The sequence below is a fragment of the Dendropsophus ebraccatus genome, chromosome 6 (assembly GCF_027789765.1).
Source record: "Dendropsophus ebraccatus isolate aDenEbr1 chromosome 6, aDenEbr1.pat, whole genome shotgun sequence".
NCBI lineage: Eukaryota > Metazoa > Chordata > Amphibia > Anura > Hylidae > Dendropsophus > Dendropsophus ebraccatus.
This window is the reverse complement of record NC_091459.1, coordinates 23,182,049-23,254,137: the sequence shown is the minus strand read 5'-3', so window position 1 is coordinate 23,254,137 and position 72,089 is coordinate 23,182,049. Positions and strand designations below refer to the sequence as shown.

The 72,089-nt window shown below is 42.0% G+C and overlaps 1 protein-coding gene across 4 annotated transcripts; it reads left to right on the top strand.

Moving 5' to 3' along the window:
• Positions 1–39,728: 39,728 nt before the first annotated feature.
• On the top strand, positions 39,729–51,559 carry HMGN3 (high mobility group nucleosomal binding domain 3). 4 transcript variants are annotated; one of them, XM_069974678.1, is made up of 6 exons: positions 39,729–40,020; positions 47,361–47,411; positions 48,573–48,602; positions 49,704–49,754; positions 50,414–50,524; positions 50,630–51,018. In XM_069974678.1, exons 1-6 carry the CDS (start codon positions 40,006–40,008, stop codon positions 50,744–50,746), a joined length of 375 nt encoding a protein of 124 aa, XP_069830779.1. In that variant the 5' UTR covers positions 39,729–40,005; the 3' UTR covers positions 50,747–51,018. The 4 variants fall into 4 exon arrangements, with proteins under 4 accessions (XP_069830779.1, XP_069830781.1, XP_069830778.1 ...); XM_069974680.1 differs by lacking the exon at positions 50,630–51,018 and adding an exon at positions 51,025–51,559 and having other exon boundaries at positions 39,766–40,020; XM_069974677.1 differs by having other exon boundaries at positions 39,769–40,020; positions 50,411–50,524.
• Positions 51,560–72,089: the final 20,530 nt, after the last annotated feature.

Genomic DNA, 72,089 nt, shown 5'->3' with positions numbered 1-72,089 from the left:
TATCACCAGATATATCACCATATATATCACCATACATATCACCACATATATAACCACATATCACCACATATATCACCATACATATCACCATACATATCATCATACATATCACCACATATATTAACATACATATCACCAGATATATCACCATACATATCACCACATATATAACCACATATATCACCATACATATCACCATATATATCACCACTTATATCACTAAACATATCTCCACATATATCACCATATATATTATCATACATATCACCACATATATTAACATACATATCACCACATATATAACCACATATCACTACATATATCACCATATATATCATCATACATATCACTACATATATTAACATACATATCACCAGATATATCACCATACATATCACCACATATATCACCATACATATCACATATATATGACCACTTTTTTCACCATATATATCACCACTTATATCACCACATATATCACCATACATATTACCATATATATCACCATACATATCTCCACATATATCACCATATATATCATCATACATATCACCACATATATTAACATACATATCACCACATATATCACAACATATATCACCAAACATACCAAATCATATATCACAATATATATCACCACATATATCTCCACAAATATCCCCACATATATCACCATACATATTACCACAAATATCACCATATATATTCCACCACATATATCACCATACGTATCACCACATATCTCAACATATATCACCATAGAGATCATCACATATATCACTATACAAATCACCACATATATCACCATAAATATCACCACATATATGACCATACATATCACCATACATATCACATCATATATCACCATGCATATCACAACATATATTACCATACATATCACCACTTTTATCACCACATATATCACCATCCATATCACCACATATATCAACATATATATCACCACATATCACATTATATATCACCATACATATCACTACATAAATCACCATAAATATCACCACATATACCACATAAATCACCATACATATCACCACATATATCACATTATATATCACCATACATATAACACCATATCTCACCGTACATATCACTACATATATTACCATACATATCACCTTATACATCACCATATATATCACCATTCATAACACCACATGTATCAGTATACATATCACCACATATATCACTATACATATCACCATAAATATCACCATATATATCACCAAACAAAATATAACCATATATAACCGCATTTCACCACATATATCACTAAACATACCACCACATATATCACCATACATATCACTACATATATCACCAAACATATAACCACATATATCACCATACATATCACCTTATCTATCACCGTACATATCTCCACATATATCACCAAACATATCACCATATATATAACCACATATATCACCATATATATCACCACTTATATCACTATACATATCACCACTTATAGCACTGTCCACTATACATATCAATACATATATCACCCCATATATAAGCATACATACTCATATATATCCATACATATCAATATATATATAACCACATATATCACCATTCATATCACCACGTATATATTTCCATATATCACCACATATATCACCATACATATCACTATATATCACCATACATATCACCAAATATATAACCACATATATCACCATACATATCACCACATATATCACCATAAATATCACCACATATATCACTATACATATTTTATCATATATTACCATACATATCACAACATATATCACCATACATATCACCACATATATCACCACTTTCATCACCATATATATCACCACTTATATCACCACATACATCACCATATATATCACCATACATATCTCCACATATATCACTATATATATCATCATACATATCACCACATATATTAACATACATATCACCATATATTTAACCACATATCACCACATATATCACCATACATATCACCATATATATCACCACTTTTATCAACATATATATCACCACTTTTATCACCACATATATCACCATACATATCACCGTATATATCACCATGCATATCTCCACATATATATCACCATACATATCACATCATATATCACCATAAATATCACCACATATATGACCATACATATCACTATACATATCACATCATATATCACCATACATATCACAACATATATCACCATACATATCACCAGTTTTATCACCACATACATCACCATTTATATCACCACTTATGTCGCCACATATATCACAATACATTTCACCATCCATATCACCACATATATTACCATCCATATGACCACATATATCAACATATATATAACCACATATCACATTATATATCACCATACATATCTTTACATAAATCACCATAAATATCACCACATATATCACCACATAAATCACCATACATATTACCACATATATCACATTATATATAACACCATATCTCACCATACATATCACTACATATATTACCATACATATCACCTTATACATCACCATATATATCACCATTCATAACACCACATGTATCAGTATACATATCACCACATATATCACTATACATATCACCATAAATATCACCAAACATATCCACTAAACATACCACCACATATATCACCATACATATCACTACATATATCACTAAACATATAACCACATATATCACCATATATATCACCTTATCTATCACCGTACATATCTCCACATATATCACCAAACATATCACCATATATATAACCACATATATCACCATATATATCACCACTTATATCACTATACATATCACCACTTATAGCACTGTCCACTATACATATCAATACATATATCACCCCATATATAAGCATACATAAACTCATATATATCCATACATATCAATATATATATATATATATAAAACCACAATTATCACCATTCATATCACCACATATATCTTTCCATATATCACCACATATATCACCATACATATCACTATATATCACCATACATATCACCAAATATATAACCACATATCAGCACATATATCACCATACATATCACCACATATATCACCTTACATATCACCACATATATGTCCACATGTATCACCATACATATCACCACATATATCACCATAAATATCATCACATACATGACCATACATATCACATCATATATCACCATACATATCACAACATATATCACCATATATATTCCACTACATATATCACCACATATATCACCACATATCACATTATATATCACCATACATATCACTACATAAATCACCATAAATATCACCACACATATCCCCACATAAATCACCATACATATCACCACATATATCACTTTATATATCACCTCATATATCACTTTATATATCACCATACATATAACCACATATCTCACCATACATATCACCTTATACATCACCACATATATCACCATTCATAACACCACATGTATCAGTATACATATCACCACATATATCACCTTTTATATCACTAGACATATCACCATAAATATCACCATATATAACCACATTTCACCACATATATCACTTTCCTCATCGTCTATGGCAGCACATATGGGTCTTCAGCCCCCGCTGATCCCCAACCAGGACCGCCCACCTAGAACTCATTAACATAAAAAAATGTTAGAGAGAACTCATAGAAAGACAGGCTCATCACCTATAAGTACACACAGCGGCAGTTTACCATTGTGTTTTTTTCAGTCCTCTGATTCCTTTGGTGCTGTGCACCTCCAGGTTGCCCACCTCCTTCCCTTTGGTATGTATGTTTTTTTCTTTACAGATTAGCCGCTGCGGGGTCCCGGTATCTACGTTATTACTGTTTTTTTACCGGTGCGGGGTCCCGGTCACAGTACATTCTGTTTTTTCCAGTAGCGCTATTATGGTACATTCAACCGTTGTGGGGTCCCGGTGTTTATATGTGACCTATGCCATACTGGTGCAAAGTCATGGTTTATTACTGGCCTGCGCTGTATTCACATTAGTCGGTGCGGGGTCCCGATGCTTATATGTGGTACTAGAAAATGTACTGAACCATGTGTAGCACGTTACCGTGAGTCTCCTGCCAGACCTGCAGTTAGAGCCTGTGTATTATGCCTGCAAGCCCTGCCTAGCGATGCTACATCTAACATCTATGACACATGCAATCCGCCTGAGGAGGCTACTGGCCTGGTGCAGGAGGCTAAGAAGTTTTTTAGCTGGTTCAGGACTCATATGGAGGCTGCTGGGCGGTCCGCTGCCAAAATACCTAATCCCCTACCTGTCAGTGAAGGTACTGCAGATTATGCTTCATGTGGTTCTGTGTCTGATGTGTCTCAAGATGAGTCTGATGCAGAAAAGATTTCTGAAGATTATTATTTGTTTAAAAAAGAATCAGCTGAAAAACTTATTAGCCAGGTTAAGAAGAGTATGGAGTTAAGACAGTCAGAGGGTCAAGAACATGATAAAAACAGTTTATTCTATTTTCCTAAGAAAAAATCATCTGTGTTGCCAGGTCACCAGATTTTGCAAAGCATTATGGAAAAAGAGTGGAAAAACCCTGATAAGCGTCTTGACCTGGGGTCCAGATTTAAAGAAGTGTATAGACTTGACCCTACAGTATTTGAAGCCTGGGAAGGACCCAGTTCTGTTGACCCTGCCATTTCTAAACTGTCTAAGAAATCCTTCTTTCCAGGTGATGATGCGGCAACACTTAAAGATAATATGGACAGAAAGGCTGATACCTTTTTGAAGAGATCTCATGTTAACCTTGCTAATCTAACTAAAGCCTCTTTATCCTTTGTACCCATAGCCAGAGCTCTCAGGATGTGGTTGAGCCACCTTTCTGCAGGTATTGAAGATGGCGTCCACCGTCAGGATTTGTTAGAACAAATATCATCCCTCAAATTAGCAGCTGAGTATTTGTGTGACTTTTCTCTTGATGCGGTTAAGATTTCATCAAAAAATATGGCCATTGCAAATGCGGCCAGAAGAGCCATCTGGCTTAAGCCCTGGTCCGGGGATACCGCCTCTAAAAATAATTTCTGTGCCTTACCGTTTGAACCAGGAAAACTGATTGGTTCTCACTTGGAGAAGCTATTGAAACAAAATAAAAAAGACAAAGTGTTAAATCTGCCTTCTTCTTTCAGACCCAGAGGTTCCAGAAACTACCGCTACCAGAGAGGGAGAGGATCCTTTCGGGGACGCCAAGGTCAGGAGAGGTCTCAGACCAGATTTCGGAGGTTCCAGGAGAAGTCAAAGAAAAAGCAGCCCGATGCAGGTTTCAGTAAGTCAGAATTCTGACGCCAGGCCACCTGTCTCTGTTGGCGCCAGGCTCCTCAGTTTTTCCAAAGCTTGGGAAGATGTTACAGCAGTTACCTGGGCACTGAATATCGTCACTCACGGGTACTCCCTGGAGTTCCATCATCTGCCAAGGGAAAGGTTCATCTTCAATCAAGCCAACAGTTGCATCTCCCTGCTGTTACAAGAATTTCTGCAAAAAGGAGCAATAGAGCCGGTACCACCAGAAGAGCAGTTCAGAGGGGTATATTCTCGAGTCTTCCCCGTGCCGAAACCAGGCAATAAATGGCGGCTTATCATCGATCTTCGTTTTTTAAACAAGCATCTTCAAAAGATAAAGTTCAAGATGGACACTATAAAATCAGTCTACAGTCTGGTGCAGAGGGGAGAATATATGGCCTCCCTCAACCTAAAGGATGCCTACCTTCATATACCCATCCATGCAGAGTCACGGAAATTGGCATTGAAGGTAGGAGGTCGCATGCTTCATTTCCAATTCAAGGCACTTCCATTTGGCCTATCCTCCTCGCCAAGGATCTTCACCAAGCTGACGGTGGTGCTGGTGGCAGCCTTGAGGCTTCAGGGATTAAGACTAGTTCAGTACTTAGACGATTGGCTAGTGATTGCTCCATCTCCTTGCATTCTCAGACATCATCTGAGAATAGCCATGACTCTACTACAGAATGCAGGATTTCTCATCAATTTTCAAAAATCAGAGTTACAACCAACCAAGAGAATTCAGTTCTTAGGTCTGATAATAGATCTCATGAAGATGAGAATTTATCTGCCTCAAGACAAAGTCTCTCGAATCCGATCAGCTGTTCAACACCTTATCCTGACTCCTCTACTGTCTATCAGAACAGCAATGAGTATCCTTGGTCTCCTCAATTCAGCCATAGAGGCGGTACCCTGGGCCAAGGTTCACATACGCAGCCTTCAGAGGGAGATCCTGCGATTCTGGAACAGAGACGTCAATTTGCTAAATCGCAAGATAACGATCTCCTCTGCTACTCGCAGGGATCTTCAGTGGTGGACTTTGGAGAAGAACTTGGTGATGGGCAGAGAGTTCTTACCTCAGCTTCAGACATTTCTCACCACAGACAGGTTGGGGAGCACATCTGCATCATCACTGGACTCAGGGAGTCTGGCCTCAGACCATAGCCAGAATGTCATCCAATTATCGGGAGCTGAAGGCCATGTTGGCTCTACGTCACTTCGAGCCTCTCCTGCTGAACAAAGCAGTCCTTATTCAAACCGACAATCTCACAGCCACCTACTATTTGAACAAACAGGGCGGCACTCGAAGTCCAGCTCTGCAGAGACTGTGTGCAGAAATCATGACGTGGGCAGAACCAGTTGTCCAGTCCTTGTCAGCAGTCCATATAAAGGGAACACTAAATCAGCAAGCGGACTTGTTGAGCCGTCAAGTTCTCCATCCCGGCGAGTGGGAATTGAATCCCAAGTACTTCAACCTCCTAACAGAGAAGTGGGGATGTCCTCAATGGGACCTCATGTCCACCAGAAGCAATCGGAAGGTGAACAGGTTTGCTTCCCTAACAAAACAAGACTTACCGGACATATTAGACGCCTTCACAGTGTCATGGAGGAAGAAATATGTATACATATATCCTCCAGTCCTCATCATCCCCAGGGTCCTGATGAAGTTGCTTGCAGAGAGACCAGTAGCCATTGTAATAGCGCCATTCTGGCCCCGCAGGGCCTGGTTCTCCACACTGTACCACCTCTCAGAAGGGATATTCTGGAAGTTGCCAACATACTCAGATCTCCTCCTACAGAACGGGTTTCTACATCCTCATCTAGAGAAACTGCATCTGACAGCCTGGTACCTGAGGGGGTCAGATTGAGGCAATTGGGTCTCTCTGACAAAGTTGTGGCTACTCTGTTATCTTCCAGAAAAAAAATCTACCAATTTTGTCTACTCCAGAATGTGGAGAAAATTTACTTCCTGGCTAAAAGACTCTAAACAAATAATAACAGTACCTTCTATTCTTCAGTTCTTACAGGAAGGCTATGAAAAAGGTCTCAAGGCAAACACCTTAAGGGTCCACATGACCGCCATAAATGCGCTCACGGACGGCAAGTATGCTAATAATCCTTTGATTACCAGGTTTTTTAAGGCCCTGAAGAATTTAAGGCCTGTTATTCGTCATCCGGTTGCTTCATGGGACTTGACTATTGTCCTCAACAGACTGACTGGTTACCCGTTTGAGCCTCTTGAGTCCACTGAACTAAAATGGCTGTCCTTCAAGGTGTTTTTAGTACTGGCTGTGACATCTGCCAAGCGTCTGGGTGAACTACAGGCATTATCATGCAAAGAGCCCTACCTCAAGTTCATGCCAGATGGGGTCCGATTGAGAACTGTAACATCTTTCTTACCTAAAGTTCCATCTGTGGCAAATATTAATAGAGAAATCTTTCTGCCAGACTTCCATCCAAATCCTTCTTCAGGAGAGGAGAATCGTCTCCATTTGTTGGATGTAAAAAGTGCTCTGTCCTGCTATTTATCCAGAGTGCAAGACTTCCGCAAACAGGAAAATCTATTTGTCTTGTTTGCCGGGCCCAGGAGGGGCCTTGAAGCTTCTAAAGATTCACTGGCGCGTTGGATAAAGTGCACAATCCTGGAAGCGTATATGGCTGAAGGTAAAGAACCTCCACATCCTCTAAAGGCCCACTCTACGCGTGCCACGGCTGCCTCTTGGGCAGAAAGACAGCAGGTGCAACTGATGGACATCTGTAACGCCATCTCTTGGTCGTCTTCATCTACATTCAGCAGACACTACAGGCTTGACACACAGGCGGAGGGCCCAGCCTTCAGTACAGGAGTTTTGTCTGCTGTTGAAAAATAATGTCCCTCCCTTCTAAATCTATGGCATATCCCATATGTGCTGCCGTAGACGATGAGGAAAGCTAAAATTTGTTTACGTACCTGAAATTTGGCTTTCCTCGTTAGGCAGCACACTAACCCTCTCAATAAATTTTATTTGCATTTATGTCTGGTCTATTTATTACACAATGGTGAACTGCAGCTGTGTGTACTTATAGGTGATCAGCCTGTCTTCCTATGGGTTCTCTCTAACATTTTTTTATGTTAATGAGTTCTAGGTGGGCGGTCCTGGTTGGGGATCAGCGGGGGCTGAAGACCCATATGTGCTGCCTAACGACTCGAGTAAAGCCAAATTTCAGGTACGTAAACAAATTTTAGCTATACATACTACCACATATATCACCATACATATCACTACATATATCACCAAACATAAAACCACATATATCACCATACATATCACCATACATATCTCCACATATATCACCATATATATCACCACTTATATCACTATACATATCACCATTTATAGCACTGTACACTATACATATCAATACATATATCACCCCATATATAAGCATACATATCACCACATATATAACCATACATATCACTATATATATATATATAACACCATATATATTATCATTTATATCACCATACAAATCACCACATATATTACCATTCATATAGCCATTTATATCGACATACATATCACCATACATATCTCCACATATATCACCATATATATCACCACATGTATTAACATACATATCACATCATATATCACCATACATATCACCACTTATATCACCATACATTTTATCATATACATCACCATACATATCTCCACATATATCACCGTATATATCATCACACATATCACCACATATATTAACATACATATCACCAGCTATAAACAAATATCACCACATATATCACCATACATATCACCACATATATCACGACATATATCACCATACATACCACCACATATATCTTCACATATATGACCACATATATCACCATATATATTTCACCACACATATCACCACATATATCACCATATATATCATCATACATATCACCACATATATTAACATACATATCACCACATATATCACCATACATATCACCACATATATCACCATACATATCACCATACATACCACTACATATATCACCATACATATAAACACATATATTCACCTATATCACCATACATAACACCACTTATGTATTGTCACGTATGTGGTGATATGTATAATGATATAAGTGGTGTTATGGTGTATGGTGATATAGGTGTATATATGTGTGGTGATATATGTGTTTATATGTATGGTGATATATGGGGTGATATGTATGGTGATATATGTTGTGATATATGTGGTGATATGTATGGTGATATATTTGGCGATATGTGGTTATATATTTGGTGATATGTATGGTAATATATGTGGTGATGTGTATTTTCATATATAAGGTTTTTTTTTTTCTCTTTTTGTTTAAGCTGGTTATTGTCTACTGGAGGGTGTAATGTTTACATAAGAATTGTAAGTCAATGTTGCTAAAATCCTTGTAGTGTTATTCACCAAACCTGCTGGAGAATTTAGAGTCAAGGCATACAGGGGAACTGACTATGTCCTATGTCCGCTGTCCTATGTTCTAGTCATATGTCTTTCACTGTTTACGCTTGCTAGGGTTTTTTGGAGGGTGTTTTTGCTGGCATTAGATTTTTGAAATTTGTGTTGACAAAGCCTCTCCAGAGATGTCCCCTAAAAAGGCTAAGGAGGATCCAAATGTGCGAAGAGCGGGGGGTGTGGGGTTGGGGACTGGTAGTCAGCCTAAACTGAGTGGTCAGAAAATGGATAAATTCTTGCAGTCCCCAACAACGAAAGACAAGTCTTTAAAAGGTACCCCGGTGAGTCAAGGGGGGGGATCTGGGGAAGAAGGTGAAGAAATGGAGGGAGGTCTCCCACGGTCTGGACCACTAGAGATGGAAGGGGAGGTAGGGGTGAGAAATATGGACCAGATGTCAGCGATGGTCTCTATGATTCAGAAATTGGATCTAGCTGTTAAGGAAGTCTTGGTGCAAACAGGCAGTATTGGATCAGATGTCTCCATTATAAAAAATGAATTGGGCAAGATAAGAGAAAGGGTGGGAGAGGCGGAAAACAGAATATCACAGGTTGAGGACATGCAAAACAATCTTAGAAAAGAGGTGCAGGAACTGAAAAAAACGGTAGATGCGAACCAAAAAAAAATCCTGGATATGGAGGATAGACAGAGAAGAGCCAATATTAAATTGGTGGGATTTCCTGAGAAGGCGGAGGGTGAGGACTGTGTATCCTTCATTTATAACTGGTTATTGTCTGTATGCGGGATGGATACTCTGTCAAAATTTTTTGGGATAGAGAGGGCCCATAGAGTACCGATCCGACCATACCCTACAGGATCCAATCCTAGACCGATACTGGCTAAACTGTTTTTTTTATGGTGACAGGGACAAGCTTCTGGCCTTCAGTAGGAGAAGAGGAGACTTACATTTCGGGGGCAGCAGGATTGCTATTTACCCAGACTTCTCATACACAACAAATAAACTCAGAACTAGCTTCGTTGGGGTAAAAAGGAGACTGAGGGAGGCGGGGATAGGGTATTCTATGCTGTTCCCTGCGAAATTGAAAATTATACACGACAGTAGAACTTATTTCTTTATAGACCCAGGAGAGGTGGACAAGTGGTTGGAGTCCAAGGGTAATTAGGAATCAATAAGGGCAAAAAACAAAGTTCAGGACTAGGTAGAACAAGTCGGTTGGGGAAGGGGGGGGGGATTGGACTAAGTAAGGGGCTTTTGGGCAGATCCAAATGGTGAAGTCTAGCCAGATGGGGGTGGGTGGGGGGGGAGGAGGAGGGAGGGGGGTGGGGGAGGAGGGGATTGGGGGGGGAAGGGGAGGGAGGAAGGGGGGGTGGGGAAGGATTTTTTTTTTCTCTTTGTGGGTGTTTTTTTGGGCCTGTTTTGTTGGTTTTCTGGGCTTCTTCGTGCATTTAAGAGGGAAAAGAGAAGGGTAAGGGAGAGTGGATTAGGGCGCTGGAAAGGAGGATGGGCAAGTTTAAAATAGTGACTTGGAATATAAGGGGTTTAGCGAGTAGAGAGAAAAGAGTTGCTATCTTCAATGCCTTACAGGGATACTTGCCGGCTATTATTTGTCTCCAGGAGACCCATCTGACACAGGATTCTCTAAATACCATAAATAGAAGATGGGTAGATACAAGTTTTCATTCCGTTTTCTCTAATTACTCTAGAGGAGTGAGTGTGCTCATCCATAGGGCCCTGAGGGTGGAGGTACTACAGAAAAGGGTAGACGATCATGGAAGATATATTGTAATACACTTAGTCTGTGAAGACTTAGAATTTCTCCTCTGTACTGTATACTGTCCCCCACCTTTTACAAGGAAGTTGTTCATAGAGATAGACGGAATAATGGCTAAGATGGCAGAGTGCCCGAAAGTGTGGTTGGGAGACTTCAATGAAATATTTGATATTGAGAGGGATAGATGCTATGCCGGGGAAAGGGTCAAGGGGAAGGGTAAATCACAATTGGCTAAGATATGTACAGAACTGAATTGGCATGATATATGGCGGATTAAAAACGGAGTTAGAGAGGAATATTCATGTGTGAACAAATCACATAAATGTATGTCTAGAATAGATCTGGTGCTGGGTGATAGGCGGATGTTAGAGTATGTTAAGAAGGCTAAATTTGGACATAGGGGGTTTTCTGATCATACACCCCTGATGATAGAGGTGGAAAGTAAGGGAGGGGGACCAAATAAGCCATTTAGGCTGAATGCATCCTGGCTGAAGATAATAGACATAGACTGGCGGGAAAACATAGAGGAGTTTTTTCGGTTTAATAAGGGGACAGCAGAGAGTAAAGTGGTGTGGGATGCCATGAAGGCAACAATGAGGGGTCTACTATTCCAGAAAATTGTACATAAAAAGAGAGAAGCGAAAGAGAAAGAAAGAAACTATTATAAACGGATGGAAGAAGCAGAAAGAGAGTATACCTCGGACCCAATACAGGAGAAGTGGCGTAAATGGATGGAAGAACGGGAACAGCTGGAGAAAATGCTGTTAGAAAAAAGTGCGGTTAGACAAATGTTCCTAAAGGCCAGAGGGGGTGTGGAGGGAGAGCGCCCGGGAAGAATGTTAGCCAGGTTGGTGGAGAGTAACCGGGGTTCGGTTGGGATAGTGGCAATGGAATGGCAGGGAAGACAGGTTACTACTACTAGGGAGATCTTGGAGGCCTTCGTCCAGTTCTATAGTAAGATATATACTTCGGAAGGGAGTTATGGGCCAGAGGAGTTAGAGGGGTACTTGGAGGGTATCCTCCTTCCTGAAATTGAGGGGGATGAGAGGGAACAGCTAGATGCCCCATTTACGTTGGAGGAACTTAAGAAGGCACTGGGGGAGATGGGGGATGGTAAGGCTCCGGGCTCGGATGGTTTACCAGCCGAAGTTTATAAAGTAGCAGGAGGGAGATTGCTGGAAGAATTATTGGAGGTGGTAAATGGTGCATGGCAGAGTGGGAGGCTGCCAGAATCCATGAAGGAGGCAATAATTATTATGATTCCGAAGGAGGGGAAGGGTGCCAGGGGCCCGGAGTCTTACAGACCCATCTCCCTTATTAATGTGGATGCCAAAGTGGCCACTAAGATGTTAGCCAATAGGCTTAAGAGTGTGATTGGAAAATTAATACATAAAGACCAGTCAGGGTTCATCCCAGGGAGGGGAGTATATTATAACATTAGGAGGGCCTATAGTAATATCCAGGAGGAAAGTAGGGACTCGGGAGGTAGGGCCATTCTCACCCTGGATGCAACAAAAGCTTTCGATAGAGTGGAATGGCCCTACCTGTGGAGAGTTATGAAGAAAATGGGAATTGGAGAGAGATTTATCAACTGTATTAAACTCTTTTATTCAGAGCCTAGAGCAAGGATATCAGTTAATGGGCAGGTATCAGAACCCTTCTTACTGTCCAGAGGCACTAGACAGGGGTGTCCGTTGTCTCCCCTTCTATTCGCAATGGCAATGGAGCCATTGGCGGAGTACATTAGATGCTCAAGAGATATAGTGGGTTTCGAGCACTCCCCACGGGCAGAGAAAATATCATTATTTGCCGATGATGTGATGCTGTTCCTGGGGAGTGTTGGACCTTCAGTTAGGGGGGTAATGGAGGCAGTGGAGATTTTTGGGCGGTACTCGGGCTTCTCCATTAATTGGGGGAAGTCCTCACTTTTGCTTCTGGACGGTAGGGACAGAGGAGATTATGGTCAACTGAGGGTTTGCGCTCCCGATGTCCCTATTAGATATTTAGGGGTAGAGATGACATCCAAGGTAGAGAATTATATAAAATTGAATTGGACCCCGTTGATGAGGAAAATACAAGGAAGAATTAAAATCTGGGGAAAACTTCCGCTTAGTTTGGCCGACAGGGTGGGCATAGTTAAAATGATTGTACTGCCACAGGTTCTGTATGTTTTGGCCAATAGCCCGGTTTGGCTAGGGAAAAAAGTTGTGGGAGAAATAAGGGGCTTGTGCAATGAGTTAATCTGGAAAGGGAAAATCCCTAGGGTCAAATATGAATTGTTGACTAAAAAGTGGGAGGAGGGTGGTTTTAATTTACCGAACTTCGAGATGTACTTCCTGGCGGCACAATTGTCGTACATAGTGAAATGGAAAGAGTATGACTCTGGGGGAATGTGGCAAGATCAAGTAGATATATGTAGCCCAAATCCAATGGCATTGCTGGAGGCGGGGAGGGTTGAGGTGAAAAACAAACCCCTAAATGGTCTTTATAGGAAGGTATGGTCCAATAGTAAAAAGGTATTGGGACTGCATAAGAGTAACCAATTCACTCCCTTGTGGCGTAATGAGAACCTGGATCAATTTGGTACATTTCAGGATTGGCTATTTTGGGCAAAACGGGGGGCTGTAAACATAAAAGATATTTTTGAGGGGGATGGTGACTTAAAAACATTTGTGACCCTGGCTGAAGAGTGGGGTTTGAGTAAGGGAGATGCTATACGGTATTTTCAGCTCAAACATATGGTGAGAGATTCTAAAGATAAAGAGAGGTTTGTGGTGGAGGATTTTTGTTTATTTAACGATAAGACAATGAAAATGGGCAAAGGCACAGTTGGGAAGCTGTATAAGATATTGATTAACACGGTAAATGGTGCACTGGAGGAAAAATTCAAATATAAATGGGAAGTAGATTTGGAGACTACTGAAATAGATTGGGGAAGTGTTATGGGTAATATAAAGGAGTGTAGTTTGAGAATGAATCATAGAGTGTCACAGATATTTATAATTAGAAGGTTACACTATACACCAGATAAGTTATTAAAAATGAAAGCACGGGACACAGATTTGTGTGATAGATGTAAAGTGGATAAGGGGGATTTAATTCACTTGATGTGGAGATGCCCTAAACTTAAAAGGTATTGGGGAGAAATATTTGGGGAAATTAAAGATAGATTAGGGTTGGAATTGAAGATATGTCCGAATATTGCATTACTGGGGGAAATGGGGGGTTTAGAGGTCACTAGAGTGCAAAAAAGTATAATAAATAGTGTAATGTTTGCAGCTAGGTTTAGTTTACTAAAAAAATGGATCTCACCGAGTGCACCGTTAAGGGAGGATTGGAAAAAGGAGATAAAGAACCTAAAATTGATGGATTATGTAAAAGCCCTACAGTCAAATAGCCTAGAGGAATATGAAAGCAAATGGTCAAATTGGTAGAAGGAAGAAGCCCGGGGATAGGGGTGGGGGGGAGGGAGGTGTTTTTTTTTTTTTTTTTTTTTGTCGTTGGGGGGGGAGGGGAATAAATGGGGTAAAAATAGGGTAGAAGTTGGGTGACATGATAGGGACAGAGTAGGAATAGGAACATAGGTAGAGGAAGGAGAAAGGTAGTTGAGGAGGTTGGTTTGAGTTTTTTGTAATTTTGTAAGTATTTGTAAGGGAGGGCAGACCTGGCTGGGTAGGTAGTAGGAAAGACTAAGAGGTGGAGATGAGTATAAGGGAGGGGCACCTCCCCGCTCCGCATGGTTAAGATTTAAGAGGGAAGGAGGTGTGTTGGGGTGGGGGGTAGGGGGGGGGGGCGCGTGAGGGGGCGAGATAGAGAATGCGTGGAAATAGAGTGAGAGACCGATTGAGACCCCATAGCGAGTGGTTTAAGTAGAAATATAACAATGCGGTAATGAGAGAATAGGCTGGCCAGTGGCTTCCGTTGGGGACGGGTGACCTTAATACAAGGTTATCTTAGTGCCTGGGGGAGGACTAGGTGGCGGCCTTATTAAGTGACATGGGCCGGGGGGGCGTAGCATCCCTGAGGGGGGCCTCCTGAGAAGGGGGTGCCAGGCAGGGGTGCTGGTCCGAACGGGCCAGGATAATATTAAGAGGGTGTAATAGGGAAAAGGGGCTCAGTTGGTGAATGGTAGTTATAGGAATGTGTTGCTCCTTGCGCGCCCCTTGCCTCCTCTGCCACATACATACCATCCAGGGGTGGTTGGAAAAGGTATGAAGTGGAAGGTGGGGGTGATATGGGAGACCTTTGGAGTACAAAAGAATTAAAATGCGGAGGGGGGTGGAGCCTCGAGCAATGGAGAGAGGTTTAAGAGGGTGGGGGGGGGGAGGGGGGGGGTAATTAGATATTTTACGCTAAGAAGAGAGGGATGTGTTGTGCCTATCCAGGTCTGCCCTTCTAGAGGGGTTGATGGTGTAAAAGGGGGAAAAGGGAGGGAGGGGGTAGGTTTTATTGGGAACTGGTTGACCTCCCCATGGACTGAGAGATCAAAAGGACTAAAGCCCTACCTTATATAGGAACGGTGAAGGAAAGATGCTACAGTTAAACTCTGGATGTATATTTTAAGTGTTTTTTCTATACATGTGAAACTTGTAATAAAAAAAAAAAAAAAAAAAAAAGGTTACATGTATGGGGATATATGTGGTGATATATGGAAATATATACGTGGTGATATGAATGGTGATATATGTGGTTATATATGTGGTGATATAAGTCAGTGCTTCTCAAGCTGTGAGGCGGGCCTCACCAGTGAGGCGTCCCCTAGTTATTGGCTATATGTTTGGTTATATATGTGGTGATATGTATGGTGATATATGTGGTTATATGTATGGTGATATGTGTGGTAATATAAGTGGTGACATATATGGTTATATGTATGGTGATATGAATAATGATATATATATGGTGATATATGTGGTTATATGTATGGTAATATGTGTGGTGATATATAAGGTGATATGTATTGTCACATATGTGGTGATATGTATAATGATATATCACCTTATATATCACCATACATATCACCTCACATTAAACCACATATATCACCATATATATACCATTATTTATATCACCATACATATAACCATATATGTCACCACACATATTACCACACATATCACCACACATATAACCACATATATCACCATACATATCACCACATATATAACCAAACATATAGCCAATAACTAGGGGACGCCTCACTGGTGATGCCCGCCTCAAGGCTTGAGAAGCACTGACTTATATCACCACATATATAACCACATATATCACGATTCATATCACCACATATATATTTCCATATATCACCACATATATCCCCATACATATAACCTTATATATGAAAATACATATCACCACATATATTACCATACATATCACTATATATTACCATACATATCACCAAATATATAACCACATATCACCACATATATCACAACATATATCACCATACATATCACCCCATATATCACCATACATATCACCACATATATCTCCACATATATCACCCCAATATCACCATACATATCACCACATATATCTCCACATATATCACAACATATATCACCATATCACCACTTATGTCGCCACATATATCACAATACATTTCACCATCCATATCACCACATATATCACTATACATATCACCTTATACATCACCACATATATCACTATTCATAAGACCACATGTATCAGTATACATATCACCACATATGTCACCTTAGAAATCACTAGACATATCACCATAAATATCACCATATATATCACCATACATATCACCATATATAACCACATTTCACCACATATATCACTATACATACCACCACATATATCACCATACATATCACTACATATATCACCAAACATATAACCACATATATTACCATAAATATCACCTTATATATCACCATACATATCTCCACATATATCACCAAACATCAAAATATATATCACCACATATATCACCATATATATCACCACTTATATTACTATACATATTTTACCATTTATAGCACTGTGCACTATACATATCAATACATATATCACCCCATATATAAGCATACATAAACACATATATATCCATACACATCACTATATATATATATATATATATATATATATATATATATATATAAAACAACATATATCACCACATATATAGCCATAAATATAAACACATATATCACCATACATATATACACCTATATCACCATGCATAACACCACTTATATCATTATACATATCACCACATATATCTCCACATATATCACCACATATATCACCATACAAATCACCATACATATCACCACATATATAACCATAAATATCACCACATACATATCATCATACATATCACATCATATATCACCATACATATCATCTTATACATCACCACATATATCGCCATTCATAACACCACATGTATCAGTATACATATCACAACATATATCACCTTATATATCACTAGACATATCACCATACATATCACCATATATAACCACATTTCACCACATATATCACCATACATATCACTACATATATCACTAAACATATAACCACATATATCACCATACATATCACCTTATCTATCACTGTACATATCTTCACATATATCACCAAACATATCACCATATATCACCACTTTTATCACCATATATCACCACTTATATCACCACATACATCACCATATATATCACCATACATATCACCACTTTTATCGCCACATATATCACAATACATTTCACCATCCATATCACCACATATATCACCATTCATACCACCACAAATATCAACATATATATCACCATACATATCACTACATAGATTACCATAAATATCACCACATAAATCACCATACATATCACCACATATATCACTTTATATATCATCTTACTTATCACCACAAATATCACGACATATATCACCATTCATTTCACCATATATATACCACTACATATATCACCATACATATCACCACATATATCACCATAAATATCACCACATATATGACCATACATATCAACATACATATCACATCATATATCACCATACATATCACAACATGTATCACCATATATATCATCACTTATATCACTGCATACATCACCATATATATCACCATACATATCACCACTTATGTCGCCACATATATCACAATACATTTCACCATCCATATCACCACATACATCACCATATATATCCCCATACATATCACCACTTATGTCGCCACATATATCACAATACATTTCACCATCCATATCACCACATATATCACCATCCATATCACCACATATATCAACATATATATGACCACATATCACATTATATATGACCACACATATCACTACATAGATCACCATAAATATCACCATATATAACCACCTTTCACCACATATATCACAATCAATTCCTGTTCAATAAGTTTTTGATTAAAAGTTTTTCAAATTATAAAATATTTATCTCACATCCATAGACAAAATGTATAGAAAAATACTTCAATATAAAAATAATAATGGATATATAGCATTGAACATAGTAGGATTGAGTGTAACAAGTCCTTTAGGGACAACAATAAACATACAAAACAATCAGTTTGTCTTCCAAAGAATAAATTACGCAAAAATATATATTATTGTCATACAATCATATGCATGTTCTTTTTTTTCTACATAAGCCTCAGCAGTAGTTATTTGACCTCATTTATATGCATTGTGAGTAGGTTCAGTGATATATCAGGTGAGTTTGGATGTAATTCTAATAACTAACTATAGACAGTATGAGCCATTGCATAATACTTTGTTTACAATTATTTACAGAAATTTGAAGCTTTTCATCAGTTCCAAGTTTGTGAGAATTTCTCCGGGTACCCAGATCCCCAAGCGATGATTTTCTCATAATGGTAACTATTATTTAAGTAATCTATGAGTTCTTGTATATCAGTAATAGCAGGCGTTATAACCTTAATATGTATGCCCAACTGGGAAGTGATTAATAATGAGAAACAATAATGCTTGCTGTGGACTATGTTTGACCGAGGATTGTGTCACTGTTGTAGCTGTCAACACTGTTCCCAAAAAGGTGTAATTTTTGGGCATGACCATATGACATGAAATAGATCTCCCTTGCCCCCACAATTGCACCAACATAAGTCTGATGAGCCTTCATATATACGTGCAATTTTGTCTGGAGTAAAATACCATCTCATCTGTCAGGAATGTGCAGTAGCCTGGTGTGAACTGGGCCTGGTGTTTGCTTTTGTGTGCCACACCCGCTTCTGGAAATGCAGGAGTTAAGCTAAGAAGCTTCTGGACTTGATTATGCACCTGTGTAGTCTGTGTGATTGACGGGTTTCTCTGCCTGTCTGCAACCTGGAAGATCATTGGTCAGCATAAAACAAAGCTGAGGCACTGTCTCAGCGCTGGCTATTTAGGTTCATACCCTGATCCCAGCTCCCCCTGTCTATTCATGCAATCCCTGTACCTAACCCCTCTGCTTGCTTGACTTTGTTACCTGACCTCTTGCTTGACTTTTTGACTATCCGATTGTTACCTGATTTTGTACTGCGCTGCCCGTTTGGTTCTGACCTTGCTTGTTTGACTATCCACTATTGTGTTTTTTTGTCTGTCTTGTTCTGTGTGCAAGTATCTAGTACAGGGAACGTCTTCGAGGTTGTCCATGGCCCCCTAGGGCCGTTTGAGGCAAAACCCGCTGTCTGGCTATTCTGTCAGGACAGAGTAGGCAGGGACAAGACACCACAGTGAGCCCTGATGCTGAACCCACCAACTGTCCCTACCTTCTTGCCTCAAGCGACCGTGGACAACCACGAAGACGTTACCTGTACTAGATATGGGCACACAGAACAAAACAAACAAACACAATAGTGGATAATTAAACAAGCATGGTCAGCACAAAACGGGCAGCGCAGTACAAAATCAGGTAACAATCGGATAGTCAAAAAGTCAAGCAAGAGGTCAGGTAACAAAGTCAAGCAAGAAGAGGGGTTAGGTACGGGGATCGCAGGAATAGACAAGGGGAGCTGGGACCAGGGTATGAACCTAAATAGCCAGCGCTGAGACACTTCCTCAGCTTTGTTTTATGCTGATCAATGGGGATCCGGACCGGGCTCTTGGACTGGCGCTCTGATCTTCCAGGTTGCAGACAGCAGTAGCCAGCACACGAGGACGCGCCCCCACCAGGCACCTCGCACAGACAGTAGATGACTCAGCATCTCTGAGACCTCACAGCAGACCCAGTGCACGCTCCACAGCTCATCACTCTGCAGGAGAAAAACTATCTGGATTAAACTAACTACATCTGTCTACTAACACCATCTGGGAACTGAGATTGCTGGTTACCTATCTACTACAGCTCGTATTAATACTACAGAGTTGATCATACTGTAAAGGCAGAAAACAACTAACACACAAGACCAGACACAAATCTGGATAAAGTGACCACAACTTATCCACCAGACGTATCTTTATACATACAACGGTGATCCCCTACAACAGACTTGGGAACACCCACAACATTCATCTGTAAATTCAACTTTTCCTGGATCAGACTGAGACATGTATCAAGGCATATCCCATTGATACTCCAACACTCTTCCTACTCCCTGAGGAACTTGTCGCCATAGAACAAGGGAAACGCGTTGGATAAACGGAAGAAGGGATATCAGAACCACGACTAAAAAACATCTATACCTGCCTTTCATATGCTACACACTTTGTATATTACCAGACACAGTGACAACTGACATCTGTGACGGGAAAGACCTACACAACCCTAGCACAGGGTCAGTCCCTCCTGTTGTTTGGGGACGCCTAAACCAGGGGGTCCCACTTCAGCAATAGGCAGGGTTAAACTAGGGGTAACCCATCTCGTACCTTTACCCCGTACCCCCTATATCTTTACCTATAATCATCTAATTATAAAACCTGTCTTTCATGTTTGTGTTTAATGTACATATTAATAAATACATGCTATAAGACGTATTATAGCATTTTCACCACAGTCCCTCCACTTTGTTTATTCAGGTTGCAGACAGGCAGAGAAACCCGTTAATCACACAGACAACACAGGTGCATAATCAAGTCCAGAAGCTTCTCAGCTTAACTTCTGCATTGCCGGAAGCTGAGAAGCAATCGGATGTGGCATACAAAAGCAAACACCAGGCCCAGTTCACACCAGATATGCACAAGCCAAAAAGACAGAAATTACTGCACATCGCACCCATGTTTGACACGAAAGCTTGTTCAGCTACATTTAAAAACCAACATCATAAGTTAGTATATAATTTGATTAAACCATATTGCCTCATGTACCAACGTACAGGTCTTCTGATACCCATGAGTACCTAACCAAAAAAACATCACTGTGCCGGTGGGGCATTTTGCATTTGGTCCTGTGACATTGGGGTCGCAGGGCCATTCCATGGCCTCCCCTCCCTGCATGAGTACGCTTTGCGGGGTTGGCAGTCACTGACCGACACAGTGTGGAGTAAGCGTAGGGACCCGTGTGAGCCAGGAGACCTGCACGTGGTACACAGGGCAGTATGGTTTGATCAAATTATATACTGACATCCTGGCGTTGGTTTTTAAAATTAGCCCAGCGGCATTAGTATCAGCCATAGGTGTGATGTGCAGTAGCTCCCATCTCTCCATGTCCCAGTTCACACCAGGTTACTGCACATTCCTGACATCATCATTGTTTTATATGCAGACTCTATGGGGGAGATTTATGAAAGGGTTTAAAATTTAGACTGGTGCAAACTGCCCACACCAACCAATCACAGCTCTTCTTTCTTTTCACCAGAGCTTAAAGGGGTAGTGCAGCAGTAAAAAATTATTCACAGACTAACACACATTACAAAGTTATACAACTTTGTAATGTATGTTGTCTGTGAATGGCCCCCTTCCCCGTGTCCCACCACCCCCACCCGTGTACCCGGAACTGTGGTGCGCTATACTCACCTGTCACGTGCCGACACCAGTCTTCGATCTTCATTCAGCGACGTCTTCTTCGAGCGGACGGCGAACAGCTCCGACTGTTCCGAATGCCGGCCGCCCTCTGCAGCGTCATCCGATGCTCAGCCGCGATTGGCTGAGCTTAACTGTGCTCAGCCAATCGCGGCTGAGCAGCTGATGAACCGGCCACGTCATCAGCCGCGATTGGCTGAGCATAACTGTGCTCAGCCAATCGCGGCTGAGCACAGTTGTGACGTGGCGGAGGGGGGACGGGCGACAGCTACTCTGCCGTCCGTCCGAAGATGACGTTTGGCACAAGATGGCGGACGGCCCTCGACACAGATCAGGTAATGTATAATGCACCAGACTTCCGGGTACACAGGTGGGGTGGTGGGACACGAGGAACGGGGCGATTCACAGACATAACATACATTACAAAGTTGTAAACTTTGTAATGTGTGTTATTCTGTGAATAATTTCTGAGTGCCGCACTGCCCCTTTAAAGCTGAGCTGTGATTGGTTGCTATGGGCAGTTTGCACCAGTCTAAATCTTACACCCTTTGATAAATCACCCTATGTGTGCTGAACATTTGAACATTTTGAGGGAGATTTATGAATTGGATAAGAATAGGAATTTGAATGAAAACTTAACTTTTACCAAAACGAATACTCTTAGGTTACAAACCCACTTGCCGGATCTGCAGCGAGTCTCCTTGCTGCGTTTTTGCAGCGAGACTCGCTGCAGATCCTGGCCCTATACTTTCAATAGCAGAGAAACTCGCAGCAGGGATGTACATCCCTGCTGCGATTTTGTCTGCAGCCCGCCCCTTTAACCCCCTGGCCGCCGGACATTATACATTACCGGGTCCCTGCTCCTGCTTGCTTCGGGGCTCCCGGTGTCTTCACGGCCCGCCCGGCCAATCAGTGCGCTGCGGCAGGGCAGCGCACTGATTGGCCGGGCGGAACGTGCCGGGAGCCGCCGAAGCAAGCAGGAGCGGGGACCTGGTAATGTATATCCTGCCCGCCCCCCTGCAGCTCCCGGCCACACGATCGCCCCCAGCCCCGCAGCCCCTGGCCGCACGATTGCCTGCAGCCCCCGGCCGCACGATCGCCCGCAGCTCCGCAGCCCCCGGCCGCATGATCGCCCGCAGCCCCCGGCTGCACGATCGCCCGCTGGGGGCGATCGTGCGGCCGGGGGCTGCGATGCTGGGGGCGATCGTGAGGTCGGGGGCTGCAGGGCTGGGGGGCGATGGTGCGGCCGGGGGCTGCGGGCGATGGTGCGGTCGGGGGCTGGGGGCGATCGTGCGGCCGGGGGCTGCGGGCGATGGTGCGGTCGGGGGCTGCGGGGCTGGGGGCGATCGTGCGGCCGGGGGCGATATACATTACCTGATCCCGGCTCCTGCTTGCTTCAGCGGCTCCCGGCACGTTCCGCCCGGCCAATCAGTGCGCTGCCCCGCCGCAGCGCACTGATTGGCCGGGCGGGCCGTGAAGACACCGGGACCCCCGAAGCAAGCAGGAACGGGGTAATGAACCCGGTAATGTATAATGTCCGGCGGCCGGGGGGGTTAATGGGGCGGGCTGCAGACAAAATCGCAGCAGGGATGTACATCCCTGCTGCGAGTTTCTCTGCTATTGAAAGTATAGGGCCAGGATCTGCAGCGAGTCTGCAGATCCGGCAAGTGGGTTTGTAACCTTAAGAAGTGGGAAGCAGAACTACAGCAACAATTCTCTGACGAAGAATGGTCCACCTGGTGTAAACTGCTCAGAGCAACCAAACACAGCTCCTCTTATATTCTAACAGAGCTAAAAGCTGAGCTATGATTGGCTGCTGTGGGAAGTTTACACCAGGTGTATATTTACACCCTTTCATAAATCTCCCCCTTTATGTATGGTTTGAAAGGCAGTGGACCATTCTTTGTCAGAGAATTGTAGCTGTAGTTCTGCTTCCCATTTCTTAAGAGTATTCTTCAGTATTCTTTCTTAAGTGTAGTTTTCATTGAAATTCCTATATAGATATCTAAGGCTTTTTATTTGAGAGTTCATATATGTAAAGATATATTTGTCGGCTTTAAAGGGAACCTGTCAGCCCCCGTGCCGGGGTGACAGGCTCCCGGCCCCCTGCAGGAGCACCCCATACTCACCTGATTCCGCCAGGTCCCGCTTCCTGAGCCGGTCGGGTGACTATGATATCAGCACCCAACGCTCATAGAGAATGACAGACAGAATGAGGAGCAGGCGCGCCAGGCTTCGGGCGCTGATATCTCAGTCACCCGACCGGCTCAGGAAGCGGGACCTGGCGGGATCAGGTGAGTATAGGGTGCTCCAGTGGGGGTCGGGAGCCTGTCACCCCGGCACGGGGGGTGACAGGTCCTCTTTAACATTAGATGATGTAAGTTTTGTTAGGAATTCTCTGATTTGTAGATTTTTGTAAAATTTAGTAGTCTTAGCACCAAATTTATTTTGTAATGATTGGAAAGTGATTAATGAAGTATTGTCATATAGTTGTGCTACTTTTTTTTCCAGTTTTACTTTTTTCTTTCCAGTTTTGTATCCCTAGGTTTGGAATCTGTGCCTCTACAAAGGAAATAGGTATAGATTTGAGAGGTAAGTATGTGTCTGGGTTTGATGCTTCAAGATATTGAACCGATGCTTGGTATGATGGTGTACCTATAGGATTAGAACTTAAAAAAATTGCGGCAGACCAAAATGCAGAGTAGAGACAGTTTTTCATATAATTTGTACTTAAATAACTATGTTCAATATTAACCCTAGGTATATCAATTTCATTTTTCACCATCTTTTCAAGGTGGCTACAGTAGAAGCAATATAGTCGTCTTTCAAGTCGGGCAGGCCCAGTCCAGAGTGTCTTGGCTGCAATTCTGGGCCTATTATTGGCCTATATGAACCTGGCCATCAGTAAATAAGCTTTTGTGAAAAACTTTTGAGATAAGTCTATAGGAACTGTTTTGCATTTATATAAAAATTTTGGAAATAAAAACATCTTGAATGTGGCTTATGTGGGTCATATTTAAAGGGAATGCTTGCGTTTTAGTATCATTTAGCTGATCTGATAGTATGAAAGATCACCATATTGTTTAATTATGGACATGGCCTCGTCCAAAGATTTCTGAGGGTTTGTTAATGACAATATCACATCGTCAGCATACAGTGAGATAATACTTTGTTTGCCTTCTTATTTTTATTTAATTTATATCTGGGTGAAGTATGATTGCTTGTACTAGTGGTTCCATTGCTATTATAAATATTATGGGTGACAGGGGGCACCCTTGTCTAGATCCGTTAGTGATTATTAATTCATTGGAAAAGGCTCCGTTAACAAATACTTTCACTGTAGGCAAGGAATATAGAGCAGATATAGCAGAGATAATGTTCCCTACATATCCTAAGGGCCACATGTATCATCCGGCGGACGGATGATTTTTGGCGGAAAGTGCCGATTTGCGTATTATTTTATACGCAAATGGCCGATTTGCGAATAAAATAATCGCAAATCGGCACTTTCCGCCGAGTACGCCAGGGGGCGGAAAGGGGGCGGAAAGTAGGCGGGAAGTGGGCGGAACGGAGGGCGCGGATTTATCATCCGTTCCGCCCAATTCTACGCCGAAAACCTACTCCAGTCCTCAGCTGGCGTAGGTTTTCGGCGGTGCGCACCGGCGCGCACAGGATTTATGTACAGGCAGTCCGCCTCTACATAAATCCCCGTACCGCCGGAGCTGCGGGGGCATTTTTAAGTCCGGCGTAAAAAACGCCGGACTTAATAAATGCCTCCCTAAGTGTCTAAACACCGAGAAGGCGAACGACCAGCATCCAAAGCCAGAACTAACATTGGTTCTTTGGTCTGTTCCGCTGTATGAGGAACATGGATCAGACATCTCGTATTATCCGAGGCCTGGTGGTCTGGAACAAGAATAGCCTGATCAAAATTGATTATGTGCATTAGTGTAGGGGCAATACGTTTGGCTAATAATTTGGCAAAAATGTTTATATCGTTATTTAGTAAATTTCTCAGAAATTTTTCGGATCTCTCTTTTCCTGGTTTTGGTAGGGTTACGATTATTGCTTGTAAGTTCTCTTTAGGGAAACTGCCCGTGGAAATGGCATGCTGAAAAAAAATCTCTTAAAGGGGTTATCCAGCATACAAAAACATGGCCACTTTCTTCCAGAGACAGCCCTGCTCTTGTCTCCAGCTTGGGCGGGGTTTTGTTTCTCTGTTCCATTGAAGTGAATGGAGTGTAATTGCAAACCGCACCTAAACTGGAGACAAGAGTCGTGTTGTCTCTGAAAGAAAGTGGCCATGTCTTTGTAGTGCTGGATAACCCCTTTAAGTGTGGTGCTAGAATTTTACTATGGTTTTTTGTAGTATAAATTATTAAAGCCGTCTGGCCCTTTGTCTTCGTCTGCTGGAATTGTTTTGATTATGCTTTCTATCTCTTCAATTGAGTTCTCTTTATTGAGGACTGTTAAGTGTTCTGGGGGGTAATGTTGGAAGTTGCAGTTTTTGTAAAAAGGCATTTATAACTTGTTTCAAAGAGGGAGCTTCCCCCCTCCTATACTGTGTCATCCTTTAATCTGCTGCAGAACTACAACTCCCATTATGAGCTGTATGGTGGTGGCCGTGGGACACACTGGGGTGGGGGTGGTCCAGGGACACTGTGGGGAGGTATGGTGGTGGCCCTGGGACACTGGAGGGGGGGGGCGTGGATGGCCTTGGGACACTGGGGGGGGGGGGCTGGGATACTGGGGGGGGTGCCCTGGGACACTGTGTGGTGGGGGCTGGGACACTGGGGAGTGCCCTGGGACACTGTGTGCGTGTGTGTGGGGGGGGGGGGGGCTGGGACACTGTGGGGAGTGCCCTGGGACACTGGGGGGTGCCCTGGGAAACTATGTGGTGGGGGCTGCAACACTGTGGGGGGTGAAAATGGGGGTTGCCCTGGGACACTGAGGATGCGGTGTGGGGGACACTGAGGATGCAGTGTGGGGGACACTGAGGACGCAGTGTGGTGGGCAGGGAAGCTAGGGAAACTGTGTGTGTGTGTGTGGGGGGGGGGGGGTCATCTCCGGGGACGCTGTGCAGGGGCTGTGAGGTCAGAAGAGTGATGGGCAGGGCTCGGAGCCGGTGGCTGCTGACCGTCAATCACAGCCGTATTGAGGTGGCAGCAGAGAGCACTGTGTCAGACCTGAAAGAATACCACTTCCTGCAGGACCTACAGCAGCTGATAAGAATAGGAAGATTTGAGATTTTGAAATAGAAGTAAATTACAAATCTGAATCTTTCTGAAATCAGTTGATTTGAACGGAAAAGATTATCACTGGAGTACCCCTTTAACACTGTCTTTTATATGCAATCTATTGATTTTTTAATGTGAATCAATAGATTCTTATTTGGTCTTTTATATACCATTTACACCATCATAAAGTATGTAAGTTCTAGGATGTAAAATTGGTTCCTTTCTTTCCCTCAGCAGGGAATAGGTTACATCTGGCATCACATCTGAACACTGATGTACTTACTCCGGGAAAACTATAAGTGTACAATTCCAGGGTATGGAAAGGTTCAGGGCAGCTGGTGACTGATGGCACGCTCCAACAAAGGTTTCTGCCTTATGAACAGTATGTGTTACAATAAGTGCTGGCACAGCAGACTGCTTCATTCTAAAATTTTGTATGCTATGCAGTGTCTGCTCTCATTCATGTGTACCACTAGGGGTGGCATTTGTGTACCTATAGAGGGGGCTGTATAGTCCTGGATCTGGTTCTGTCATTTCTCTTTTGTTTTCCATTGCATTTGTCTGTTTGACTCTGTGGTTTATTATCCAACAACAGTTGCTGGTGTGGTCTAATGCTAGTGTGCTGGTGTGGTCTAATGTTCCAGCACAGCCTGCATATACTATCTTACAATCAGCATGGAAAAAATACAAGCTTTGAAAATTAACATACAATATACTGTACACCTTTTAACTGATATGCACATGCCTTAAATCACAAAAGGTACAATATAAGTGACATGTTACGACAGTATTACAGATTGCATATAGAGTGTATAAAATTGAAGCTGTTGGCGTATATATCGGTGGACCTGTTCCTTTACCCATGGTGGTATCTGGAGTTCCTGAAAAGTATATTGCTGCCCATAGCCACTAATCTGAATTCACTTAAAGGTATTCCCATCTCGTAAGGATGGTTTCCTGGCTCCGTCCAGCCCATTTCCAGCTGACGGAGGTGGACAAGAAATTCAACACAGCAGAAGCAATGGAGTTACACAATTTGTGCACCTCCTATTGACTATAATGGGAGTTTCACAGTTGGCATAACACCAGGAGCTATGCTGTTTCCAAAGCTTCAGAGTTATATGAATGAGATCCCATTAAACTTAATTAATACACATTGTGTAAATCCTGCATTTTGGCTGTTTTCAGCTTCCAGGCCTGAAGGGGCTAGAAAGCCAACTTTATAAGATGGGAATACACCTTTAGGCTATGTTCACACTACGTATATTTGAGGCTGTATATTTGAGGCTGTATAGCAACCAAAACAAGGAGTGAATTGAAAACACAGAAAGGCTCTGTTCACATAATGTTGTAATTTAGTGGATGGCCGTAATTTAATGGCAAATATGGGCTGTTATTTTAAAACAACGGCTGTTGTATTGAAATAATGGAAGTTATTTACTGTTATATGGCGGCCATCCACTCAATTACAACATTATGTGAACAGAGCCTTTCTGTGTTTTCAATCCACTCCTGGTTTTGGTTGCTATGAGGACCTAACATGAGGACCAAATACAGCCTCAAATATACATAGTGTGAACCCAGCCATAGGCTGGGTTCACACTATGTATATTTGAGGCTGTATTTGTGAGGCTGTATAGCAACCAAAACCAGGAGTGGATTGAAAACACAGAAAGGCTCTGTTCACATAATGGTGTAATTGAGTGGATGGCCGTCATTTAATGGCAAATATTTGCTGTTATTTTAAAACAACGGCTGTGGTATTGAAATAATGGCCGTTATTTACTGTTATATGGCGGCCATCCACTCAATTTCAACATTGGTCGTGGTTTACATTGTGGTCTAGAGCAAACTGGAGCGCGGGCACACCTAAATGTGCCAGCATTCCAATTAAAATTAGTGATCTCAGACAATTGGCTGTTGTTTGACCAGGCCGGGTCAAACAACAGCCGATGTTTAGTGATGAGCGAATAGTGAAATATTTGAATATTCGATATTCGTTCAAATATCTCCCCGATATTCGACTATTCAAATATTCGATCCCATTAAAGTCTATGGGAACAAGTATTCGTTTATTGAAAAACATTTATTCGACCACGTGGAGGTCACCAAGTCCACAATGACACCTCAGGAAATGATGCCAACACCACTGGAATGCAACTGGGACAGGAGGGGAAGCAGCTAACACCCCAAAATCGCTGGTAATAAAGTCACAAGTCGATGTTATTCAGGTGAATTACCTGGTTATTAAAGGGTGTATGAATATTTTATAGGTAAAGCTGGACGGCTGTATTATGTAGCACGTAGCACTTGGTAAACAGAGTGCCTTATAGTAGCACAGCAGCCTGCTTGTACCACCCTGTGTATTTATGTATGACGTAGCACTGGATGAACACACGCACTACTCTTCTTTTAGATCTAGCAGTCTAGCACGTATCAGCAGCACAAAGCCCTTGGTGAGCAGAGTGCCTTATAGTAGCACAGCAGCCTGCTTTCATATTTATGTATGACGTAGCAGCACGTAGCACTAGATGAACAGAAGTACTACTCTTTTTTTTTTCTAGATCGAGCAGTCTTGCACATATCAGCAGCACAAAGCACTTGGTCAGCAGAGTGCTTGCACTACCCTTTGTATTTATGTATGACGTAGCAGCACATAGCACTGGATGAACACACATAAATATGTTATTGGGTCATGTAACGATGCCATCCAATCATTGTTATTCTCGTTTCTCATGTGGCAGCCTCCCTGCATGTTGATTGGCTAAAAAAACAGGGAAGAAGGGGGATTTGAACGCTCATCGAATATTCTGCGAAATATTCGATAATATTCAATACGATCGAATACCTTACTATTCGATCAAATATCTATTCGATCGAACAGTATTCGCTCATCACATGTTGATACAATGTGTGAACATGGCCTTATTCAGGGTAGAAACAGATCTCTTATCCAGAGAATAGGGCCTAACTACCAAATCATGGTAGGGGAAGTCTGAGCACTGAGACCCCCCTATGATATTGATATGAATTGTTTTGAATGGATAGGGAATAAGGGATAAGTGTTCTGACTCGGAATACCCCTTTAATATGAGATATGATCAGTGGCTACCACAAACAGAGTCAGCTTTGATCCTTAAGTGCTTTTATTTCCTTACTCAACAATTATATGCATTCGGAAGCAAAAAATTAAATGAAACTGCTATGAAGAAAAAGGAGAATATTTAGGGCCTCTGAATTGCCCCTTCTTTTACTAAAAGGAACAGCTCAGCCAGCAGCCTTTTAGCTGTCTCTATTTTACTACACTCTTCTACATTATAGCACCAAGTGACTATGGCCATTGTTAAAGGAAATCCTTTCAAAGCGCCCAACTATCCAACAGTTTGTACAAGAAAGAAAGGCACATCACTATGTGAACGTGTCTATAGGCCACTGGATGCTACGTTCGAAAAATAGCATGACTAAGCAAACCTTTAGTCAATATTCCTGATTGTTCTTTTGCCACATGAACAGTTCATTTTGTTTTGCCTTTATTGTATTCAGGACTATTATTATTTTTTTAGTTTTGTGTTATCATTGCTCTTGTTTTTATATATATATATATTTTTTTTTTTTTTATTTTTTTTTTTTATAAATCACATAGATAAATTCAGTTTGTTCTACAATATATAAGACTAACTTCTAAGGCTCTCTTAAAACAGATAGTGAACATAACATGTAAAAGCTAACTAGGATATGAGATGCGGACTAACTTATACATGTCATGTTCTATTGGTACAAAAAATAAAATAATGTTAGGCTTGGTTTACACTAAATTTTTGCAATCAATTTTTGCAAAAAAGAAAAAAAAAAAGGTCTGGTAATAAGAAAACCAGGGTTGAATGACTGGGTGTAGCTAACCCCTCAAGGTTCCCCGAGCAAGAATCAATGGAGTTCGTCAGCTTACAGGCACTTTGCTCTACTGCAGACAGATGCTTTTCCTGGATTTTCCTGGCTAGGTATAGGATGGTTACCCTTGGAGTAGACAAGGTTTTTCCTAGGTGACAGCTACCCCACCTGTGGGTTTAGCACTGCATACTTTCTTTCATAAAACCTCCAACAACTAGAACTACTTTTCTCTCTCTTTAACTCCAACTAACAGAACACTAGAAGACTGTGTACTGTTACAAGAATACTCGCTATTTGTCTTGTTCTCCCTCTCAGCACCAACTAGAAAGACTTTCATTGCAGTACTGCAGCATATTCACAAAAATCATGAAGTAACACAAGTAAATGATGCTAAACAGCACAGAGGATCAGAGACGGCACTGTCAATCCCACCTGGAGAAAAAACAAGGCATAAGCAGTATATCCAATGTAAGAGAATACGGGATAAAGTCCTTATTGTGCAGCTCAACTTCAAAGATAAAAAATGCTTGATCATAATATGTGCGTGGAGATGAAAAGTAAAAAAAAAAAATTCTAAAAGTTTTTTACTTTATTCCAATATCAGCGTTACAGGTAGAGAATACGATGTTCTGTGCGGTGTTATAGGTAGAGAATACAGCGTGCTGTGTGGTGTTACAGGTAGAGAATACAATGTTCTGTGTGGTGTTATAGGTAGAGAATACAGCGTGCTGTGTGGTGTTACAGGTAGAGAATACAGCGAGCTGTGTGGTGTTACAGGTAGAGAATACAGCGTGCTGTGTGGTGTTACAGGTAGAGAATACAGCGTGCTGTGTGGTGTTACAGGTAGAGAATACAGCGTGCTGTGTGGTGTTACAGGTAGAGAATACAGCGTGCTGTGTGGTGTTACAGATAGAGAATACAGCATGCTGTGTGGTGTTACAGGTAGAGAATACAGCGTGCTGTGTGGTGTTACAGATAGAGAATACAGCGAGCTGTATGGTGTTACAGGTAGAGAATACAGCGTGCTGTGTGGTGTTACAGACAGAGAATACAGCGTGCTGTGTGGTGTTACAGGTAGAGAATACAGCGTGCTGTGTGGTGTTACAGGTAGAGAATACAGCGTGCTGTGTGGTGTTACAGGTAGAGAATACAGCGTGCTGTGTGGGTGGGACCACAATGAAATTATAAATTACTGCACAATGAAACTGCAATGTGTGAACACAGCCTAGATGTTTGGTAACAGATTTGGGCGGGGAATGGGTAGGGTGGAGGACTGTGATTAACAGCTGAGGGAAAGCATTGCATTCTGGAACCAGTACTGAATTCTGAGAACTGCTCAACCAGGAAGTACAGAAACACAATACAGCACAAAACTCCCCAAAACAAATGGATTTTTGGTAGTTTCAAAACTGGGATAGATAGGTAAGTAATGCTTTATGCTTCTGCAGAAGTTTAATTTTTTTAAACCTCTACCTGGAGTTCCCCTTTAATGCCCGGGGCCTATTTTTCAAATTTGACCTGTGTCTCTTTATGTAGTTATAACTCTGCAATGCTTTTAACTATCGCAGTTATTCTAAGATTTTTTTTTTCCGTGACATTCCTCTTTATGTTTGTGGTATACTTTGGTTAATACACTTGTACATTTGTGCAAAAAATTTAAAAATGTACCTTTCTTTATATTTAAAGTTTTTTTTTTCTAAGGAAGATAGTCATGCCACATGAACTAATTATTACTGCAACATCTACAACATGTCTATTTTAGTGTCAAACATATCAAGTTTATTTAAATGTAAGGTAAGCAAATACAGCCATTAGTGGCCTACATGGCCAACTTCAGAAAACAAAGAAAAAAACAAAACAGAAAAAAGGAAAGGAATTTAAGGTATCGTTTCATGTAGAAGTACAAGACAAATAATAAATGCAAAATACATTTGGGGACAACGAGTGGGCTCACAGGGATACATAGTAAGAGATGTCAGTAACAAAGGAGGAGTTGAACCAAGGGGACCAGGTCTTCTCATATAGGTCACCGCGTATAGCAGCATAATGTTTTTTTACTCTAGCCAGGACTGTGTCCAGATATAAGTGAGATTGTTTCCAACAGGAGGCTATATGGATACGTGCTGCAAGAAGAATAAATTGCGATAATTAAAACAGTTGGTTTGGCTTCTTGGATGGCCGGATACCGAAGAGGCAAGCTTAAGGTGTCCGTGGATAGTTACGTCCAACCACGTCAGTTCAACATGTCTATTTTATGGTGATGTCATTTGGTGAACGTCCTTTTTCTTCTAAAGATGTTACAGAGCTTCAAAATTTTGCAGCGATTTTTCAGAAAAAAAGTCATATTCTGATTTTATTAGGGACCAGTTCAGTTCAGTAAAAACTGCACACCTCAAAGCATTCAAATTAACATTTCATAAGTTTATTAACCCTTTAGGTTTCACAGAAATTTAAGCAAGTTGGGGAGAAAATTAAAAAATTACATATTTTTGGCAGATATTCTATTATAATCAATTTTTTCCCACTAACATAGCAAATACTAACTGAGAAATGCAACTCACTATTTATTCCGCTTATTCCAATGTTTCTAGAAATCCCCCATATGTGGCCGCAGTACGTCACCACAGACCTCAGACATGACAGAGACCTGGTGAATTTTGGGGCCTTTTTTATTTTAGGTTTACATAGTTACATAGTTAATACGATTGAAAAAAGACACATGTCCATCAAGTTCAACCAAGGAGGGGATGGATAGAGGGAAGGGGCATGGATAATGGGTAGATTCTATACATATGTATTTATATTATTTTGGTCTAAGAACTTGTCTAAGCCTGTTTTGAAGCCCTCCACTGTTTTTGCTGTGACCAGATTCTGGGATAGACTGTTGCACAGATTCACTGTTCTCATGGTAAAGAAGGCTTGTCGTCTCCGGAGATTGAACCTTTTTTACTCCAGTCGGAGGCAGTGCCCCCTTGTTTTTTGAGGGTGTTTTACCTGGAACATCTTTTCCCAATACTTCTTGTAGGGGCAATTTATATATTTAAATAAATTAATCATATCTCCCCTTAACCTCTTAAGGACCCATGATGTACCGTTACGCGGGTCCTTTAAGAGGGCGCCGCGGGCCACAATTGAAGGAAGTTGGCTGCTGTTTACTACAGCAGCTATCTTCCTGTGTCACGTAGGGGGCATCCTCACTGTCCCCCGTGATAGTGATCTCTCAATTCTGACTGGCCAATCACAGCAATATTCTGGTATACGGGGCGGGTATACAGGAATTGAGCAGTAATCGGTGCTGTCCAAGACAGCACCAATCACCGCAGTGCCTGGGCATCACGTGCCCGTGGCACTATGCCCCCAATTGCCCGTGATTGGTCGGTGCCCACCGGCCGGCCAATCACAGGCGAATCTCCTTCTCTGCTCGCCTGTTACGCCACTGCGGTCTCCTCCTCCCCCCATGTGTCCCTCTGCTGCCCCCGCTTCCTCTGTTACCCCCCTGCTCCCTCTCCCCTCCCCTGCTTCCCTCTCTTCTCTGACCCTCTCCCGTTTCCTGACACCCTTTCCTTTTTCCTGCCACCCTCTCCCCTGGATCAGTGGTTGATATAGTGTTCCGTCTCTGCTGTTTTTTTATTTTATTTTTTTCTGTGAATTTTAGTAAAAAATTCTTTTTTTCTGCCCCCCATGTGCCCCCAAGTAAAAAAAAAAAAGTCAAAACCACACACAAATAAAACGTAAAAACAGTAAATAAAACACACACACTAACACTTACACGTGTAAAAGCATAACACTTACATACTCACTCTAAGGGTGCCTTCACACACACCGGATGCTGCAGATCCAGTGTCAGTGCATCCCTATGAGAATACATACTTGCAGCGGGAATGACATCCCGCTGCGTGTATGTACGTTAACCCCCCTCTGGCTGGAGCATACATTTCCTCCTCCCCGCTCCGGCTTGCTTCGGGGGCAGGACGCTCTGCTCAGCCAATCAGTGGCTGCGGTGGGGCAGCACACTGATAGGCTGCGCGAGACGACCAGACGCCGGGAGTTCTGAAGCAAGTCGGATCCAGCTCATGTGCAGAGTTCACACTGGGGATGAATAGCAGAAATTGTTCTTGGGGCGTTTCTAATGATGAAGAGGGCGGGGAGGAGAGGCAGAGAGGTGTTGCAAGCCTAGGGCATAGACACTCTAGGCCACGCCAATTTGACACTGGGCTGCAAGTTTAAAAGTTGTTTTTTTATGACAATAACTGAATCACCTGCCGAACAGACCCCAGGACAGATCTTGGATTAAAAGCAGCTATCCGACTGTACAAGAGGTTTGTGGGGGGGGGGGGGGGGGGGGGGGGCAGATTATGGGTACAGCTGGATTCTTCTATTTTTTGGATAAATTGCTCACAGCAAGCAGCCTTTCCATGCACACTGATATAACCATGCACTGTTATACTGCATCACAATGGCAAGCATGCTTTACCTCTACAGGTGACTTTATTAGAACTGGATAAGTATGTGTGGGTTCCAAGGAACACATGCGTGTGGACAATGCTCATTCTGTAAATTCTTACCAAAGAAAAAATCCAGTGGATGAAAGAGTGTACAATTGTATTATACTACTATATATCTGTTTTTAAAGTTAGCAGTGGTACGCAGGGTCCTTACAGTACACAAGCACAGGGACATCATAGTACACATGGTCATCACAATACTAAAGCACAGGCACATCACAGTGCATAGGCATACCTCCCAACACATTGGACAGCCAAAGAGGGACACTTGTGGTTCAGTCTAGGAAAACTTTACAGACATTTCTATACTTCTTAATTTAAGGATGAAGCTACACATAAAGGATCTGCTGCAGGTTGATGCATTTAGTTACAATGATATCTGCAAATATGCAGTAGATCCTGTATGTGTGACTGCATCCTTAGGTCTCATTCACACATCAGTAACCCTGTATGTAATTGCAGACCCACAACTGCAGACAGGACTACAAATGTGTTTCAGTAATTGTCCGCATTGGTAGGGAACCACTGTCAAATAGGTGACACAGACACACAAAGATCCGTAACACCTACAGATGTACAGTATGTATGGGGCCATATGAACTGCATGGGTGAAATGATGTGTGAAAGAGGCCATAATGTCACATGATTCATCTGACTATAACAATGATTAGGATCCATTGTGCACTACATGATAGAATAATATGCAGGTTTGTATCTATTATACAGTAAGAAACCAGACACTTTCTGGGCAACATAAAAAGTTTTTTTAAATGCAAATCTAATTCCTAGGTCCAAAGGAGGGACATGTAATGGGCAAAAGAGGGACAGAGGGCATACCTCCCAAGTGTCCCTCTTTTGGAGGGACAGTCCCTCTTTTTGACCCACGTCCCTCTTTTTGAGCTAGAAATGAGATTGCTATTAATAAACTTTCTATGTTGCTCTAGAAAGTATCTGTTTCTTACTTTATAATAGACCCAAACTTGCATATTATTCAATCATGTGGTGCACGCTGGATCCTAAAAATTGTTATATTCAGATGAATCAAGAAAAATTATGGCCCCTTTCACGTATCATATCACACATGCACACTCATTGATTTCTATGGCCCCATAAACACATCTAGGTGTTACGGATCCGTTTTGGGGACTCGATACGTGCTGCAAAAAAATTATTAAGCCATTGTGTGTCCGTGTCACCTATTCAACTCTGTGGGTCCCTGCAAATTTGGAGTTATTGAAGCACATTCGTAATCTTGTCCTTGGTGCTGTAATTACAGACAGGGTTACTGATGTGTGAATGGGACCTAAGGATGCAGTCACACAAACAGGATCTGCTTCAGATTTACAGATACCAATGTAACTAAACGCATCAATCTGCAGAGGATCCTGTATGTGTAAATGCATCTTTAAATTAAAAAGTATAGAAATGTTACATAGTTTAGACGGTTGAAGAAAGACACATGTCCATCAAGTTCAACCAAGGAGGGGATGGATGCAGTAAAGGGGGGTATAAGGAGGGGATGGATACAGGGAAGGGGGAGGGGTGATAGGTTCTATATATATGCATTTATATTATTTTGGTCTAAGAACTTGTCTAGTCCGGTTTTGAAGCCCTCTACCGTTTTTGCTGTGACCAGATCCTGTGGTAGACTGTTCCACAGATTCAATGTTCTTATTGTAGAGAAGGCTTGTCGCCTCCGGAGATTGAACCTTTTTTTCTCCAGGCGGAGGCAGTGCCCTCTTGTTCTTTGAGGGGGTTTTACCTGAAACATTTTTTCCCCATATTTCATGTAGGGGCCATTTATATATTTAAATAAATTAATCATATCTCCCCTTAAACATCTCTTTTCCAGACTAAACATATTTAATTATTTTAATCTCTCCTCATAACTAAGATGCTCCATTCCCCTTATTAGTTTAGTTGCCCGTCTTTGTACCCTCTCCAGCTCTAGAACATCCTTATGAATCGGATTCCAAAACTGGACGGCATACTCCAGATGAGTCCGCACCAAAGCTTTATAAAGCGGTAATATTACATCCCTGTGCCGTGAGTCCATGCCTGTTTTAATGCATGACGTCTAAAATGTTCCTAGACTGTACCACAAGTGTCCCTCTTTGGTTGTCCAAAAAGTTAGTATGTACGACAGAGGGATGTAAGTCAAAAGTAGGGACTGTCCCTCCAAAAAAGGGACAGGGGGCAGGGGCATCACAGTGCACATTGTCATCACAGTACTAAGGCACAGGCTCATCATAGTACTAAGGCACAGGCTCATCATAGTACTAAGGCACAGGCTCATCACAGTACACAGGGTCATCACAGTACTAAGGCACCATCACAGTACACATGGTCATCATGCCACACAGGACCATCACAGTACAGTCATCATCCTACACAGGACCATCACAGTACACATAGTCATCGCAGTACACAGGGTCATCACACTACACAGCACCATCACAGTACACAGGGTCATCACACTACACAGCACCATCATAGTACACATGGTCATCATGCTACACAGGACCATAACAGTACACATTGTCATCAACCTTATACAGGACCATCAGAGTACACATTGTCATCACACTACACATAGTCATGACACAACACAGGACCATCAAACTACACATAATCATTACACTATACAGCACCATCACACTACGCATTATCATCACACTGCACATAGTCATCACACCACACAGGACCATCAAACTACACATAATCATTACACTATACAGCACCATCACACTACGCATAATCATCACACTGCACACAGTCATCACACTACACAGCAGCATCATACAGTACACATAATCACCACACTACACAATCATCACTACATATGGTCATCACACTACACATAATCATCACACTACATATCCTAGTACTAAAGCAGGGGGCATCATTGTTCTGGGTGCCATTTTCAGGAGTCTCTCACACATAGTGATAGGCTCAGCAATATCTCCATGTGTCACTCGTATAAACAGCCGCTTTTCTCCCCTGGAGCTTTTACCTGACGTTTTGAACAATTGCCGGCAGTATTTTTTCTATGGGGAAAACTGAACAAATAATCTGTGTCAGCAGCCTGAGCCCGGAGCTATTCCTATCCATAGGGGCCATCACCTGCATCCCTCCCTCCATCCCTCACACAATAGCGCGTTACATCTGCTTATCCTATCCCCAGAAGACGAGACGTATCAGTCACATCTATACACACATATAGATATATTACACGGCGCTATGAGGCAGCGAGCGCTGCAGGAAGTGTACGGAGCGCCGTAAGCGCTCATTTCGCCTGCTGCCCGCACACGAGTCTTGCAGTTCCCGTATCTACTATAAAATGGCGGTTAGTACCTCAGAAAATTAGCGCGCTCACCGCCCGATTCAAAAATAAACAGCCAGCTACGCGGAGAGGCGGAGCGATCTCCACGCTTATAACGGCTGAAGAAAAAAATCCCGCCAGTGACTGGCAACAACTGGTTACCGCCTACCGCTTCTCATTTGAAGTAATAAAAGCCGAGCCCCCTACTGCTCATTGGTCAGCTGAGAGAAAGTAGGCGGAGACACAACTAAGAGGGCTGGCCGTAGTAAATCACCCGTGACGTAGCCGGGCGTGTCACGCCCATCTAGGGTCCGGTTGTAGGTGGTTTGCTCTGGGCGGTGGGCGTGTCTTGTGGAATTTGTAAACTAGATTCCACCAATGAGAAGGCGTCTCTGAAGAACGAACCAGGATTGGAGAGGGGGGAGACTGTAGTTGTGCGGAAAGCGGTTGTTAGGCTCCAGTCACTGCGCTTCCTCCACAGCCGTCGGTTTCTCATCCAGCTCCAGGGCGAGGCCATTACCCACAGATCACAATGCCCAAGAGAAAGGTGAGCGATCCCTCCGCGCGTATCGCACTCCCGCGCTCTGCTCGTCTTCTATCTTCTGCCGGCGTCTCCGTCGCGATCTTCCCGCTCCGTGCAGCTGCTGCGTTATTGTCACCAGATGCGCGGTGTCACCCCCCGCTTTGCCCGCGCCTTCCCTTCCTCTTGGGAATCCTTTCTATACAGCCCGCTATGCCTGCGGGGCTCTTTGGTTGGGGGTGGGGTCGTCTCCTCATCCATATTTTTCCATTATTGGCCATGCTCAATGACGGCTAATGGAAAGAGTGGAGAAGTGTGACGTCCATGTTTGTAGAGCTCGGATGACTGGTGGCACAGCAGCCGTGTGGAGACTGTGGGCCTGTGCCTGCAGGGAGCCTGGGGGGAGCCCATAGCTGTCCCTGCTCTCTGCGCCTCTGTTACCCGCAGCCCATGACTGGAAATACGGAAAATTTCTATACTGGCTATCCCTATAGGGCACAGCCCAGTTTGGTACCTTATATAGTGGTTAACCCCCTCCCAGTTTAGTACCGTCTATACTGGTTAACCCCTTTCCCAGTTTGGTACCTTCTATACTGGTTAACCCCTTTCCCAGTTTGGTATCTTCTATACTCATTAACCCCTTTCCCAGTTTGGTACCTTCTATACTGGTTAACCCCTTTCCCAGTTTGGTATCTTCTATACTCATTAACCCCCTCCCAGTTTGGTACCTTCTATACTGGTTAACCCCTTTCCCAGTTTGGTATCTTCTATACTCATTAACCCCCTCCCAGTTTGGTACCTTCTATACTGGTTAAACCCTTTACCAGTTTGGTACCTTCTACACTTGTTAACCCCCTCCCAGTTTGGTACCTTCTATACTCGTTAACCGCCTCCCAGTTTAGTCCCTTAATACTCGTTAACACCCTCCCAGTTAATACCTTCTATACTGGTTAACCCTTCCCAGTTACTACCGTCTTTACTGGGTAACCCCTTTCCCAGTCTGGTACCTTCTATACTTGTTAACCCCCTCCCAGTTTGGTACCCTCTATACTGGTAAATGGTACGTTTACACGGAACGATTATTGTTCGAATTTTCGCAATAACGATCGTATAATTGTTCCATGTAAACACAGCAAACGATCAAGCGACGAGCGAGAAATTGTTCATTTTGATCTTTCAACGTGTTCTCAAATCGTCGTTGGCTAAAAATTTGCAGATCGCTTCGCGTAAACAGTCTTTTAAAGATTCACCCTGTGTGAAAGATGGGCTTAAGCGATCTTAAAAATGATTGCAATAACGATTTTTCTTACAAATATTCTAACGATTTATTCGTCTAAACGCTAATCGTCAAATCGTTAAACAATCGATTGGGCAAATTTTCGCCTCATGTAAACGCAGCATTACTCTTCCCAGTTTAGTACTGGTACCTTCTATACTAGTTAACCCTTTACAGGGCACAGCCCAGTTTGGAGCCTATTTGTTTTTTTTTTCATCTCTGTGTTTCTAAAGTCTTAACTCTCTATACAGATTTCTACTAGGGGCGGGTAGAGTTTTTGTGTTGGGGGCAATTTTTGGCCACATATAATGCATTGTTTTACTTATTTGGGGGGTGGGGGTGGAAAAACAGGAATTCCGAGATCAGGTTTCATTCGTGCTTTTTAGCATGGCCACCGTGAGGGATAAAGGACATGTTAATGTGTTGCTTTTTTATGCAATGTTATCCTACTTGTGCACAGTACAAACACTTCTAGGCTATCATTTCTTTTGTGTTGCCACAGTTATACAGTCAGTATGGCCTTAGGGTTATTGTTAGGCCTTCATCTGCCACAGCAACCCATTGGCACCTCACTGTCAGGCTTTAGGGTTGCTTATGGGGTAAAAGAGGGAACCAAATGACTCTTTGTAATACTTAGATGCATTGACTGCAGGATCTAAGGGGTTAAACCACAAGGATCGACAATATCCGATCCTGGCTGTTAGAGTGGGGTGTTGACTCTTTAAAACAGTCGTCGCTCACAAGTGATGGCGTGGGCACAGGTCCTATGCTGGCACCATCACTTTCAAATAAATATATATATATATATATATACACACACACACACATTTTTTACCATGCCTTAAACAAAGAAGATTTTTGGAAGGAAAAAGGCCACTGGGTCCATCTAGTCTGCCCTATTAGTATTTCCTTTCTTGTTATCTTAGGATAGATATATTTTTATCCCAGGCAGGTTTACATTCACTTATTGTAGATTTACCAACCACATCTGCTGGGAGTTTGTTCCAAGAATCTACTACTCTTTTGGTAAAGTAATATTTTCTGATCTTTCCCCCAACTAACCTTACATCCTGTCCCTTTGTTCTTGTGTTCAGTTTCTTATTAAAAACTCATCCCTCCTAAACCTTATTTAGTCCTTTTAAAGGCAACCAATTGGAATATTTGTGCTTATTATGCTCCCAGGCAAGGAGTATAGATCTTGTAGACCGGTCTCCTACCTTGCCGGGGGTTGCTTGCTCTGTAGCTTTATATCCGATAAAACGTGCGGTGCAGGGGAAAACCATGAACTATCTGGGCGGTGTCCGGGTCGTGACTAGTCAGGGCTCTTTGACCGTCTGCATGGTCTGTGGGGGTGATTGACAGGTAAAGTGGCCCGTTAGAGGCCACTTTGCCTGTCAATCATCCCCACAGAGCATGCTGACAGGCAGAGAGCAGTGACTAGTCACTGCCCAGATAGTTCATGGCTTTCCCTCTGCACCACATGCTGGAATAAAGCAACGTTCTAACGAAATATAAAGCTACCGAGCAAGCAAGACCCGGCTTGGTAGGAGACCTGTCTACAAGATCTGTACACCTTCCCTGGGAGCTTAATCAGCACAAATGTTCTGATTGGTTTCCCTAAACATATTTAAAATTTTAGATCAGTCACCCATGATACTGCACATTGCACACTTACCTTTGTTAGTGTCGTTTGCAGAAAAATGGTTTTAAACATTATTGCCACCATGATGTCCCCAAGGCGGGATTCTCTCCTGTTGAGCCCCCCCCCCCCCCTCTCTCTGCCTCGGTTTGGCGCATGTTTCACTACAATCGGGCCGCCAACCCAATTACAGGATAACATCACCGGAAAGAGGGGACTCAATGGCAGTGAATGCTACTAGTGCGAGCGTCACCCATGAAAACACAGGTCACAGTATCACTTTAAGTCTTTCTTGTTTTTTTTACTTTATACCATAAAATGTATTCTGATAATTTTTCATAATCGGACACCTGTAATGTACTCCTGTATTACAGTGGTTAAAAGATGAAACTCGCACATATTATTGTTTCCAACGTATTCTAGGCACTTAGAAACTTAGGCATACGGCCTTTAACAGTTCTTAACTAATCTACATTGTTTAACTAGATTTGCAATTAAAAAAAAATTCCCCAAGTTGTGTTTTTGAATAGCTTTGCCGCAGCGTACTCATTGAAACATATTTAAGTGGTCTTTGAAAATCTAACAATTTGACACTGAACAGTTGGCACACGTGCTAGAGAAGAGATGAAATGCTCTCTTTTGTTAACCAGACTGTTTGAACCTCAGGCCATAACGTCTGTCACCCTTTTATTTTTGTGCCTAAAATCCATCGCTACCTATTGCAGGCTTTATTTTACCTTTTGGATTTTAAGGTTCAAAGCATAAAACTATTTTCATATATTTAATATTTTCTTTAGCCAGCTAGTTTAAAGCTAGCATTTTAAAGCACGACCTGCCAACCACCTAGAATACTGATAAATACGGCTTTCCTCTACTCCCTGACATTTATTATATGTCTGAAATGCCATTTTATAGCGCAGATGGGCCCGATGCGCGTTAATGTATTCGCAAAGACTGCTTCTGGGAATATTTACATCAGGCCCATCTACGTTGCTTGCAACCCAAACCAGGAGTGGATTGAAAACACAGAAAGGATCTGTTCACACAATGTTGAAATTGAGTGGATGGCCGTCATTTAATGGCAAATATTTGCTGGTATTTTAAAACAACGGCTGTTGTATTGAAATAATGGCCGTTATTTACTGTTATATGGCGGCCATCCACTCAATTTCAACATTGTATGAACAGATCCTTTCTGTGTTTTCAATCCACTCCTGGTTTTGGTTGCAATATGAGGAGAAATATACGTAGTGTGAACCCAGCCTAAAAAGTGATGCAAATTACGCTTTTCAGTACAAGTCAAAACTAGGAAAAGTGCTAAGGAAGTGACCCGAACGTACTCAATAGCCAACTATGTACCCGGCATTAAAATAAACCCAAGCATAATAAATCCAAGCATACAGCGGCTAATAAGTATGAGAAGACTTGAGATTTTTTAATGGAAGTAAATTACAAATCTAACTTTCTAACACCAGTTGATTTGAAAGAAAAAGATTTTCACAGGACAACCCCTTTACCTATCGGCTGTCGGTAGCACATGCTCCGTGTTAAGTGATAGTACAGGGAAACTGTATCTCACACGTTCGGTTGACCTTCTTTAGACTGCTCAAACCTTCCAGATGGACATGTATCAGTATTTTGACTGATTCTTTTTCAGATTTTTCTTATTGTTAGTAAATAAAGACGACGTAAACGGATTGTGTTCTACAGTTGCAATTATTAGCATTAGACCTTGTGCCCTGTATTTGGTGACATCACTCACTTGCATAGACTTTGAATGATGGGGCAGTGGACACGCTGGACAGACGCCTCATTTACACAAGATACACAGATCCCTTGTTCTCCAGATCAATGAGGTGGTCCGAATTCTACCGATCTAGCCTCACCATTTTTGCATTGGATTTGTGGTTGTGCATTACCCTCTTTCATACATTGTTTTTCTATGTTTTTGGAATACTTTTTTTGGAGCACCACAGGTTGACACGTAGGGGACTCCCAACCTCTAGTAGCTGTTAGAGACCGTGTCAGCATGTCACATGTATAATTGCCATTTCACTAATAGTTGTAGTTAGTTTTTATGTTATATTAGTAATGTAACGGCTTCTGATAATTTGTTATTCATCTAAATTACTGTATGTCGTAATCATATCAAGGTTATTTCTACCCACTTCTGTGTAAAAAAATAAAATAAAAAATAAGGCATCACTTGTGAGTTGGCACATACCAAAGTAGAGTCACGTGTAGCATTCACACTTTCAGGTATATTCCTTTTTACTCTTTAAATAGTCAATTGAAACAAAGGATCCAGCTCTGGGCTTTTCCAGCTAGCTGAGTGTGTGATTGTTCGTTGTATACCATATTCTTTTCATTGTTTTATGGGATGGCAACATTTTCAGCACATGCTTAAAAACAGCTGAAGTGTAGGCAACTTTTAGCATCTGCTTTTGGCCTTTATAGTTTTGGATTGCAAGCAGTTGCTTTTTTTGCTTATATATCCAATGATATAATATTCTCCTGGCGCGTAGTACAGTGATTTAAACATACGTACGTTGTGTGTTCAGAAGGCTGGCTGTGTGACAAGACAAAAGAGCCAAATGGTAAGTTCCTTAGCCTCTTAATTCTTAATGCACAATAGGAAAGATTTATTAATACCGTTGTAGGGACAGGTGTGAAAAGTGGACGTTAATTTGAGTCACGTCCGAGGCATATGGTTTAACACGCCACGTGGCTCAAAAGCGGCTGATGCTAAGAGACATTGTGAGCTGGGCACAGATTTTAGACCACATGTGAGATGTAAAATTAAGAAGAAGTAACGCCCGGTGTTGCAAAACAACGGCCGCTACTTATGATCATTCTCATTAATAACACCTGTTGTTTTGCAACAACAGCCGCTATTTGCCCTTATTTTTACCTAGCCTTACTCATAGCTTTCTTTAGAACTTAGTTCTGTTATTGCACAGCTGCCGGTAACCAACTACTTCCTTCTATCGTAACAGACGGACAAGCATGCGAGGTGTCCTTAGCCGTCCCAGACGGTAGGATAACCATGGCACATGCCAGCTTCTTTTTCGTGGTACATTGACAAATCCACAAGGGTTTTTATTTCTCAAAATTAAACTTAGTTCTTGAAGAAATAATTCAATCTATATGAATCCATCGTTAACAGCTAAATAAGACTGATGGGCCTTGGTCTCCGATATGAAAAAGCAAGGCAAATAAATATGTGACGGCAGAGAAGACAACCAGCAAAATGTTGAATACAGCAATGTATTTGAATAAAGCAATTGAGATAAAATAAGGGCGTGGTGCCCATGCTGTATTACAGCCCCATGCAGAAGTATGTAAAGGTTTTTTCAATCTCCTAGGATGACTAGCACTAAACAATATATAGCATATATAATATGGCATGAACAGAGACTAACATAGAAATAATATCAATAGTCCCACACTGTATAAACTTTAAATGCACAGGAGCACCAACACCCTCCGGAGCGCTGCAATCGCAATATCACAATATAGCAAAAAAGAAAGAAAACTGACTGACCACAAAGTGATGCATGTTATCTTTAGAATTTTTCATGTTGTTTATTTTTTGATATTTCCATGATATTCAATAACAGAATAATAATTAAATATAATTAGGGATGGTTCGGACGGGGTTCGGACGAATCCGATGCCGAGCGTTCGGGTTCATCCGAACCTCGGCGGGTTCGGACCATCCCTAAATATAATTATTATGATGATGTTGATGAAAAGTAATGAAAAAGCCAGATCTTACTCAGCATAGCTCTGTCCCAGCGCTACGTTACAGGGTCCACGCCTTTACCCATGCACAAAATTGGATGTTTGGAAACTGAACGTAGTTACTAGTACTAGTGTTTACTGCTTAAGGCTGGGTTCACACACTGTATACTTCAGGCAGTATTTGGTCCTCATGTCAGGTCCTCATAGCAACCAAAACCAGGAGTGGATTGAAAACACAGAAAGGCTCTGTTCACACAATGTTGAAATTGAGTGGATGGCCGTCATATAACGGTAAATAACTGCCATTATTTCAATATAACAGCCGTTGTTTTAAAATAACAGCAAAAATTTGCCATTAAATGACGGCCATCCACTCAATTACAACATTATGTGAACATAGCCTTTCTGTGTTTTCAATCCACTCCTGGTTTTGGTTGCTATACAGCCTCACAAATACAGCCTCAAATATACATAGTGTGAACCCAGCCATAAAGTGTATGAGCCTGGTGTGGTCCACATTGTAGTATACAGCTATGTTCACACACCATCAAAATGAATTGAGTGCTGACTACACCTGCATGGTGTTCTGCATTCATTCTGGGGACAATTTAGTCACTTTTCCCGGGTTCGGTGGAGGTCCAAGCTAAACTACGAATGTAATATGTTTATTGGAAAAAAGTCTAAATCTTTGATGTTCTTGTATTGCAGTCTCCAGAAGGTGCTGAAGCCAAGGATGCTGGCAAAGTAACCAAGCAGGAGGTAAGCCTATTTTCTTACCTGGGAATTTGGTAACAGATATCTTCCACCTCAATTTGCCTTGATTAAAGAGTTTTCCAAAGGGGTATTCTGTCAATTTTTATTTTTACATTTCTTTAATTAAGTTATCCTTTTTTAAATAGCTTTATTAAAAGGGTTATTCGGAATAATAAAAAAAACACAACAAGCAAAAACAGCACCACACCTGTCCTCAGGCTGTGTGTGGTATTACAATTCATCTACATTTACATAAATTAAATTGAACATGAAAAAAGCGGCCATGATTTTCTAAGCCTAGATAACCCCTTTAAAGAAAATGTGTGTGTGTGTGTAAGTGTTTTTTCTTTGTCTTTTTTTTTTTTACATTGACCAGTAGCAGAGGAGAGCAATATTGTCTTTGTGCTGCCATCAATGGCTGTGTTGGAAACTGCAGGGTCCCAGTACAGTTACACATCACTAGCACTGCTGTGCCTTGCCTGATGTTTGTTCTAATGCATGTTAGCGCTAGAATAAACATTTACACACTGGGAAGCTGTCTGTGTCAGTAGTGTCGCAGCTTCCGCACATTGTAGTAAAGCGATCAGGGATAAAGGTCATCCACCGCGCTTATTCTGCTAAAAGGTGCCACATTTGCAGCGTTACAGACAGACAGCTTCCCTAAGTGTAATGGTGCGTTTACACTGAGGGATTTATCTGACAGATTTTTGAAGCCAAAGCCAGGAACAGACTATAAACAGAGAACAGGCCATAAAGGAAAGACTGAGATTTCTCCTCTTTCCAAATCCATTTCTGGCTTTGGCTTCAAAAATCTGTCAGATAAATCTGTCTGTGTAAACGCACCAATGATCTGTTGTAATGCTCACTTGTATTAGACTAGACATCAGGGTATGCTCAGTCTCACTAGTGATATATAACATTGTCAGGTCCAGGGATGTGTGTGTGTGTGCGCGTGTGTGTGTGTGTGTGGGTGTATAAATTTTTGTTAATTAAGTTATATATTTTATTAAAGAATTAAAAGAAAAAAAATGACAAATGTTTTTCGCCATAATACACCTTTTAATATAACCACTTTTACTATGAATTAGTCAAATATAAACCATTGTGATAAGTTTTTTAATGGAATTATTGAAATAATACAGATTTATGCTTTTTTTATTTTTTTAGCCAACTAGAAGATCAGCAAGATTGTCAGCAGTAAGTATTTATTTTCAATATTTTACATTAAAATCTCTGCCCAGTACACGCTTAAATTGTTGGAAATTAGTTAAAAAAATGAAAGGCCTTTTACACAGGACAATTATAGGGCAAAAAATCTCTGTCTATCCTTTGTTTGGAAACCAAGCTTAGCAAATGTGGTGGGAAAGCTTTCGGAGCATAGGCTGAAGGTTTCTACATGGCCCCATTAACTCGGCTTATGCCATTTAGAGACATTCTTTATTAAAACGACACTGTACCCACCACCCAGCCAACCAGTACCATCTGTTTGATGAGAGTAAGTCCTTCCCGGTCATTTATAATACTCTCTGTGCCTTGCTTAGGGTAAAAAAATTATCTTTCAATCTGCAGTAGTCAATGTGGCGTGTCCTATAGTGCCTGTGCCCTAGGCCTGAGACGCCTCCCCTTTCTTCCTACCCTACCTCCTCATCATTAGGAACGTTCCTGGCAGGATTTCTCCTATTCATTGCGTGTCTAAACGGTACACATGTGCCTCTTCAGATCGTTACACTGTTTAGACAAGTGATGAATAGGAGAAATCCTGCCCAGGGGCGTTTCTAATGATGAGGAAGAAAGCAGAGGCGTAATAGGCCTAGGGCACAGACACTGTAGGCCACACCATATTGACTGCTGCAGATTTAAAAAAAAAAAAAATTTTCCCCTTAATAAGGCATTGGGCACATTTTAAAAGACACGACCGGGAAGAACTTATTGCCATTAAATGGACGGTACCAGCGGTTGGGGGAGTGGGTTGGTGGATACAGTGTCACTTTAATTACCCTAACAGACATCTTTGAACCCATGAGGAGCTCATATGTAGTGTGTTTACATTTTTTATTTATCTATTTTTATTTTACTTTGTGTACAGTACCTAGGTTTTGGTTTAGCTCTATTAGTTTTGTGCTTATTGTCCTTAATCTTCATTTTGGGACTTTGGAGACAGTTACTAGAGTTATGGTGTTAAGTTGCCGTATTTTCAACCTACAATGGTTGTCCTATAAGAGATTATTTTTATGTGACCACTGCACTGTGATGATTCCATAGCGTACATTTTACTTAAATATATTCTTGTTTTTATAGAAACCTGCCCCTCCTAAAACTGAAGCCAAACCAAAAAAAGCTGCAGCCAAGGTAATCATCTATATTCTGCTTAGTTATTTGTATTCTCTGTTCTATATTGCCCTGTATGCAAAGTTCTCAAGAGCGATCTGCCCAAAGAATTTAAAATCTCAATTCATCGGGGGGATTGCGCATTGTGCTTAAGAAATCACATGGGGAGAGGCGGAGCATCAAGAGCAACCCGCCGCACAGACTCTGCATGAAAGTCCTCGCCTAATTCTGTAGTGTTCGCATAAACTCTTAGAGACAGGATTGTGTTGAGTAACAGATTTGGAGAAGGGTTCAAAAACATTGCTGCTACACTTAATGTTCCCAAGAACACAGTGGCCTCAATAATTTTTTTAATGGATAAAGTTTGAAACCAAGAGTACTCCATTTAGTGCTCACCAAACCACCAAACTAAGTAATCAGGAGAGAAGGACCTTGGTAACAGGTGAGCAAGATCCCAATGGGTCTTGATTCAGTATTGAGCGCAGAATGATGTACAATAAATACTGCTTTGTTTGCTAAGGGCCCGTTTACACTAAGGAATCTCTGCACCGATTCCGTAGGGTGAATGGGTCCTTAGATTGGAATAACCATTTAATCCATTTGTAGACCTTTTCATTATTGTAATATACGGAAATTGAGTTTTTACTTCTTTTTTTTTCTCTCTTACTTTCACAAAGAAGGAGCCAGGAACAAAGGGCAACAAAGGTGCTAAAGGGAAGAAGGAAGAAAAACAAGAAGCTGGAAAGGAAGGTACTGCTCCCTCTGAAAATGGTGAAAATAGAGCTGATGAGGTACATTTCACAGATTGAATCAGTGGTGGTGTTTTCTATACAGTCGTACAACCATTGATTTGCATGTTCATAATGCTTTTTTTATTGACCGAAATGTTATTACAGATTCGCATCTCTCGCTCAACTGTTAATGTTTCCACATCCAGAGGTGCCATGCCCAGCACACTGTCAATAAAAGGGCAGATTGAAACAGTGAAAGTTAAGGGTACGGTAGATCGCTAATTTTTTGTGTGCAGTGCATAGAAAGCTAGTGGTGTGGTGCTTATTCTGTGTTGAAAATAATGGAAGCTTTCAGGTAAGGCTTCTTGGGTTTGTAAATCTTGACTTTAAGTTGAACAGAAGTATTCTTAGCCTAAAAACAGGTCTTTTCACATATTCCATTTTCTGCAGGTTTTTTTTTATTTATAGAAAAACACATTAGTTGAGTAGAGAAGGGTTGGGGTCTGTGTCAGCTCTCTTCAGACCATTCTAATTGTTCTCCTTGTTTTTTCATCTCCTAGGCACAGAAAACTGAAGTGGTCGACGACAAAGAATGAAATGGTCATGGAAATTTTTCGTTGATTTTGCGTACCTCTTGAAGAACTTTAAGAAAAAACAATATTTTTCTCAAGTATTTTGTAAATGCTAATTTTTTTAGGACAACGGTAGTTTAACTTTTACATATATATAATGTACATGAACATTTTCTTCTACATATTCATGCTTTGCTGATTCTGATTTTTCTCATTGTCTGCAAGTTTTCAACAAATTTCAAAACTTTAGCATTTAGTGGGTATGTTTGAGGCTGTTTTGCATATCTACTTTTTTTGCTTTTAAGAAAACAAACTAAAAAAAAAAATCTTGTGCATATAGTGATGTTTTTTTTACTGTGCATTTCTGAAATTTTCCATGGCATTTTCTATAGCAATAATTAGTGGTGCTTTTGTACTTAAGGTTTTGTGGTTTTGAAAATGACAATTGTTGTGACCATCTGCTGTTTTAAATTTTTTTTTGTTTTTCATTTAAGGTAAAAATAAAAAGGTATCCCCTTTTTAATTGTGGTTTTAAAGTATTCCTATTGTTTTTAAACATCTTTTAAAAACCTGCATGGTCTTATAAAATCTCTTTAGGAGTGGTAACAAGGCAATTTAGTGCTGTCTTTGCTGTTATTGAGTCCCTTTTAAAGCGACTCTGTACCCACAATCTGTCCCCCCCAAGCCAATTGTACCTTCAGATAGCTGCTTTTAATCCAAGATCTGTCCTGGGGTCCGTTCAGCAGGGGATGCAGTTATTGTCATAAAAACAACTTTTAATCCGGCAGCACTGTGTCTAACGGCCGGGGCTTACATTTGTATATGCATTAGGCTGGCACCACCTCTTCATCCTTCCTCCCCACCCTTCTTCATCTTTAGGAATGATCCAGGAACATTTACTGCGGTTTGAGGTTTGCACAGGTGTATTAAGGATCCAGCCCATGTGCCGGGCTGATACAGGTGGGGAATAGGAAGCAATCTGCCTGGAGCATTCCTAATGAGAAGGAGAGTGGGGAGGAAGGACAGAGAGGTGGTGCCAGCCTAATGCATAAACAAATGTAAGCCCCGGGCGTTAGACACAGCACTGCAGGATTAAAAGTTGTTTTTATGACAATAACTGCATCCCCTGCTTAACGGACCCCAGGACAGATCTTGGATTAAAAGCAGCTATCTGAAGGTACAAGTGGTTTGGGGGGTCAGATTGTGGGTACAGAGTCGCTTTAATGTGCACCGAAATTTCTTAATACATTTCAGGGGTGGGATCAAGTTTAGTCTATATTAACACATAAGGGGAGATTTATTAAAAGGCTAAAATGCCTTTTTTAGGCGCAGATGGGCCTGATCGGCATAAAAAATGTTCACAAATGGCAAATATTTCATTCGCATTGGGCCCATCTGCGCCAGTGGGGCAGGGAGGGGGCGTCACAGGGGGGTGCAGCAGCACGCAGAGGGGGCGCAGCTTCTGTGTGCGCTTTGAGCTGGTGTAGGTCTCAAATTATTCACACGGATGGGCTCCATGCGCACAGGAGAGGCAGTGCGTCTCTACATAAATGTTCTGAGCTCCGCAGCTGCGGGGACATTGGTAAGCCCAGCGTGAAAACCGATGGACTTAAAAAAATGTTCCCCATAGTATTTCAGTCTTTTGTTTGTTTGTTTTTTTAACCAAAATCAGTAGTGGAACTGACAGGACAAAATTATAAGATTTGGAAAGATTTGCACAGTTTCTAAATTTTTCAATCCATTCTTGGTTTTGGTTAAAAAAAAAAGACTGATAAAAATACTTGACCTCATTTATTAGCCTCTTTTTGTTTGTGTTTTTGCATCAAATTAATAAATGTCCGCATGCCCTAGGTGAACCTGAAAGGTTTTTCTCAGGACAAAACTAAAACCTGACCATCACGCCCTACTAGAAGCAGCTGGTTTTCAGAATTGAGAACCCGTCCTAAAAATGACTGTTTGGTTAATAAGTCTGGTTTTTCGACAAAAATGACAGGTTTGTCGGGTTTAGTAAATGTGTCGAGACACTAAAAATGGACAAAAACCTGACAATTTGCTGCCGGAAACAGGCTCACTATGTGTGAATATAGCCTATAGCTGTTTGCTAGTAGTAGACAAGCAGGTTCTTGGTATAAATGCAAGAAACAGCAACATCTCAGTAAGCACTGAACAGGCTGCACTGTCTTGGGGTATGAATTACACAGTATACTGGTATAGATGGCATGTTGAGCATGGATTGCTAATGGACTGGTTTAATAGTGTGCTGTATGAGCAGAAATAAAATACTTATCAGCAAAGCGTTACAGTAAGCCCTGCTGCTGAGATGAGAGGAAAACCTTTACCTTGTTCCACAGTGTAGATTGCCCAGTACACAGCCCAGGCTTGGCTGTCGCAAACTAGAGCTACCTGAAATCGTTCACAGTATAGTCGTTAGTTACGATCGTTACGACTATAGTTACTACAATCGTTTACTCTATCTGATCCAAGCAAAAGAACAAGCAATGTGGAATTACACTGAACAATTAGCAAACGAATGTGGAATTATAGCGAACAAATGCAAAATTACAATGAACTATTAACGATATTAGGCTCTGCTCAAAAGATGCGATCGACTGAACGTGAAGGATTTTTTGCTTGTTGCCTGCATTCACACAAAACGATTATAGTTTAAATTTGAATCATATAATGATTTTTTGCACGATAATCATCCCATGTGATAGGGCCCTTAGTGGCTAAGACTAGATCTGTCATTTACAAAATGTTAGGGGTCACATAGGTTAACAAATAGAGGAAAGTTGTTTGAACACCGAACACCAAAATAGCTTTGGAAACAAGATTGAAAAAACTGTAAAAAGGTTACAGCTGCGTTGGCTGCCAACAAGAATCAGTGATACACTCGAGCACAGTGGTATATAATAGAGATAACTGTACATTCCAGTTACATGCAGTTATTGGCCTAGAATGGTTTACTGTGCTTTTGTGGGGAGGTTTTATGGTCACCTGCAACCACGTACTTCACTACCCATGGAGCACTATGATCCTGTAATCCTGTTTTTTTCCAACTGGGGCTTAGTCTTTCCCTCCCTTTTAGCTAGGGAGCTTTTTGAATAGGTATATAGGGCGGGCTGAAAGCCAGCTAAAAGTGTTCCTAGAAAAAGGTAAGAAGTGTCCTTACCTATTGAAAGAGATAGTACAGAGACCAAGTTATCTCCTGGACAGAGAAGTGCTGACCCTTTCCTTGGTGTGGAAAGCTTTCCTGTCAAACTTTTCAGTCTCACCTCCACCTGTCTTCCCCTCTGAAGCTTAACTTGAACTCTGCTAGGTCACAGCTAGGTTTTTATCTGGAGCTCATTAACATAGTTCACTGGCACACACCCCTCTGACAGGTGGGTCCAGTGTTCCTCTACTACCAGTATTAACTCAACCCAGAGGCACAACGCCTGAGGTACAATACCCCTAACAAGAAATGTTGTGAATGTTTAGTTCAAAATGAATATATATATGTATATATATATATATATATATATATATATATATACACATACATACATACACATCCAGCTTACCTGTAGTGTAGCCATCTTGTTAGCCCCGAGCTCCCGTCTTGTTGCCAGAACTGGCTCCTGTATCCTCACTATGTGCTGTATATGCTACTTGCTGCTTTACTGCTCCTTTATACATTCACTATGGGTCAGTACTAGGGGTGGGTGATAAACCGTAAAAATACAGATAATGCCTTTGGCCTTGGTTAACAGACCTGATCTTTGGCAGGCCGTTATTTTCGGTATTTCTCCACATTCGCATGGTGGCCACATCCTGGAGTTAACCTGGCAGCATGCCCTCCTTAGCCTGCTGCGCTTACAATACAACCCCCCCATATGCTGCGACCTGCAGGGAAGTGCGGTTACTGGCGGCCACCAGCTTAAAGATGAAGTCTGACTGGGTCCGAAGCTGAAAGCTGCTCCTTCTGCAGGTCACAACGTACATGGGAGATCTCCACCGCCTGCACGCAAAAGACCCTCCAGGAGCAGCAGCTGGGCACTGAGGAGCCCCCCAGACAGGAGAGACCCAGAACGCCATCAACAAAGAGCAGATGAGGACCTGATACAACGTTCCACCCCTGCCCCTTTTCACTTATCAAGTAACTTAAAGCGTAACTGTCATGTTTTTTTTTATTGCAGAAATCAGTAGTATGGGTACAAACCCATTTGGCGGGTCTGCAGCGAGTCTCCATGCTGCGTTTTTGCAGCGAGACTCGCTGCAGATCCCGGCCCTATACTTTTAATGGCAGACAAACACGCAGCAGGGATGTATATCCCTGCTGCGAGTTTGTCTGCAGCCCGCCCCATTAACCCCCCGGCCGCCGGAGCTGATACTTCACCTGATCCCGGCTCCGGCGGTTCCCGATGTCTTCAGCAAGCCGGAGCGGGGACCAGGTGAGGTATATGCTCCCGCAGCCCCGGCCGCCCGATCGCTCCCCGGCCGCCCGATCGCCCCCCCGCAGCCCTGGCCACCCGATCGCCCCCCCCACAGCACCGATCGCACGCCCCCCCGCAGCACCGATCGCTTACACGCCCCCCTGCAGCCCCGGCCGCTCGATCGGGTGGGCGTACGATCGGTGCTGCGGGGGGGCGTGCGATCGGTGCTGCGGGGGGGGGGCGACCGGGGCTGCGGGGGGGCAATCGGGCGGCCGGGGCTGCGGGGGGGCGATCGGGCGGCCAGGGCTGCGGGGGGGGGGGCGTGCGATCGGTGCTGCGGTGGGGGGGGGGGCGATGGGGCGGCCGGGGCTGCGGGGGGGCGATCGGGCGGCCGGGGCTGCGGGCGGCTGGCTGAAGCATATACTTCACCTGGGCGGCCGGGGCTGCGGGGGGGCGATCGGGCGGCCGGGGCTGCGGGGGGGGCCTGCGATCGGTGCTGCGGGGGGGGGGGGCGATGGGGCGGCCGGGGCTCTTTTAAATGAACTAGATTATAGTGAACTAATCCGTGAACTAGATTTCCCATCACTACCCTGAAATGTAACTTTTGTTGAGATAGTATTAATATTTAGTCAGATGTAACTGATTTAAAAACACAGCACACCAAGCATGATCTTCTAGTACTGATATGGAATATGCATATATAATATGGGGATATACAATCCTCCTATAAGGTATGATATTTATGCTTAAAGAGAACCAATCACCTAAAATTCACTATCCCTATTATCAAAGGTCCTCTCTCCCTAAGTCTATCTATGAAGATACAGACTGCCTTTGCAGTCTGTATCTTATTCTTTACCTAATTCCTCCTCTTCTGTGTAGTAATGTCGGGCGCCGCCATCTTGATGACGTCACGCTGGAACGCACCGCTGGAACGCAATTGACGTCATCAAGATGGCGGCGGCCGGCATTAATGCACCAGAACAAAGGAGCAGGTAAAGTATAAGATGCAGACTGCAAAGGCAGTCTGTATCTTTATGAAGTCTATTTATGAAGATACAGACTGCATTTGCAGTCTGTATTTTATACTTTACCTGCTCCTTTGCTCCGGTGCAGTAATGCCGGCCGCCGCCATCTTGATGACGTCACGTGCGTTCCAGCGGTGCGTTCCAGCGTGACGTCAAACAAGATGGCGGCGGCCGGCATTACTGCACCGGAACAAAGGAGCAGGTAAAGTATTAGATACAGACTGCAAAACCAGTCTGTATCTTCAATTTGTCTATTTATAAAGATACAGACTGCAAAGGAAGTCTGTTTCCTATACTTTACCTGATCCTCTTGTTCGGTGCAGGAAGGCCGGCGCCGCCATCTTGATTACGCTACTTCCACCGCGGGAACGCAAGTGACGTAATCAAGATGTCGGCGCCCGTCCTTCCTGCACCGAACAAGAGGATCAGGTAAAGTATAAGATACAGACTGCAAAGGCAGTCTGTATCTTCATTTTGTCTATTTATGAAGACACAGACTGCAAAAGCAGTCTGTATCTTATACTTAAAGGACTAGTGCCATGAAAAACTTTTTCCCAGTAATTGAAGCACATTACAAAGTTATATAACTCTGTAATATGCTTCAATCCCCTATCTGCCTCCCTTCCCTGTCTTTTCCCCCCTCCACCCCCCACCAGGAAGTGTCCTACCTCACACAGACCTGATTACTGTCGTCACCGTCACCAAGCTCTTCTCTCAGCTCCTTCTCCTGTTACACTAGCCTCCCCCCTCCCCTGCCTTGTCAGGTGACAGGCTTGCTCAGCTCCCATTGGCTGAACAACTGCAAGCCATCACTTGGACTGGGGAGGGGAGGCTGGTGTAACAGGACCTAGAGCAGCCCTCCTGCTGATGACTCATCCTCACAAGAAGGAGCTGCCTGGTGACGCTGACGACAGTAATCAGGTCTGTGTGAGTCAGGACACTTCCTGGTGGGGGGTGGAGGGGGGGAAAAAAAAGGGAAGGGAGGCAGATAGGTGATTGAAGCACATTACAGAGTTATATAACTTTGTAATGTGCTTCAATTACTGGGAAAAAGTTTTTCATGGCACTTGTCCTTTAACCTGATCCTCTGGTCTGCTGTAGCATGGTCGGGCGCCGCCATCTTGATTTAGTCTCTTGCGTTCCAGCGGTGGAACGCAAATGACGTCATCAAGATGGCGGCGCCCGGCCTTGCCGCTCTGCACGACGGGAGCTTCCTGTCTCGCGCCGGCTCTTTTGAAAAGAGCTGGCGCGAGACAGGGAAGTAAAAAGTAAATATTTTAAAAACGCGCCCAAAAAAATAATCAAATATATTTACAAATAATAATAAAATAATTAAATACATCTAATTGGGGAAAAAACATTTTTTGATTTTCATCCATGATTGGTTCTCTTTAAGCAAAGCCTGCAGTGCTTTACCCAATATCACACGTTGGGTGTAATGCTCATTAAAATGTAATTAGCATAACCCCCTCATAGCAATGTCATGAGGAGAAACATAGTTCCACCTACCTTCCGGAAAGTTCTACCACCAACTTAATGCCCTGAGGATAGTGTGGGTGGTACAGCTGCTGATTGACTGTACGTAGACTGTATGTGATACAATACAATAGATAATACATATCATTACTTTACATACAAACATTTCACTGCTTCAAATAACCAAACAACTAGTGAACAGGTGTCATTCTAGGCCCAGCCACGTAAATTGTGCCCTGGGACACTATAGTAAAGTATAGAAAAGTAATGTGTGTGAACACCCATTGTAGTACTTTTAAGTGAACCTAGTGAGAACAGTAAGAGAAAGAATAAAGGGTAATGCACATGTCCGCAAAGACTAGCAGTAAATGAATTAAGAACTTAGGGGCACGTTTCAGTTTTTTTGTGCCATTATTTTGGCAAAACGGGTGTTTTTGTATATGGCATATATTTTTTTCGCAACATTTATCAAGCCGCTTGCGCTATTTTTAAGCAGTTTACGCTGGCTGTGCCTTTTTCACATTTTTACCTGGGGGAGGCATGGCTTATAGAGATCCAGAAGAGCCTTTCTTGATTAGATCATAGAGAATGTGTCAGGAAGGGGGCACTGGGATGACAACAGATAAGTGCAGCCCTAGCACTGACACCCGCCCCAACTGGCCCTGCCTACTTGCCTCTTTAGCCCTAATTGGCTGCGGACAACTGGGCGGCGTTCCCTTACCTGATACAAATGTATACACAAAACGGAGACAAGGCGTACAAACAAAAAGGGCAAAGTCAGAGGTCTGAGTCGGTAACAGACGGTCAATATAAGTACAAAATCAAGATCCAAGGAAAAGTCAGGGTACAAGCCAAAAGGTCGGATAATCAGGAGTCCTAAGTCAGAATAAACAAGGTCAAGAGAGGCTAGGTGAACCTGGCTCTATCGCAGGCAAGTAACTGAGGACAGGGAAAGTACTTATGGAGCCTGGAGTCCCAGCCCCGGATCTCATTGGAGCTGAGACTTCAGCTCCAGTGTAGTGAATGATTTGACTGGTGCAGTCAGCCGTCAGTCATATAATTAACTTGTGCCGCTCATCTGGGGGCAGTTAAATCCCAGCCACTGCTATAACAAAGCATCTCACCGCAATCACAGCAGGACAGCTGCTAGGGATGCCGTCGGCGCTCCCCTAGCAACTGGCCCTGCCCATCACTACGGACGCCGTCGGCCACGTGCTCCGGTAGAGCCGGGAGCTGGGCTCACGGCTCAGGCTCTAACAGAACATCTGCATAAACTTCCTAACAAGGAACTATATTACTGAACCAATGTGTCACCTTCACTAGTAAATAATGCAAAATAAGAAGAATTTGGATGTAGTTTAGTGGTTGGAGAGAACTATGAGCTTGGCTGCTGCATTCAAGATAGATTAGACAAGGGGAAGATTAGTAATTAGTGACAACAATAAAAACAAGAATAAGGGTTGATTGAAATAACTGTATGGGACACCCATACAGTACATGGATTTACCTAAACTTGCCATGGTGCATGATTTACAGCCTGTTAATTAAAGGGGTACTCCAGCAAAAAGCCTTTTCCCAGTAATTGAAACAAATTACAAAGTTATATAACTTTGTAATATGCTTCAATCACCTATCTGCCCCTTTTCCCTATGTTTCCCCCACCAGGAAGTAAAGTAAACTCATTCTTACCTAATGACTGTTGACCCCAGGCTTTTCTGTGGCAGCCATTTTGTGACAATGACCTCATCAAGAGGGAGGCGGGTCTAAGCCCTGTTAGGCCAGCGTCCCTTTGTCAGATGAAACAGGTTTCTCAGCTCTGATTGGCTGAGCAAGCTGTAAGCCATCTAACAGTTTTACAGAGTTAGTTAGACATCACAGGAGACAAAGTGCATCATGGGAAAGCCCAGATCAGAAAGTAAAGAAAAAATGAAGACACCAACTGGAGTTTCAGGGAGCTGCAAACAGCGGGAAATTCAAACAGAGACAGACTCAGGAGGGATGGCAAATATAAAAACTATGTTTATGATTGATTGTTTTTTCTTTTTTACCAGCGCCGGAGAACCCCTTTATGCTAGCTATAGCCATGATAAGTGCTAGTGTTTTTTTTTTTCTGGTAAAGATCACCCTTTTGTATTGAATGTTATTGATTTCTAGCACATTCTGTATTTGGCTTCAGCAGTTCCATAAATATTAAATTGAGCAGCATGCATGCTCGACCTCTCTTCTCTTCAAACAGGGACTTAGGGAACCCTGAAAGGTTGGGGCCTCAGTGGTCCAATGCCCACCAATAAGATACTTATCACATATCCTGTGGATAGGTTGTACGTTTAGCCAGTAAACACTTCTAACAGGTCTATTACATATACTAAAAAGTTAAGTATCTAAAATTGAGTGGATCACCGTCCACTACCATCCAATATAACTGAGTTTATTATCAAAGTTAAAGCGTTGATTATGCTTGACAGGAATTCAGAAATTGAAAATTTGAAATGATATGAACACATGTGGATTAGTTGACTGCATTACTCAGGATATGCTCCTTTACATTGCTTAGACTAAAAGGGAAACTATGAGCAGGTTATAAGCATCTAACCTACTGATATCTGCCTATGGTAAGTTTTTTATCTTGATCCTTGGTGCCCTTTTTGTGTATTTTGTAGTAATGAGGTAATTTGGTAAACGGGGGTGGGGGGGGGGGGGAACTACTACCCTACTACTACTACAGCCCCACCCCTTCTAATGAATGTTCATCATGCACTCTACAGTGATGAGCACCAGAAAGACGTAATTGCAGAGCGCTGCCACAATATTCATTAGAAACTGCCTCATTAGCGTGTGAATTCAACTACAAAGTATGTAAAAATGGTGCCAAGCATGAAAGTAAGAAACTTACCTTCACCCTCAGCACCCCATGTGCTATAGGGACATATCAGCAAATTAGATACTTCTAACTTGCTCATAGTTTCCCTTTAAGATACTAGCTAGAGTTAAAGGGAATGTATCTGACTGCTGTGACTCCGATCAATCGTGCCAAACGCTATTTTTCAGCCGAATGTTACTGAAAATATACAATATGGCCGATCACACTTTTGGTGGACATAAGTTGGCCGTTAGCCATCATGAATAGAGATGAGCGAGTAGTGAAATATTTGACTTTCGAGAATTTGAATTGAATAGGCACCGATATTCGACTATTCGAACGAGTATTCGATCCTATTATAGTCTATGGGAAAAAACATTTGGGGCACTTGGAAATCAAAATTCGACCACTTGGAGGTCACAAAGTCCTCCATGAAACCTCCCTAAACGATGCCAACACCGCCGTAATGACACTGGGACTTTAGGGGGAGTATGCCTGGGTGCACCCAACACCCCACAATCGCAGTATAATGCCACTCTCTGCAGTTGCGAAGGAAAAAGATTTGCAAACAATTTACGAACATTTATGGCAATGTTCACACATTTCCTTGTATTTCTTGCGCAGTGTTACATACATGATTCCAATGTGCGTCCGCAGAGCGTCATGTTATTCGCGCGTATCACGCGTAATGCTGTACAAACGTTACTGGAACAGTATGTATCACGTGCCTTTTTCTAGTCTACTAGAACAATATGTATCACATGCCTTTTACTGGGCTACTGAAACAGTATATATCAGGTGCCCTTAGTGGGCTACTGGAACAATATGTATAATGTGCCCTTAGTGGTGTTCAACAGGGACACTATAAGTCACTTGTACACAAAGGGTACTGGAATGAATACACCTGCTGATGCTGCTGTTATATCATCTATTTTTTTGCACTGAGAAGTGCTTTTGATTCACAGATGACCTTTTTCCCTGGATCTTAGCCCTGAAAAGGACTTTTGGGTTCTGTAGTAAGCCTGCCTAACCAAAACGCTATTAAAACCTATCTCTCCCTGCTGCAAGATCTTTCCCTGGCTAGGTTGAAAGCTCATCTGCGGTCGAGAGGCGGGAGCCAAGTATTTAAGATTCGAGGTCATGTGGTTCAGCTATCCAATGAGGGTAGATGCCGTTTTTGCGCTGCGTGCCTACTCCCAGGGTCCCTCACGGCCTCCCTGCATGGTCATTGGATTAAAAAAAGCGACAACTGAAATGGGAGGGCTTTCGAATGTTTCCCGCGTATTGGCATCACTACTTGATTGAATTCGAATCTTTTGAATACTGCAATATTCGATTGAATACCTACTCGATTGAATCGTATTCGCTCATCTCTAATCACGAATGATCATTCACAGGTAATTTACAGATGACAGTAAGCTAAAATGTTCAAAATCAGCCATTTCCGCTAAATATTGTCCGATATTTATCAATCTGTCTGAAACTAAAACTGTCTGGTTTCGCCTATAGCACCCAATTGCAGCTTAACTTTGATACCTTAACCAACACTGGTAAAATAATTCTAAGCTGTAATTGGTTGCTACAGACAAAACCAGGTGTTTTGGTTGTGGCAGATTGATAAATATTATCAAACATTTTTTCATGTATACGACCACCTTTAGGCTAGGTTCACACACAGTATATTTCAGGCAGTATTTGGTCCTCATGTCAGGTCCTCATAGCAACCAAAACCAGGAGTGGATTAAACACATAGAAAGGCTCTGTTCACACAATGTTGAAATTGAGTGGATGGCCGCCAAATAACGGCCATTATTTCAATACAACGGCCGTTGTTTTAAAATAACAGCAAATATTTGCCATTAAATGACGGCCATCCACTTAATTACAACATTGTGTGGACATAGCCTTTCTGTGTTTTCAATCCACTCCTGGTTTTGGTTGCCATGAGGACCTGACATGAGGACCAAATACTGCCTGAAATATAATGTGTGTGAACCCAGCCTTAGAGTACAGAGCCAATACAGGAACTGATTTACATGTACTTTTTCTTCTCCGCACCTACAGTTTTCCCCCAAAAATAAAAGTGTCTTATATTAATTTTTGCTCCCATAGATGCGCTAGATCTTATTTTCCGTTATACTTTTGGGGTAATAACCCCTAAATGCCCACTCCTTCTGTTTGCCTATTAGGCATTATAAATGAGGTCACACACAACAAATATTATAGATTGTTCATCAAATTTTTTTTTTATTCTGTGCCCAAAAAATAATTGCGATGGAATGGAAATGCACAGAAGTTCCCTCGTTGGCCCGCTGGAAACAGCTTGTCAACAAATATGTCCCCTTATATCAGGTCCTTTATGGAAACCGTAAATGCCCTCAAAAGTTTAAGAAAATATGGATACATTGGCTGATGCTGAATGAGACAGTAGATGTTCAACTCTGTTAGAGGTTCCGGGGGGAAAGGGTTGTACTACTGCGCCAACGTGTGTGAATGTTTTTGGTGTGCGTCTTGTCTGTGTGGCCCGTCCTCTCATCACGTCTGTTGCAGTCTGCTCTAGGGGCAGGCAATTCTCCCCCTTGGCTCACACCTTATTACGCTTACCCTGTGGTGTATGTAGCCTTTTTTAGTTCTCCCAATGGTTCATGCTATCGGAAGGTGTGTTCATGTTATATATGTCCAGGCTTATCATTTACGTGGTAAAAAAAAAATGCAATTCCGCAAATTTGGGGGGGCTTCCATGTTTACGTAATGCACTTTACAGTAAAACTGGCATTTTTCTTTATTCTATAGGTCAGTCTGAACACAGCAATATGGATGTTTACTAAGTTTTCTAACGTTTTACTATTTTTATTAGCAGTAGAACTCTTTTTTTTGCAAATAGGCATATTTAACCCCTTAAGGACAGAGCCAATTTGGATTTTTGCATTTTCGCTTTTTTCCTGCTTGTGCTCAAAAGGTCATAGCACTTGCAATTTTTCACCTAGAAACCCACATGAGCCCTTATTTTTTGCGCCACTAATTGTACTTTGCAATGACAGGCTGATTTTTTTCATAAAGTACACTGCAAAACCAGAAAAAAAATAAATGTGTGGTGAAATTGAAAAAAAAAACAAAAAACGCATTTTGTTTATTTGGGGAGAATTTGTTTTTATGCCGTTCGCCCGAGGATGAAACGGACTTGCTATATATGTTCCTCAAGTCGTCACGAGATCAGGAATGTGATAAATTATTAGTTACGCACGCGGTGATACCAAACATGTTTATTTATTTATTTTTATTTATAACATGGGAAAAGGGGGTGATTCAAACTTTTATTAGGGGAGGGGGCTTTTAATTAACAACAACACTTTCTTTTTTTTTTTACACTTATACTAGAAGCCCCCTTGGGGTTAGGGTTATTCCCCCTGGGGGACTTCTAGTATAAGCACACTGATCTCTTATTGAGATCTATGCTGTATAGTGCCGAGCCGGGATCTTCGCCATTACGGCAGCTGCATCTGATTACTTGATTGAGGGGTTAAAATGGCCCTATTGTGACTCTTTTAGTTCTTTTTTTTTTCACCTACGGGGTTATATGGGGCATCATTTTTTGCGTCATGATCTCTAGTTTTTATTAGTAACATTTTTTTCTAGATCAAACGTATTGATCACTTTTTATTAATCTTTTTATACATAAAACTTCATTAAAAAAGAGCAATCTCTGAGTTTTTTTACTGCTTTTTGTTCACGCCGTTCACGAATAATATTGTTTTATTTTACTAGATCGGACGATTACGCACGCTACGGTATATTATGTGTTAATTAGCTTTATTATTTTTATGTATAAAATGGGAAGGGGGGGGTGATTTTCACTTTAATTGGGGCAGGGGGGTTGGGGCATGTTACAAAACGTTTATAATTTTTTTTTTTTTACACTTTTTAAGTCCCCTTAGGGGACTTTAACATTATTACGTTAGATTGAATACACTGATCACTGCTATGCCACAGCATAGCAGGGATCAGTGTTATCGGCGATCTTCTGATACAGCCTGCCTGTGGCAGACTCTACCAGAAGATCGGACTGCACGGAGGTAAGGATTAGACCTCCGTCAGTCAGACAGTGCGATCAGGACCCCCGCAGGCACGCTGTAGGGGTCCCAATCGCTAAGTTACCGGAGATGCTTCAGTCACTTATACTTAAATGCCGCGGTCACGGCATTTAAGGGGTTTAATGGTGGGCGGCCATGAGATTGCGGCGGCCCGCCATTGAGGGTGAGGGCCTGGCTGCAGATAGCAGCCAGTCCTCACCGGCTATGGAGCGAGCTCAGCTTGTGAGCCTGCTCCACAGCCGGGCCCCCGGCAGGGTGTACATTTACGCCCTCCTGCATTAAAGCACAGGCAGTGGGGGCGTAAATGTACGCCCACGATAGTTAAGGGTGCCTTATCTTTAGCAATTCAGCAAAACCTCTACTAGGTCTTATTTTCAGGGGTTGCTTGGTGGATAACTTCTGTGCTGTTGTTGTTTTTTTAAACTCTAAACATTCAATGAAGAAAACACAGTATGAACACTCTACTGTGTTTTCTTACACTTCTAAGTATTTAAAGGTTTGTGTTATGTATCTTTATATAAGCATTTATGCAAGTCTATTTCTATACAATATGTATTGATCATAAAAGTTAATGTGATGTTCTAATGTACATTTATTATCACAGAAAGCACAAAGCAAAAAAAAAAAAAATAGTCTTTGTTTATATGTACTTTGTGATGCTGGGAGTATGTCCCTTTAGAGTAGAATGAAGATGAACAATGAGGGTAGTTCAGGGAGTTTGTTACCACAGTGAGCGAAAACCAGAGTATGGCATCTGTCTGCTACTTCCCAAGAGTATACTGTATAACTGCTTGTACATGAATGCTTAAATTAGCCTGTGCTACTTTATAGTGTCACATTTACATGGATGTTCTTTGAAATTAAAATCTCCACCCAATTATGTCTTTCTGGAAATGCTGCTCCTAATTATAAAGCTTAACAATTTTCCAATTGACTGATAACACATGTTCTTCTTTCATACACTCTATATAGGTATCATATGATACAGAATACAACCATAAAAACACATAGTAGTGGGAATATCAAGAACAATAGACTGTGCTAGTTTCCAGTAAAGAAAGAAAATAATAAAAAGTAAATAAAAATAGAGGAGAGCCCACTAGAGACAGTGGGACCAAAATATGCACAGGCTTCAGCTATTGTCTATGGAGACATAGCACTGAACAGTATGGTGAACAAATCTAAAACAACTAGATGCAAACTGGAATAACCACAGACAGACAAGGATACATAGGGGAAGAGGAAATAAAAATACTGCGTATGGTGAAATATCTCATAGTATGTGTTCCCATGGGGGAAATTTGTCTAGAGTATTATTTAACAGTAGCTATAAGGGACTATTAACATCTATTTATCATCTCCATCAACGAGGAAAGCGAATGTTGTTTTCAATATTTAGCTAACAGACATTTGGCCGCTGTCTGAATATGGAGGAGCAATTGGTTGTATATTTCCGTAGGTTCTTAGGGGGCATTTAAAGGACAAGTCCCACGAAAAAAATTTTTGGCTTATTTAACACACATTAGAAAGTTATATAACTTTGTAATGTGTTTAAATAACCGGTCTGGCCCCCATCCTCCACTTTCGGACCTCCGACCCCCCGGAAGTTAAAGAAAGTATACATTACCAATTATGGTCATCACCGTCCTCTTCTCCTGGGGCGCCATCTTGTGACTACGACGTCAGAGCCGGGGGCGGGCCAGGTCTTCTTCCTCCTCTGCGTCTTTATGGAAAGTAAATGGAAGAGAAAAGGCTGCTGGTGCACTTGCACACCAGCAGCCTTTTCATTGGCTGGAACGCATCACATGGCTTCCAGCTTGCTTAGCCCTGATTGGATGAGCTTGCTGGAAGTCATGTGATGTGCTCCAGCCAATGAAAAGGCTGCCGGTGCGCAAGCACACCGGTAGCCTTTTCTCTCCCATGGACCCGGAAGTAAGAGACATCGCTGGACGACAGCAACAGGTGATGGAGACGCGGACGGCAGGCGAATCAAGTGGTGATCGTCACTGGAGAGATGGTGAGTATGGTGTTTTTTTTTTTCGGGTCCCGTGGGAGTTGTCCTTTAATATGTAGTTAAATAATACCAGAGGCACCAGAGGTAAGGACTCAGCAAAGGACAGATGGCGCCAACACCATGGAGGTATGGGCAGGTAGGGTCCTTGGAGGAGGTCAGGGGTATGGTACCAATATTAGAGTATTTTATACTGGTTTTCCTTTGATTTGTGGCTTGTGACCATATCAGCTGCTATACTCCATGTGGCAGGGATCTGCTTAAATATGTTTTCTTCTATGTCAGGTAGGCATGCCTAAATGTAGAAGTTTTAAATGCGATGTTGAGGAAGCCATTTATACATAGTGATGGTTCCATTTGGAGAAAAAAGGAAGGCATCTTGGAAGAGTTACCTTTATATAACTCTGGGTAAGATGGGGTGACATTGACCCGTAAGTAATAAATAGATTGGTCTACCCATTTTTTTGAGTATGAGTTGTGGAGGGCGGTAATTAATGGGTCAGGTGGGTTAATAGACAGGATTTCTCTATTCTTTACAAGACGGCGTACAGATAAGGGAGTGAGATTAGTGTGTCTCTGACCTGGATATCTGGGGAGAGGCAGATTTGGGACACTAGGGGTAATATACATAAACAGAACAAACAGTAATGGGGATAATGGACACTCCTGTGGGGTACCATTGTACATGTGGATAGGGAAAGAGGTGATGTGTGAGAGTTTTACTTGTGCAGTTGGGACTGAATACAGTGGTCACATCACCATTAGGGAAGAGCCAGAATTACCTTAAAAGTGGTAAATAAGAATGGCCAGCTGAGCCTATCGAAGGCTTTTTCTACATCAAGACTTCCAGCAATCCTGAAGAGTTAGGGACCTATTACACGGAGCCATAATCTGCCTGATCAGGCCTATTCGGCAGATCATCGCTCTGTGTAATATAAAAATGATCCGCGGATAAAAACGATCATTAGGTGTTTAGGTCCTGACATAGGCTAGGTGCGCAATGCTACGTGTAATAGCGATGCATGGCCGACGGCTGATGATCGTGTAAAAAAATTTAAAAGTTCATATATACCTGACCACGCTCCCTGCTGCTTCTTCCCGCTCCCTGGTACCTTCTTGTCTTTTGCCCACTTTCCTGCATAGAGCTTTGTGAATAATTTTAAAGTGTCACTGTTATTATACCTTTCAAAGTCTAAATCAACATGCATGTTTGCAATTTACATTCATTATTTCTTTTTAGTTATCATGGGAAACATGGGACTTCCAGTGTTTAGACTTTTTTTTTTTCAAAGAATTTAAAAACAGGAAGTCCCGTTTTCCAGGTCATCTGTGTGTTCACAGAGAAGGCAGTCATATGATTGATGGATACATTGAGCCGCAACACTCTGTACTGGCCGGGACTTCATGTGTTTAGTCTCCTTTTTTCAACCAGCGCAAGACTAAAAAGCTGCCTTCAGGATTGCAGATAAGTACAGCTTTGTTTGAAAGCAACTAAAACAAAAATAATATATACGAAATAGAAAAGAGAAAGTTGCGGGCACTCACCGGTTCTGTAGCGGTATTTCTTTATTTATTCACAATTAAAATATGGGATCAATGCATGTATCTGGGACGTCAGACGCCGCATCTCACAGGTGCATCACACACATGACGGCCATTTCGCGTGCATGCAAACTTGCTTTATTTCACATCTACTGCTATTTTAGATTTTGAAAGTTGTAACAAACTTAATTGTAATTATAAAGAAATGATGTGTACATACACCAAAAGATTTGCGGATGATTAGTGAACGATTAACAATGATTTTATGGTCAGCTCAAAACATATGGATCAATGGCGTACGAACAAATTTTTATTAGTCCCTTGATTGTTGCCGCCTTACGCATGGAAAGATTATCGCTTAAATTTGAATGATATAATGGTTTTTCGTTTGATAATTTTTTCTATGTAATAGAGCCCTAAGTGGCCAAAATCACCCTATACTTTCCATCCAACTATATAATGTTGTTAAAACTTTACTTTACTTTACAAAACTAAAACTTGACCATCCCGCCACTCTAGAAGTGGCTGGTTTTTAGAATAGAAAAGCCTTCAAAAAAATGATAGTTTAGTTTATATATCTGTCAGTTGTGGGGGGTTTAACCCTTTGAGGATCAGGCCCAAAATGACCCAGTGGACCGCGCAAATTTTGATCTTAGTGTTTTCGTTTTTCCCTCCTCCCTTTCTAAGAGCTCCAGCACTCTCAGTTTTCTATCTACAAGCCATGTAAGTGCTTGTTTGTTACAGGAATAGTTGTACTTTGTAATGGCGTCATTCACTTTACCATAACATGTATGATGGAATCCCAAATATATTATTTATGAAGATATAAATAGGTGAAATCGTAAAAAAGAATGCAATATGGTAACGTTTGGGGGGTTCCTGTGTCTACGTAATGCATTATATGGTAAAAGCGACATGATACCATTATTCTATAGGTCAGCCCGATCGCAGGTTACACAGATTCTCTAATGTTATATATGTATTTTTTTTTTATGAAATCCTTTTTTTTGGCAATTAAATATTAATAAAATGGGCCTATTGTGACACTTATAACAGTTTTATTTTTTCACCTACGGGGAGGTATGGGGTGTCATTTTTTCCGCCATGATCTCTAGTTTTTATTAATACCATATTTGTGAAGATCGGACGTTTTGATCACTTTTTATTGATTTTTTTTAATATATAATGTAACACAGAATCGGTAATCTGCGCACTTTTTCCCTTCTTTTCGTGTACGCCGTTCGCCATGACGCTTGTTATATTTTAATAGATCGGACAATTACGCACGCTACGGTATATTATATGTTTATCTATTTATGTATTTTTATATGTTTTATTTATATAATGTGAAAGGGGGGTGATTTCAACTTTTATTGGGGGAGGGGTTTTGGGGTAGTGTAATAGTGTTTTGAACTTTTTTTTTTTTACACATTTAAAGTCCCTTTGGGGGACTTTTACATACACTACTTAGATTTTTACACTGACCATTGCTATGCCATAGGCATAGCATTGATCAGTGTTATCGGCGCTCTGCTCATTGAGCCTGCCTGTGCAGGCTTAGTGTAGCAGATCGCCGATCGGACCGCACGGAGGCAGGTGAGAGACCTCCGGCGGTCCGTTTCAACGATCGGGACCCCCGCAGTCACACTGCGGGGGTCCGATTGGTAAGTGACGGGACTCCCCCTGTCACTTGCACTTAAACGCCGCAGTCGCGCCGCGGCGTTTAAGGGGTTAATGACACGCGGCAGCGCGATCGCTGCAGCGTGTCATTACCGGTGAGGTCCCGGCTGCTCACTGCAGCCGGCCCCCACCTCCTATGAAGCGCGCTCCGGAGCTTCATAGCCGGAGAAACACCCAGGACGTAGGGTTACATCCAGGGTCGTCTGGGGACAGACTTCCATGACGTAACCCTACGTCCAGGGTCGTCTAGGGGTTAAAGGACACACCCACGACACGCCCACTTGGTGTTTTTTTTTGCAAAAACTTACAGCAGTCATAGGCCATAGTCATAGGGCACATACATCATGGCCTATGACTGGTGGGCGATGTTCTCTGGCACGGCAACACAGGTTGTGGATCCACCCCCACTAGCATCTGTATTGTTATGCCATACTATACGGTCCTTTCACACAACTATATTAAATCTTTGTGCATAGTTAGCTTCTAAATATAAGCCATCCCCGAAAATAAGCCGTCCCCACATGCATTCCTTACAGACAAGTAATACAACTCACTGAATATACATAACTGGCCATACAGCATTGCCGATACTAGGTTGTCCCCTCATAAATATACATTAATATCAATCTGTCGAATCAGCGTTCGGTAGATAGCGTCTGCTCTAAGGCAGACAGGCTACGTACAGATCTCCGATAGTACTGATCTATGCTATGCTATGGCATAGATCAGTATATGCAATCTGATGATTGCATGTTTAACTGTGAAATAAGGCTATGTTCACACTACCTTATAAACAGTAAGTATAATTATGGTATACTAACCATGTGTATAACACATTTCCCAGGCTATTGAATGTTTAAAAAAATGAAGGGAAATAAGCTAAAAAATAACTTTTATTGATATCCAGGAAAAATATTAATGGTGTACAACAAAGTGCAAGAAATTCTGTACAATTCATACAATGTGCATAACGCACTGTCTCTCCAACAATGAACAATACCACAGGACCAACAGAATTGTTGGATAACACAGTAGCTCAGGTGTACTACTATGTCCTATTGTGTCGGTATCGTTTGTAAGTGGTCCGTACCGGTCACTGTCTGTATAGGAACAATTCCGTCCCAAGTTTATCACAGCGTGTCTATCGGTACGTATGTATGTCAAGCAGGTCTGTTAGGGATATACAATCCCATGTGTGTCACAGTGTGTCCTGTCAATAGTAGTACCGTCACCTACACCCTACGCGTTTCTGTCACTCGTGTCAGTGACGTCATCAGGGGTCAAGGGTGCACAAAAGAAGGTACATGAGGTAAACAATAATAGATATGAAGACCATCAGAGCCCTTAAAGTAATCCAGCCGTGATGAAGGTAATGGACTATTAGCATCTGAGGAGTGGAGAGATGGTAAAGGCAGGTGTACTGCACTGTAGCACTGACTCTTCGGGACATTCTGCATCTGGGTCCAACTACGTGGGTACAGTGAGTACACCTGCCTTTACCATCTCTCCACTCCTCAGATGCCAATAGTCCATTACCTTCATCACGGCTGGATTACTTTAAGGGCTCTGATGGTCTTCATATCTACTATTGTTTACCTCATGTACCTTCTTTTGTGCACCCTTGACCCCTGATGACGTCACTGACACGAGTGACAGAAACGCGTAGGGTGTAGGTGACGGTACTACTATTGACAGGACACACTGTGACACACATGGGATTGTATATCCCTAACAGACAGTGACCTGCTTGACATACATACGTACCGATAGACACGCTGTGATAAACTTGGGACGGAATTGTTCCTATACAGACAGTGACCGGTACGGACCACTTACAAACGATACCGACACAATAGGACATAGTAGTACACCTGAGCTACTGTGTTATCCAACAATTCTGTTGGTCCTGTGGTATTGTTCATTGTTGGAGAGAGTTGTATATATTGTACA

Excerpts from the sequence above, each read along its gene's own strand:
- HMGN3 (XM_069974677.1), top strand. Across the intron at positions 48,603-49,703 it reads GATCAGCAAGATTGTCAGCA|AAACCTGCCCCTCCTAAAAC; the intron begins GTAAGTATTTAT and ends TTGTTTTTATAG. Across the intron at positions 49,755-50,410 it reads CAAAAAAAGCTGCAGCCAAG|AAGGAGCCAGGAACAAAGGG; the intron begins GTAATCATCTAT and ends ACTTTCACAAAG.